The 71,559-nt window shown below is 48.8% G+C and overlaps 2 protein-coding genes across 5 annotated transcripts; one reads left to right on the top strand and one right to left on the bottom strand.

The window, feature by feature from the left end:
• The first annotated feature begins 25,478 nt into the window (after window positions 1-25,478).
• LOC149345134 (uncharacterized) lies at window positions 25,479-61,100 on the top strand. Of its 2 annotated transcripts, none has more exons than XM_089546459.1 (5): window positions 25,479-26,220; window positions 30,760-30,949; window positions 33,580-33,698; window positions 58,616-58,795; window positions 60,686-61,100. In XM_089546459.1, exons 3-5 carry the CDS (start codon window positions 33,606-33,608, stop codon window positions 60,704-60,706), a joined length of 294 nt encoding a protein of 97 aa, XP_089402585.1. In that variant the 5' UTR covers window positions 25,479-26,220; window positions 30,760-30,949; window positions 33,580-33,605; the 3' UTR covers window positions 60,707-61,100. The 2 variants fall into 2 exon arrangements, with proteins under 2 accessions (XP_089402585.1, XP_089402584.1); XM_089546458.1 differs by lacking the exons at window positions 58,616-58,795; window positions 60,686-61,100 and adding exons at window positions 47,964-48,239; window positions 49,754-51,839.
• LOC149345133 (uncharacterized) lies at window positions 59,885-65,535 on the bottom strand. Of its 3 annotated transcripts, none has more exons than XM_089546457.1 (8): window positions 65,339-65,535; window positions 64,550-64,736; window positions 63,255-63,302; window positions 63,145-63,183; window positions 63,025-63,075; window positions 62,786-62,892; window positions 61,675-61,832; window positions 59,885-60,433 (listed from the first exon to the last, which is right to left on the bottom strand). In XM_089546457.1, the coding sequence occupies exons 2-8, from the start codon at window positions 64,734-64,736 to the stop codon at window positions 60,385-60,387; spliced, it is 639 nt and encodes a 212-aa protein (XP_089402583.1). In that variant the 5' UTR covers window positions 65,339-65,535; the 3' UTR covers window positions 59,885-60,384. The 3 variants fall into 3 exon arrangements, with proteins under 3 accessions (XP_089402583.1, XP_089402581.1, XP_089402582.1); XM_089546455.1 differs by having other exon boundaries at window positions 65,253-65,343; XM_089546456.1 differs by lacking the exons at window positions 64,550-64,736; window positions 65,339-65,535 and adding an exon at window positions 63,399-63,653.
• Between the last annotated feature and the right edge of the window lie 6,024 nt (window positions 65,536-71,559).

Raw genomic sequence — 71,559 nt, 5'->3', positions numbered from 1 at the left:
TGTGACTTTGCGAGAGCTGAAGGGTGGCGGATGAATCGAGTGTGTTGCTAATGAGAAGGCCGAGAATCTTCACCTGAGGCACAATGGGCACTGGATTCTCGTACATGTGCAGTTCAATCTGGGGGTCACTGAGGAGAGGCTTCAGCTGCAGGAGTTCCGATTTATTTGGAGAGCAATGGAGGCCTGTGTTTGCTAAATGAGTGGTGGTGATGTCTTTTGGAGATTGCAGGATATCCTGGGCTGTTCCAAGGGATCTTCCCGTTGTCTAGAGGGTTATATCATCTGCGTATATGGCTGTGTGGAGCCCTGGGAGAGCAGCAAATGCCTTTGCCAGTGGCGCTTGGGCAATGTTAAAAAGTGAAGGTGATAGAACCGCCTTTTGTGGGTTTCCCCGAATAGGCAGGGGGAAAGGCTGGGAGGCAATATCCCCAAGGTGGAGTTCTGCCGTGCGTCCCTGAAGGAAGGCCCGAATATATTGCCATATGCGGATGCCGCATCCCATGGTGGCTAATGTCGTGAGGATATGATCATGGCTTATTGTGTCGAAAGCCTTATGAATATCCAGGGCCAGCATGGCTCGCGTACTGGCTGTACGGCGTTTGGGGCAAAAGAGGGACTTTTTAAGCGCAAGAAGTACGTCTTGCGCCGAGATGTTTGGGCGGAAGCCGAATTGAACGTTGGAAAGAAAGCCTGTTGTTTCTAGAAACGGTCGCAGGCGATTGAGAATGACATGCTCGAAGAGCTTGCCGACACAGCTCGTTAAGGAGATGGGGCGCAAATTTTGAAGGGTGAGGGGTTTGCCCGGTTTGGGTATAGATCGCATGCTGGCATGGGAACAGGCTGATGGGAGCGTCCGAGCTTGCCAGTGGTTATTAAAGAGCTCCGTGAGTTCCTGGAGGGAGACTTCGTCCAGATTGAGTAGTGCCTTGTACATTATGCCATCCGGCCCCGGCGCCGTAGAGCGGCGAATACTGAAGAGTGCTCGGCGGACTTCGTTTAAGGTGACGTCGGCATCAAGTTCTGGGTTAGGTGGTGGTAGATTCGGTGGATCTGCTGACTGAAGGGGGTGTGGGCATATAAGTGTGCCGTAGTTGGCCAATTACGTCGGTGCCCTTTTGGAGCTCTAGTTGTATTAGACGTTGTGTATTTACTTTTGCCTGAGATTTAGTGGTTGTTGGATCTAAAAGAACGCGTATGAGGGACCACTTGCGTTTTGTGTTTAATGTACCCTTGAGACAGTTACAAAAGGTTGCACAGTTTGCACGGGCTAGCGTGTTCGCGTATTGTTCTGCGTCGCAAGTGAGAGCGACTATGCGGAGTCTCAATTAGCGATTGTGTCGCTGATGACGCCAGCCCTTGAGAAGTCCCTGTCGGGCTTCCCATAGATGAGCCAGATTCGAATCAAACTGGGGTGTCTTAGGGGTATTTTTAATGCTTTTGCTGTTCGCCTGGACGGCCATGACCAGACGGTCTGTCCAGTGAGTGACAGTACGGGATTATGTAGAATCAGCTGCCAAGTATGAGCGCAATTTGTCCCAGTGAGTGAGAAGCTGCGAACGAGGGTTGAAAATCTTGGAATCATAAGCAATAATAGTGGAGGCCGGGAAGCGGTCACTTCCAAGGCTGTCTTAGAGCACCGTGTATGACTTCACGATTATGTTTGGTGTGGCCCATGTGAGATCGGGTGCGGTGTCGCAGGTGACACTTGTGCCAATGCGAGTGGGTACGGTGGGGTTTGTGATCAGGCTAAGGTTGTAATCAGCCATTGCGGTAGAATTGAGCTTACCTTTGGGGGTATCTGAGGTTTATCCCCAGTGAGTGTGACGTGCATTAAAATCACCCACCACAAGGAGCTTTGACGAATGAAAGGAGCCCAGCATGCCCGGAATAACTATGGCTTTATCTTTAGGATTGCTGTATATGTTAAGAATAGTGAGGTCATATGTGTGTCCCGGTGAACTGAGCTCGATAGCAGTATATTGAGTGCCCTTGCTGTCGGGCATGTTTGCCGGTGTGCGGTCTAGCACCGGCATGGATGCGAGTGTCAGGATTGCGGTACGTGGTGTAAGGGCTGCAGTGTGATAACCGCGGATATGAATGCGATTTGTTTCCTTCTCTTGCAGGGCAATGACATGGGGGGGGGGGGGATTTGGGGAGTTTGCGATGTATGCGGCTAGTTGTGTTTGTTTTCGGCCTATGCTGCGACAGTTCCATTGTCATATAATTGTTTCTGTTGATGTGGTAGATTGGCGTCGCCGCCGACCTTTTCGCGTGCTATAGTTCTGCGCCATGTTGCTGGTGTGGAGAGAGTGCATGAGGACAGGCAGCGGGTTGAACTGCGCTCTGCTTGCGAGGCAATTCTTGATGAGGTACAAGTTCGAAAAGCTTCTTGATGCCGGCTTCATGTTTTTCCAAGCGTGTGTTAATTGTAGCTTCTATCCTGTCAGCCATGGTCTGTATCACCTGTGCCTGGGCTAGTATGAGCTGTTGCTGCATCGCTCCGAGTTGTTCAGCAGCTATAGTGTGATTATGCTAGTAAATTCTGAGCAAAATTCAGCGGAACGTATGTACTGCCTTAACGCCTCTTGAGGTGTAATGGGGGGGTCAGTGGTTCGATAAGAGGTAGGAGTGGAGGCTGCTTGGACGGACAACTCACCCTTGTCAGCAGGGCCGGCTCCTTTCTCGTGTGTAGAGTTCCGGAGTGACTACGTCTCCTGGATGTGGGCTGCGCAATGACCGGCTTTCGATGTACAGGCCCGTGGCTCGGTGGCGTCTATCTTGGTACCACTGGGCCCCCGAAGAGGTTGAAGTTGTGCGAAATTGCGTTCCAAATTCTTATGTCCGGCGTTCACGGAGTCCACTGTGTGCTTTTCCGTGTGGTTTTTTCTATCTTGTTTGTCTGATGGTCCTGGGCTCTCGGTCTCCATGGCCTGCTCCAAAGGTCCCTGGTCAGCCGTGGTGGCCACTGGGTTTTCCTTCCTGAGTGGTGCGAGGGGTGGCCATTCAGTGTTTTGGTTCCAAGGTTTCTTTGGATGGACGGTGAGTGCCTTGTCTTCAGAGAGCCTTCAGCAGGCCGCTTCCATAGTCGATGCGTATGCTATTGACTGTGGGCTCCAATGTGCTCCAGCGAAATCGGAGCTTCTGCATGTCAGAGTGAACCCAAAGGATATTAGAGCAATGCACATCTCTCTGTCAGGAGGTCCTATTAGAGAGGTGGAGTAGCTCCGTGTTCTGGGCCTTTTCATTCACCACAGACTCAGACCGGACTTCACTACTGCGAACCTCAAGAGAGTAGGCGAACAGGTAGGGCGCATGATCCACCGCGTTTCCAACAAGTCGAGTGATCTGCGGGGCAGGGACGCGCTTCGGCTCGTCTATGCCTTCGTGACTAGCCGGATCCTCTACGCCATGCCATATCTCCGCACTACTAAGCAAGACGAGGCGCGAATAGACGCCATCATCCGCAACGCAACTAAGCGAGCTCTGGATCTCCCGGTGGCTACCTCTAATGCCAAGGCATTGGGGGTGCTAAACTCCTACCAGGAGCTGCGGGAGGCTCACCTCGTGAACCAATACACGCGGCTCATGCAGACGGCCCCTGGGCGCTGCCTGCTAAACCGCTTACACATCCAACACGACTGCACTCCAGAGGAGGCGGAGCGTATCCCAGTACTAAGGCGCCATATGCTCTGGGTTTCCCCGCTCCCATGTAACATGGACACCGACATGCACGAAAACAGACAACAAGCGCGGGCTCGGGCTATTGAGGGACAACACGGCTCCCGACGCGGTGTATATTATGTAGACGTAGCAGCGCCAACGCTCACGGAATTTTACATGGCCGCTGTCGTTCACCAGAAAATGCACGTGGATGGACTCTCCTTTTGAGCCCCGTATTCAATGCGAGCCGGGGAAGTAGTGATAGCGCTTGCTGCCGCCCATGCCAATTCGAGAATCATTATCACGGACTCCTGAAAAGCATGTGACCATTACTTGGCAGGGGAGATCTCCCCCTTAGCTCCTTCTATTCTAAGACGGACTGCCACTGATCCAACACCCAAAAGAATCATTTCGGCTCCTGGCCACCAGGGCTTACCAGGTAATGAGGCCGCTGACGCGGCTGCCCGAGCGCTAACTCACCGGATTCCTCATCCCAGCTCTTCTGGCTCGAAGACCAACCAGCCACTGCTGCGATTCAGGGAAATAGTAACGCATTATAGCGACAACCACCGCCTTTTCTCGGCCCCTGTAAAGGGGCTGAGTAAGACGGAGGAGCGAACTTTAAGGCGCCTGCAGGCAGGTACTCTACTCTGTCCTGCAATCATAAAACATTACGACCCTAACACGCATGGGCGATGCCCGCACTGTGTGGAGACCTGTGATATCTTCCACATGGTGTGGTACTCAAAATCCCCACCTCCCCCATTCCCCTACCCCTTCTAGAGAGGCATGGGAGACTGCCCTCCTCAACTGCTCCTCGCTTGAGTCCCAAAGGGCTCTGGTGAAACGGGCGAGAGAAGGGGCCTCATCATGGAGTGTCCCGGACTAGGGGCGCCGACCATGTTGCAGGGACACTCTGTGGCTCCCAAATTCTTTCACCAAATAAAAGTTTTCACCACCACCACCTCCTGATGATCCTCCTCCCTCAAGTGAGGGTATAGGACAGGGGAGGTCTGGATGAGGCAGTCTTATTCTGTTCGACAATAAAGGTTCTTCACTCACTCACTCACTAGCGTGCCTACCGCGGCATCAGCTTGCCTAGCTTAGCAGCCAGCTGTGCGACCCTGCTTTTGCTTCTGCCTGTGTAGTGGATGGGATGCATGTTTCTGGGTATGGAGTGATAATAAGATGGTCTCTTATTTCTCTTCCCAGATCTGTTCTAGTGTTCACTGTGTTATCTACTATTATCCATTTCGCTAGCTCTAGGTATTTCCTTCCTGCGGGTATGGATATTGCCCTTTCGATTTTGCGCTGTTCTAACCGCTTCAGTCAGTTCTCTCCAATTGTTATGCAGGCCCATTTTCTCCAGTATATCATTGGACGTGGAAATCAATACCTGCAGCACACATCTCTCTCTCATCACCTCCCGTACCCAAAAAGGGCGATTCACGCGTTCACTGACCAAGGCAGCCAGTTGTGCCACTTCCTTTCCTTAAATGGCACTACTTTGTTGCCAACGCATGCAGCGCACACCTGCCACTTAAAGCACGATTGAGGTGTCGAGTGTTCCAAGAGGGAAGTTCTGCGCCTTTCCTTTGGTTTCTAAGCTCCCGCACCATTGGTTTCCCAGCTTAAAGCGCCCCTAAGGTGTCCACTGCTGGTAACAACGGCGACGCCGCCAAACCCAGAAGTGGCCACCAAAGAGCTGTGCCCTAAAAACTCGAACGAGAGCAGCTACGATCAGCTGGTGCAAAGCGAGACGAAAGAGAGGGAGGTTCTAGGACCAAATAAGACTCCCGAGACCAACGGAAAGCCACGCGATCAAGCAACAAAGGCTACAGAGCCAGGAACGGGGACTTCCCGAGGCTGGAGGTAACATCCACCAGAAGAAGCCGTTCGAGCTCCGGGACGCAGGACCGTTCAAGCTCCGGAATGCGGGGCCGTTCGAGGGCCGGAACGCGGGACCGTTCAAGCTCCGGAATGCGGGGCCGTTCGGGCTCCGGGACCCAGGTCCGTTCCAGCTCCGGGACCCCAGGTCGCTCTGACTCCAGGAGCACAAGGCGTTCTATAACTGGGTGTCCTGGTCGGACTCGTTAAGCTCCGGATACGGCACTCGAGACACCAAGAACCCATGGGGCTAAGGTGCTACAATTGCGGAGTACGCAATCCTCCACCAGGACATGTCGATTGTAAAAAGTACTGCATCGTCTGCGACAAATCGAACCACTCCACCATTGACACGAACTGCCCGGCACGACAGAAGAGGGGACACCACGGGCACGACACCAAAAGAGGGGAAAAGACAAGCAAAGCTGATGAAGACGTAAACCGACACCATCCTTATGGAGACATTGCTGCACAGCGCACTCTTCTAGATGTGCAGAAGAACCAACGGACTGAGCAGAAGCAAAAGACGACGCAGAAGAACAAGACTGAGCACGAGCACAACACTGAACATCGACCCAGGAATGAGCATCGGCCAAAATTGAACCAAACCCAAGTCGACCGGCCGGAGGAACCGCAAGGATATAGCAGCAGCACAACACTGCCCACGAAGGGGAATCAGAACAACGGTCAAAACAAGGCACTCACCGTCCATCCAAAGAAACCTTGGAACCAAAACACAGAATGGCCACCCCTCGCACCACTGAGGAAGGAAAACCCAGTGTCCACCACGGCTGCCCAGGCACCTTTGGAGCAGGCCATGGAGACCGAGAGCCCAGAACCATCAGACAAACAAGATAGAAAAAACCACACGGAAAAGCACACAGTGGACTCCGTGAATGCCGGACATAAGCATTTGGAACGCAATTTCGCACAACTTGAAGCTTTTCGGGGGCCCAGTGGTACCAAGATAGACGCCACCGAACCACTGGCCTGTATATCGAAAGCCGGTGATTGCGCAGCCTACATCCAGGAGACCCAGGAGACGTAGTCACTCCGGAACTCTACACCCGATAAAGGAGCCGGTCCTGCTGAAAAGGGTGAGTTGTCCATCCAAGCCGCCTCCACTCCTACCTCTTATCCAACCACTACAACTGCTGAACAAATCGGAGCGATGCAGCAACAGCTAATACTAGTCCAGGCACAGTTGATACAGACCATGCCTGACAGGATAGAAGCTACAATTAACACACGCTTGGAAAAACATGAAGCCGGCATCAACAAGCTTTTCGAACTTGTACCTCTTCAACAATTGCCTCGCAAGCAGCGCGCAGTTCAACCCGCTGCCTGTCCTCATCCACTCTCTCCACACCAGCAACATGGCGCAGAACAATAGCACGCGAAAAGGTCGGCGGCGACGCCAATCTACTACATCAACAGAAAATATTATATGGCAATGGAACTGTTGCAGCGTACGCCGAAAACAAACACAACTAGCCGCATACATCTCAAACTCCCCAAATCCCCCCCCCCCATGTCATTGCCCTGCAAGAGACGGAAACAAATCGCATTCATTTCCGCGGTTATCACACGGTAGCCCTTACACCACGTACGGCAATCCTGACACTCGCATCCATGCCGGTGCTTGACCGCACACCGACAAACACGCCCGACAGCAAGGGTACTCAAAATACCGCTATCGACCTCAGTCCACCGGGACACACATATGACCTGACTATTCTTAACATATACAGCAATCCTAAAGATGATGGCAGAGTTATTCCGGGCATCCTGGGCTCTTTCATTCGTCAAAGCTCCTTGTGGTGGGTGATTTTAATGCACGTCACACGCACTGGGGATACACCTCAGATACCCTCAAAGGTAAGCTCATTTCTACTGCAATGGCTGATTACAACCTTAGCCTGATCACAAACCCCACCGTACCCACTCGCATTGGCACAAGTGTCACCCGCGGCACCACACCCGATCTCACATGGGCCACACCGAACATAATCGTTAAGTAATACACGGTGCTCCAAGGCAGCCTTGGAAGTGACCACTTTCCGGCCTCCACTATTATTGCTTATGATTCCAAGATTTTCAAACCTCGTTCGCAGCTTCTCACTGACTGCGACAAATTGCGCTCATACTTGGCAGCTCATTCTACAGAACCCCGTACTGTCACTGACTGGACAGACCGTCTGGTTAAGGCCGTCCAGGCGGACAGCAAAAACATTAAAAATACCCCTAAGGCACCGCAGGTTGATCCGCATCTGGCTCGTCTATGGGAGGCCCGACAGGGACTTCTCAAGGGCTGGCGTCATCAGCGACACAATCGCAATTTGAGACTCCGCATGGCGCTCTCACTCGCGACGCAGAAGAATACGCGAACACGGTAGCCCGCGCAAACTGGGCAACTTTTTGTAACGGTCTCAAGGGTACATTAAGCACAAAACGCACGTGGTCTCTCCTACGCGCTCTCTTAGATCCAACAACCACTAAATCTCAGACAAAAGTAGATACACAACGTCTAATAGAACTAGAGCTCCAAAAGGGCGCCGACGTAATTGGCCAACTACGGGAAACTTATATACCCACACCCCTTCAGTCAGCAGATCCACCCAATCTACCACCACCAAACCCAGAACTTGATGCCGACGTCACCGTAAACGAAGTCCGCCGAGCACTCTTCAGTACTCTCCACTCTACGGCGCCGGGGCCGGATGGCATAACGTACAAGGCAATACTTAATCTGCACGAAGTCTCCCTCCAGGAACTCACTGAGCTTTTTAATAACCACTGGCAAGCTCGGACGCTCCCATCAGCCTGTTCCCATGCCAGCATGCGATTTATACCCAAACCGGGCAAACCCCTCACCCTTCAAAATTTGCGCCCCATCTCCTTAACGAGCTGTGTCGGCAAGCTCTTCGAGCATGCCATTCTCAATCGCCTGCAACCGTTTCTAGAAACAACAGGCTTTCTCTCCAATGTTCAATTCGGCTTCCGCCCAAACATCTCGGCGCAAGTCGTACTTCTTCCCCTTAAAGAGTCCCTCTTTTGCCCCAAGCGCCGTACAGCCAGTACGCGGGCCATACAGGCCCTGTGTATTCATAAGGCTTTCGACACAATAAGCCATGATCATATCCTCACGACATTAGCCACCACGGGATGCGGCACCCGCATATGGATATATTCGGGCCTTCCTTCAGGGAGGCACGGCAGAACTCCACCTTGGGGATATTGCCTCCCAGCCTTTCCCCCTGCCTAACCGGGGAACCCCACAAGGGGCGGTTCTGTGACCTTTAGTTTTTAACATTGCCCTAGCGCCACAGGCAAAGGCTCTTGCTGCTCTCCCAGGGCTCTACACAGCCATATACGCAGATGATATAACCATCTGTACAACGGGAGGATCCCTTGGAACAGCCCAGGATATCCTGCAATCTGCAAAAGACATCACCACCACTCATTTATCAAACACAGGCCTCCGTTGCTCTCCAAATAAATCGGAACTCCTGCAGCTGAAGGCCCTCCCCAGTGACCCCCAGATTTAACTGCACATGTACGAGAATCCAGTGCCCATTGTGCCTCAGGTGAAGATTCTCGGCCTTCTCATTAGCAACACACTCGATGCAACCGCCACCCTTCAGCTCTTGCAAAATCAGACCAAAAAGGTCGCTGCCCTTTTCAGGCGGGTGGCAGCACGCAATCATGGGCTGTCTGAACGCGAGACCCTCAATATGACAAATGCACTAATCATTAACCTGCATTATATACCACCTCCCATACCACATACTCACTTAGCGGCAAACACAACAGGCAGACATCCTAATACGCACGGCTGTCACCTCCGCCCTACGTCTTCCACGGACGGGTAGCACAAAACGTCTCCTGGCCACTGGTGCCCACAATACAGTGATCGAATTAATAGAGGCTCACCGCACCAACCAATTAGTCCGCCTGAGTCGCACAGACACAGGACAACGCCTACTGCGACAGCTACGTCTCAATCCACCCATTCCCACCACAACAAGTCCTACACCTTACATGATTTCTCTGCGCACTCAGGATCACATATATCAGAAGCCCCTACCGCGCAATATGAGCGCTAGTCTCCATCAGGGTAGGCGGCAGGCACGAGCGAGCTATTACACGAAGACATACAGCAACCGCTCAGATATCCTTTATGTCGACGGGGAGAAAATTCGAAACCAGGATATTTCATGGCAGTCGCAGTCTATGAAGACGGCACAGTGGGGGCCACCGCCACTATCCGAACTAATTCGCCTGCAGAAGCGGAAGGAGCCGCCATCGCACTTGCTCTGGCGCCCACTCCACCATTGACAAAAACGTAACCGAAATTTGCACAGATTCCAAGGCCGCGTACCGCCACTACCTAAAGGGCGTGGCGACGCCGGCAACACATCGTATTCTTGCCACAGTCACCTCTCTCGACCGAACGGTTACTCTGTCGTGGGTCCCTGGGCATGCCTCGATCCCCAGTAATGAGCGCGTTTATGTGCTGGTCCGAGAACTCTCCTCCCGGACCCCGGATGATCAGGCACCCAACCCTACGAAAGAGGCCCCATCGGTCCTCACTACATATCATCAAATCACATCATTCTACAAACTCAGCCGCATGACACTGCCACCACCCCACAGTACCTTGTCACCCTCATCCAGCGCCACATGGCGACAGTTGCAGACAGGCTGTTTTATTCCCCCCCCACCGTCTCTCATGCTTTCACCCCACCTTTCCTCCTGATTGTACCACCTGTGGCGTGCCCAGATCCACACTTTTACACTACCTTTGGGAATGTCCTTCCCCAAAGGCAGTAACCCCCATCCCCAATCCCACTCACTCTACCTGCGAGGCTGCTTTACAGACCGCTCAGCCCGCCGGCCAGAAATGGCTGGTGGATCGGGCTTCACGTGAAGCACAAGCCCGTGGACTCCTGGACCAGTAGGGGACCACCCTGGAAGATTTTTGTTTGTGTGTAATAAAGTTGTTTCCATCCATCCATCCATGCGAAGGCGAAGCCCGAGAGGCGACCACAAAGTGTTAAGCTTCGCAAGCGACGCATCCCAGGGCAAAAATAAGAAAGATGAAAGAATACATCATTTGGAACAAGAAAATGGAGGACTTAAGGAAGCGATCGGCGTGCTAACTCGAGAGATTCAAACTCTTGAAAATGAAAAGAGTGCCCCTTCCCCCAATAAGCAGGTATCTCAAAAACAAAGAAAAACGGGCATCTCCACCCGCAGCACCTCAGGCTGCGGTCGCGCAGCCTAAGCCGATGGAAGGAAAGGAGGAAAAAATGATCTCTGAACCAGTTAGGCCACCCCCACAGAAACGCAAGCGGAGCGAAACGGATGCATTGGTGGCTCTGGAAAGGAGATTAGACGCCCAGGTATAGGCGCGATTTGAGAAAATCGAGACCCTCCTCACCCAGCTGATGGGTGCGGTTAATCAGCTACAAGCACAAATGCAAATTCAACAGAACGCCTTGGTCTAAAGGATAACAAGATTGGATGGCGCAATACCTAAACATCATGGATAGACGCGTTCAAAAGAAACATTGAACAGTGTGGCAGTGCAACTACCGTGGCTTCCAACGCAAACAAGCGCTTAGCTACAACACTTACAGCAGTGTAGTGAAAAACCTCTAGCCATAGCCCTCCAAGAAACAGGAAAGGGCATTACTAAAATGACGGGATATCAGGAATTTCACAGCGACCGAGGAGAATAATCCCAAGTGACTACGCTAATTCAAACAAACATTGCTGTAATTCAACACGAAATAAACAGCCGTGATGGCGCGGCCGTTTTAGTCGAAAATCCCACCGGTCGCAAGGAAGAACCCAGTATTTTCCTCCTAGCTTTATACAGCACCCCCCATCAAAAAAGGTCCGTTTTCACACACTCTTCCGCAAAGCCATAAAGGCAGCAGGAACTAACCCCCCAATGATAGTTGGAGGTTTTAACGCAGCCCACCAATAATGGGCCTACAACAGAGGATGCAAAGGAAGGCGATTATGGGAGGACATACAGGAACTAGGTCTTACTGTACCAACGAACCCTTGCTGTCCGTCCAGAGTGGGAAATAGCGTCTGTACAGACATCACCCCAGACCTCACCCTTAGCAAAAACTTAAGAGAAATGAAGTGGAAAAACACAGAACTCAACTTTAGCAGTGATGATTTCGTCTTAGCGCTAACTCACGGCATGGGCGTTAAGGCGCTTCTCCGAAAGAAACCGAAAATCACTGAATGGGAGAAATTTAGGAAAATTGGAGAGGAAAATGAAAGTGGAGAACAGATCCGAAACATCCGAAACATAGACGAATGGGCAGAGGCGCTAAAGAAGTACGCCGATAAAGCTATAAGAGGATGATGCGCTAGCGATAGCTGACAACAAACTCCTCCATATGTGGGAAGCAGAGCGTATAGCATTAAAAAACGACTGCCCTCGCAATGATTGAATAGAAACCTTCAACGTATTATAGCTAGACATAACGAAGAGATTGAGGACTACGCAATCAAGCTATGAGAACAGAATTGGCGCAGCAGATGCGACGAAATTCAATTTCAAATTCAAATTGAGTTTATTTCCGTTGAAAACTACGGAGGGGGCTCGAACAAAAATTGAAGCAAGTCCACTTGATAACGTTCGAGCCCCCTTTACATGGCATTTGGTGAGGCCAAAATTCTAGTATAACAACAGATACATTTACAGACTGTAGAATAGAACAAAAAATGTTAGTTATGCACAGAAAATCATACAAAATAATTTACACAATGCCAATATGCAATTAAGTGCAAGGTTCATAGAAATAAGTACGTATAAAAATAATATGGAGGAACAAGGCAAAGAAGTATTAAATTACACAGAACAAGCTCGACAAAACAATTCGCACAGTGAAATTATACAAATTGTGGATAGAATATGTACAAAGCAAGTTAGGAAATTGTTGTGTCCCCTTATTGTTTTTGTGTGTGTGTTACCAGTGCAGTGTTCCGTCCTAACGGCCACTTGCCCCCTCTTCGCGCGCTGTCGCCAGATGCCCCCCCACGGTGCGCCGCCGCATCCTCCTCCTGTTTTGGGAAGCCACTCCCTCCCATGGACGCTTCTCCGCTCCCTCCTTTCTTCGGGCGGCCAGTTCTTCTCCTGCCTCGGTCGACGCTGGTCGCACCCTCATAACCTTTAAATAAACAAAGCCTTAAAGTACCGTGTGCGTCTTTCGCTGCATTGAACACAGCGACTGGACACGACAGTGGCGACGAGAAAGTGGATTCGACCCGCGATACGCAACGCTATTGACAAGCCATGGCTGCTCGAGGGTTTCCCAATCAAATACCAGAATTCAACGGCTCATCGTGGTCATCGTGGGTTGGACGCCTTCAGTTCTACTTTGAAGCTAACAACATCACAGACCCAGCCTTGAAGAGGGCCAATCTGCTGACGCTGGGCGGGGAGCAGACTTACGACACTGTCTGCGCCCTTATTCAGCCAAGCCCACCAGCGGCAGTGGCTTACGACGACATCGTAAAAGCGCTGCAAAAGCACTACGACCGAAGGCCATCCGAGCTCTACAGCCGGGCTCGCTTCCAACGACGAGATCAACTCGAAGGAGAAACTGTGAGCGCCTACGTAGCCGCGCTCAAAAAGCTCGCTGCCGACTGCCATTTTGGGACGCTGACCACAACAGCTACCGGGCAGGAAAGAGACGCAGCTTCTTCTGCTAACACCACCATGCTTCCCTTGGAGGTGATATTACGCGACATATTTGTGTGCGGACTGAGTGATGACTCACTGCAGCAGCGCCTGTTCGCTGAGAAGGACCTCACATTCAGCAAAGCTTACGACATCGCCGTTCGAGCGGAGAGCGCCGGTCACCAGCAGAGAGGGATTCGCCGGAACACCGAGCCGGTACACCAAACAAGCAACCAGGTGCGCAAACCTTCTGTTGTTGGAAAATCGGTTAAAAAGGCACAACGCTGCTGGCGGTGTGACGACCAGCACAGCCCCCAGGGAGGCCGATTCCAGTCAGCCACGTGTCATTTTTGCCACAAGCGTGGGCATATCGAAACAGCTTGCATTACGAAGCGGAGACTTGCCAAGATAAAGTCACCTTCCCAGCCTAATCACAGCGTTGACGCCTCAGAGAATACGGCGCGATCTGATCTCCATGGAACAACATCAGCAGCACCATCTGTGTTGTACGACCTGAACACCATGAATCTTCGGTCGGCACGCGACCGAAAATTTTTACAGAAGCAAGCGTACATCACCAGCTGATTAAATTCGGGGTGGACTCCGGCGCGGCCTGCACTCTGATCAGCGAGGACACGTTCCGAACGTCATGGCCATCTGACGCACCAGCCCTGCAACAAGACGACACGCACCTGCGAACGTGGTCAGGACAGAATCTGCCACTATTGGGCTGTGCTAGCGTGCAGGTTAACTACAACGGCCAGACCCATACGCTACCTCTGCTTGTTGAGAAGGGCTCAGGATCAAGCCTTCTAGGGAGAAACTGGTTTTCTCCATTAGGCGTGACGATATGCGGCATACACCAGACGCCGAGCCAGAACATGGTTGAGCAACTGCAAGAGAAATACGAAAGAGTATTCTCGGAAGAGATTCCAGGAAACGAAGGGCCCCCGGTCACACTGGAGTTGTTCGACAACGCGCAACCCAAATTTCTGAAGGCCAGGCCGGTGCCGTTTGCTCTCCGGGCTTCAGTTGAAAAAGAGTTGGACAAACTGGAGCAGTGTCATCGAGCCGACGCAACATTCACAATGGGCCACACCACTTGTGGTAGTTCGCAAGAAGAACGGAACCATACGCCTCTGCGGAGACTACCGGAGCACCGTCAATATTGCGACTAAAGCGTCTTCGTACCCCCTACCGACACCTGAAGAAGTATTCAGTGTGCTACGTGGCGCAAGAGTCTTCAGCACATTGGACCTCACCCAGGCGTATCAGCAGCTTAAGGTGAGCGAATCAACTGCTGAATTATTGGTCATTAACACTCTGAAAGGCTTATACAGAGTCAAGCGACTGCCTTTTGGCGTAGCTGCAGCCCCGGCCATATTTCAAAAATTCATGGAGACAGTGCTTCAGGGCATTCAAGGAGTTTGTGTCTACCTTGACGATGTCATCATCAGTGGCACTTCTTCTGAAAAGCATGCAGCGCGCCTAGAGCTCGTTCTCGAAAGGCTAGCAAACGCTAATTTGTGCATAAGCAAATCGAAATGCTGTTTTGCGGTGCCAGAGGTGCAATTTCTGGGACACCGAATTGATGCGGAAGGCATTCACCCTACCGACGAGAAAGTACGAGCGATCGCAGAAGCATGAGCTCCAACAAACAAGCAGGAGCTACAGGCTTTTCTCGGACTCTTGACGTTCTACGACCGGTTCTTGGCACAAAGAGCTACCGTGGCCAACGACTTATACCAACTCCTTCGGAAAGATGTGAGATGGACATGGTCGCCACGCCATCAGCAGTCATTCGACGCACTGAAAAACCTGCTTCGAAGGTACACAGTCCTCCGCCACTACGACGAAAGGAAGCCTCTGCTTTTGGGTTGTGACGCATCTCCGTACGGAGTCGGCGCGGTTCTGTCGCAAACTGACGACCAAGGAAGGGAGGCCCCCATCGCCTTCGCCTCACGTACGTTGTCGCAAGCAGAACGCAACTACGAGCAACTTGACAAAGAAGGGCTAGCAATCGTCTACGCGGCGACACACTTTCACCAGTACATTGCCGGCCGAAAGGTGAACTTTATAACGAATCACCGACCGCTATTGGGCATTCTGGGACCACAAAAGCCTATGCCACCAACCTTGTCTCCGCGAATGACACGTTGGTGCATCAAACTCTCAGCGTACGACTACGATCTGGTCTACCGCAATGGGAATAAACATCAAAACGCTGATGCGCTAAGCCGCCTGCCGCTAGATGCAACTGTTGACGAACCATTTCCACCAGGAGACGTTCTGATGTTCGAAGCACTGCCAGAACCTCCGCTTACAGCAGGAACAGTTGCAACATCTACGCAGAAGTGCGCAGCTCTCCGGCTAGTTTACACAGCTGTTCAACAAGGCAACGTGCACAAACTCAAAGGGGACAACTTCAACGCTTACCGCAGGCGAGCTACTGAGTTGAGCACTCATCGCGGCTGCATCATATTTGGGTCCTGAGTTGTGATTCCGAGAGAACTACGCGCACAAGCTATGTCTCTCATCCACGCCGGACATCGGGGCATCGTTGCAATGAAAAAGTGTGCCAGAAGCTACATGTGGTGGCCTGGCATTGACAACGACATCGAAATAGTGGTGCGAGAATGCAAGCCTTGCCAGAGCAGCCGGAGCGCCCCGCCGAAAGCTCCTGTCCCAGAATGGGAAAAGCCAGACACACCCTGGCACACATTGCACATTGATTTTGCAGGACCAATTGAGGGCTGCACTTTCCTTGTGGTCGTAGACGCCTACACAAAGTGGCTTGAGATAAGGCAAATGGGACAGACGATTTCGGCAGCAGTCATTGGCAACCTCCGATCACAATTTGCTACGTTCGGCCTGCCACGCAAGGTAGTATCGGACAACGGAACACCGTTTGTGTCTGCGGAGATCCTCAAGTTTTATCGCGACAACGGGATCTCATCAGTTACATCGGCCCCCTACCACGCAGCGACAAACGGACAAGCTGAGCGCTACGTGGCCGAGCTAAAACGCGCCCTTGAAAGAGATCAGACAGGCTCGCTGCAGCGCCGCCTTGCGCGCTTTCTCTTCAAGCAGGACACGACGGTTCAGAGCACAACAGGCCAGACCCCCTCGAAAAAGATGTTCGAGCGCGAAATGCGAACCCAGCTCACAGCCATCCTCCCCGAGCCAAAGGCAGAGACGTTCCGGGAAGAAAAACCAATTCCGCGCTGCGCTACGCTTAATGAGTGGCAGCGCGTCCTCGCCCGACAGTTTCTCAAAAAGCCACGCTGGGAGGAAGCTACAATTGTCAGACACATAGGCCTGCGCTCTTGGCTCGTCAACATACATGGCACAGTAGCACGCCGACACCTCAACCAGCTGCGCAGATTTACGACGCCGTCTGAGAGCCGTCCGGCAGCGAAGAAAACGCGTGCACCATCTTCCCACATAGCGTGGCACCTCTCCCCGGAAGAAGAGACTTCGCCCAGGGCAGACCGAGGAGGCACAGCGAACAACAGCCAGCCTACAAGTGTTTCTCCCCCGAGCGCACAAAGCCAGCGCGCCTCCACGCGTGAGCGCCGACCCCCTGCACGCTACCAGGCAACTTTCTAAAGGGGAAGGAAGTGTTGTGTCCCCTTATTGCTTTTGTGTGTGCGTTACCAGTGCAGTGTTCCGTCCTAACGGCCACTTGCCCCCTCTTCGCGCGCTGTCGCCAGATGCCCCCCCACGGTGCGCCCCCGCATCCTCCTCCTGTTTTGGGAAGCCACTCCCTCCCATGGACGCTTCTCCGCTCCCTCCTTTCTTCGGGCGGCCAGTTCGGCTCCTGCCTCGGTCGACGCTGGTCGCACCCTCATCACCTTTAAATAAACCAAGTCTTAAAGTACCGTGTGCGTCTTTCGCTGCATTGAACACAGCGACCGGACACGGCAGAAATAAAATGACGATGAAAGTATTTATTGCCCCGCAGCAAAAGCCTAATACAATAAGGCAATGAGAATGATCACATCAGTTAAAAGTGAACAGTATTGTTTGTGAAGGTGTTAATGCGTTCAGTGGTTTGATTATATTTTTGTAAGGAAAGCCTTTACCTTGGAAATGTTAGTGCGGTTGATGTCAATTTGATTGCAGTGAAGTGTGTTTACTAAAGTTGGAAGTGAGTGGCGCAACATTTGTTGTCCTAGCTTTGTCCGCGAAAAAAGAATTTCCCAAGGTTGTGAAAATTGCAAGTCACGGCAACTTGTTGACTTACTTATTTGTGCTAATGCATTAAATTCTTGCTGGTTATTTCGGTGTTGCTGTTTGTATTTTTTTGCCAATATTTGTGAGTATAAGCAATGCACACTTGTTATCTTAATCTGAGTAAAATATTGTTCCGTACGTGCTTCTGGATCAGCCCCTACAATATGACCAACGGACTTTTTCTGTAGTATACGTATGCGATTTAGATTAGTTGGGGTTGTTGTACCCCATACAAGAAAGCAATAGTTTATATGAGAACATATTAATGCATTGTATAAGTGTAGTTTCACGGCTTGCGGTAAGAACGAGTGAAATTTTGCCAAAATTCCAGCTGATTTAGACATCTTTGTTAAAATATAATTGACATCGTTGTCCCATGCCATGTATTTGTGCAGATATACCCCTAATGTTTTAATTGTGTCTACTTCTTTTATTGCCTCTGATCCTATTGTAATATCAAAGGTGTGCGGTATCTGGAACTGCCTGGGCGAAAAAATGACGGCTTTTGTTTTTTTAGCATTAATTTCAAGGGAGTTCTCAGTGCTCCACTCATGAAGATCTTACATGACGTTGTTTATTTCAGCCTTTAGCAGTTGCAAGTTACTGTAGCGAAATAATAGGGTGGTGTAGTCTGCATATGATATGAAATGAGCAAGCGGGCTATTTCTAGTGATGTCATTCACGTAAAGGTTGAACAAGAGAGGCCCAAGAATGCTTCCCTGGGGTACGCCAGTCTGCGCGATGACAGGCGGTGATTTATTGAAACGCTTTGCATTCGATGTTTAAGGTATGATGTTATAAGAGATAGAGCTGTTCCTCTTATTCCATATATTTCAAGTTTTTTTTAACAATGTTTGGTGATTGAGTCGATCAAAGGCTTTTGAATAATATATGTATATACCAACTATGTTTTCTTTTTCTTCAAAAGCTTTTAATATTATTTCTTTCTACGTTAGTAGGGCTAGTTCTGTTGATTTCCATTTCCCAAAGCCAAACTATGTTGGTGTTAATATGTTGTACTTTTGGACAAATTTGGTAATGCGAGTGTGAATTATTTTTCTAATCCTTTTGAAAAAATGGGTAGCAGCGATATCGGACGGTAGTTAGACAAATTGTTCCGATGTCCACCTTTGAAAACTGTAATCACTTTGGAAATTTGCATCTTAGCTGGGAAAACGCCAGTGGTGAGGGCTTGATTGAAGATATAGGTAAGATGTGGAGCTATCAGGTCCAGTGCGGACTTGATAGGCCTTATTTGAAAACTATCAATGTCACACGCAGAACTGTTACGTAGGGACATAAATGTTTCAAATACTTCACTGACGTCTACAGGACAAAGAAAGATACTGTTTGGATTCCTAGTCATAGTTCTCACTGATTCCGGACAATGAGCATTGGTTACTGTAGCATTATCAAGCACGCGTGATGCAGTGTTATCAAGCACGCGTGCTGATGTATCAGCAGGATGGTTCACACGTGTCGCACTCTTGTTTATCAGCGCCAGTCATGTGACCTTTGCTGTATCGTTATAAAGTCAGTGACACCAAGCAATAAACGTTCATTTTCTATCTTCCACCCACCGGCCACGTTCCGTTACTTCAGTGGCGACGAGGATGGGATAGCTGCACGATGACAGCCAGACCACCCGAGTTCGACGACATGACCAGTAGCTGGAGCACTTACCGTGTTCGTTTGGAGGCCTTCTTTGAGGGTCAGGGCATCACAGATTCAGGGAAGCGGCGTGCGCATGCATGCTAAACTGATTGAAGTTGAACCGCTAGGACGAGGGGCTTCGTCAGATCAGGGAGTGGATCTCACGCGGCTGGCCGCGGCACTTATCAGCAGCACAGCAACACCTGATACCGTACTTTTCTCGCCGTAACGAGCTCACGGCCAGTCATGATCTGATTTACTGGGGCCATCGCGTAGTGTTGCCGGATGCGGCGCGACGATGCATGCTAAAGGAACTGCACGACAGTCACCCCGGTATCAGTGCCATGAAGCGCACAGCGCGAGCGTTGCTTTGGTATCCCGGATTAGATAGGGACCTCGAAGTGCTGGTTCATGGTTGCCCTCAATGTATACAATGCTGGCCCATGCCGGCTGCTGCAGTGCCGTCTCCATGGCCGGCGAGCAACAAACCATGGTACAGGTTGCATATGGATTTTGCGGGCCCCATCAATGGCTGGCAAGTTTTCGTGTTGGTTGATGCCGAGACGAAGTGGATTGAGGCCATACCTTTGAAGACCATCACAGCGGAGACCACCATTCAGGTACTTCAAGGGATTTTCGCATGTTTTGGCCTAGCACACTGCTTAGTATCGGATAACGGACCACAGTTTTCAAGTGCCACCATGTCCAGTTTCTTGCAAGAAAGCCACGTGAAGCACATCAGAACAGCCCCATACCATCCTCAGTCAAATGGTTTGGCGGAACGGGCCGTGCGGACAGTAAAAGAAGGGCTTCGAAAGAATCCGGCAGGCACGTTGCAAGAACGACTAATCAAGTTTTTATTCCGTTATAGAGCGACACCGTTGGAAGGAGGAAAGTCTCCAGCGGAACTACTGTTGGGCTTCCGTCCCCGAACCCGGCTGACAGCTTCACTCACAGACACCAAGGTGACAGGAAATGATGGCTCTGGCGAACTTGTGCCAGGTGCAGCAAAAGCACCGACACAGTTTGAACCGGGAAGGCATGTATGGTCGCGCCAGTTTCAGTCTGGTCGAAGGTGGGTGCCGGCGACAGTAGTGTCCACGACGGGAACACGTATGGTAACATTGGAAATACCTGGGGGACAGCACCGGCGCCATGCGACCAACTCCGGCCACGACTCGACACAGGGGCGTCACCTAGCAAGCCGAGCCAAGTCCGCACCCACGAAGAAGCTCAGCATAGCTCCGAGCAGGCAGAAGCTGATCAAGGCCCGGAGGCACGGGAAGTCAGCTCTCAAGCCGAAGACCAACAACCACCACGTCGTTCGACTCGCATACGGAAGCCTCCAGATCGTCTCGCTTACTCCAGCTTAGGGAGAAGGGATGTAGCATCATCAAGCACGCCTGATGCAGTGTTATCAAGCACGCGTGCTGATGTATCAGCAGGATGGTTCACACGGGTCGCACTCTTGCTTATCAGCGCCAGTCATGTGACCTTTGCTGTATCGTTATAAAGTCAGTGACACCAAGCAATAAACGTTCATTTTCTATGTTCCACCCACCGGCTACGTTCCGTTACTTCAGTTACCTGATTTACAAAATGGTTGTTAAATGCTTCAGCTAGTTGTTCATCAATAGCTACCCCATTTAAGATTACCTCAAGGGGATCCTGGTTTGAGGATTTTCGATTAAGCAGTTCATTTCACGTCTTCCAGATGATTTCTGATTTCATGTTATGACCTGTTTCAAAAAGTTATATAGGTACTGCCGTTTTTGACTCCGCAGTATGGCATTTGTTTTATTTCTACATTTTCTCAATATTTTCCAATCCTCAGTGTCTCGTGTGCTCAAAAATTTTTTGAAGAGTTTTTTTTTAATCATTTTTAAACACTTCCTAGTAATCCATGGCTTACGTGTTTTTTGTGAGTTTCTTACGGTAACAAGAAGGAATGATTGCGAATATGCTTCCAGTATGATACTCAGAAAATTATTATATGCATCATCTGGTGATGACGAACTGTAAACTTGACTCCAGTTTGCTTGAGCCAGTTTAAAACGGAAAGCCTTGACGGTTTCTTCTTTAACGTTTTGAATTTTTCTGACCGGAAAAGTTATGGTATGGGTACGTTTAGGGGACGTTTTGCTAAGCAAGAATATCGGCAAGTGATCATTGATATTGCGCGAAAGTGCTCCTAAAACTTCATCTTCAGGTAAATTTCTTATAAATAAATCTATTAGTGTGCATGAGTTGATTGTTATCCTTGTGGGCATGTGAACCATGTTACTGAAGCCATGACAGGCGAGTGCTATTTGGAATAAGTGTTCCGAGGTAGACGAGTTGAGTAAGTCTATGTTGAAATCTCCTCCTAGAATTAATGTGTAGTTATTTTTATTAGTGAATTCGAACAAGGCTTCAAGGTGATCTATAAAATCCTCCACACCCATGTGTCGCGCTGTATGCTACAGAAAAATGTATAGCTCATCAACTACAGCTAAACATTCAATGCAGTCATTAATTACTGTGAACTGCTTGAGTAGGTCACACTGAATGTATTTTTTGATGTTCAGTTGTATTCGTCCACCCCGTGATTTGGAGCGGTTCAAAGCAAATGTCTGATAATTTTTTTCTGATATGGCATCACAGTCTGCAGTAGACCACGTCTCTGTTAGCATAATAACATCGAAAGTAAACTTAAAATGGAGGGTAGCACGAGTCTCTACAAGACAAGGACGCTGTTAAGACACCTGCTAGATCGAGATGATTCGAAAACCCAAGCAGGAATAAGACAGGCGAAGGCCAGACATGCATGCGTTCGAAGGGACAGACAGGGAACTCACGGCAAGGTTAGTGGACCTTTACATTGGCAACAGGAGACCTCCCCCCTCCCGGGCTACGGGGGTCCCCCAAACGAGGTCCTAGACGCATCGCTCTCGGAAGTGGAGGTCCGCGCCGAAGTGCTGTCTAAAAACCAAATCGGCTCCAGGACCGGACGGGATTACAGCATATTGGACGCCTTTAGCATACCGTGAACTGTATTAGCCTTACCAGAGTACCTGTAGGCTGGACGCCGGCAGCGCGCATGCTCAGATCGCCTTAAGGGGGCAGCTGACAAAATGCGGAAAAACTTAGATGACGAATCTATAAAAGCTCTCACGATGTATATGCAGAGAGTATGGGACAAATACTGCCTCTCGCAACAGTGGAAAACGGCAGATATAGTCCTTATCCCCAAGCCAGGCAGACCCCCGGAACTGGAAAATTTGAGACCCATTCCCTTAACTTGGTGTATAGGGAAGCTAATGAAACACGTAATGCAAACTAGACTAACACGCTTTATGGAGCAAAACGACTTGTGGCCGCACGAAATGGTTGGGTTTCGTCCCGGCTTGTGCACACAGGACGTGATGCTCCGCCTAAAACGCGACATCATAGAATCTAGAACCAAAGATGCAAAGATGATATTATGCCTAGATCTGACCAAAGCCTTCGATAATGTGGAACACGATGCGATTCTCACTGGCCTCCGAAAAATTGGAGTTGGTAAGAAAACATATCACTACATAAAGGACTTTCTATCAGACAGAACAACGAAAATGAAATTTCAGGACATAGAACCCCCACCGTCCGACTGGGAAGGAGGGGTATGCCGCAGGGCTCAGTTCTTTCCACTTTCCTTTCCAACGTAGCCATGCGGGACCTCCCGGCAGCCTTAAGGGAAGGGGAAAATTTGAAATTGAGCATGTACGCGGAAGACGTCCATCTCTGGATCAACGAGGACCGCGACGCGAGCATAGAGGAACGCCTGCAGGCAGCAGCGGACATTGTAGTGTCCTATGCGGCCGAGAGGGGCCTCATGCTCTCCGCAGAAATCTGAACTCCTTATGCACAATCCAGAAGCGCTCAGGATCAAGCGCGAAATAAACCTCAGCATCAAAGCAGACGGACAAACAGTGCCAAGTGTCGAGCAGATTAGAATCCTAGGGCTTTTTCTATAAGCCGACGGATATAATGATACAACAATTAAGAAGCTAGGGAATTACACCGCACAGGTAACTGGGATATTTAGAAGAGTCGCACTCAAGGGTCGGGGCCTAAAGGAGCATAGCCTCCTGAAACTGATGCAAGCATACATTATCAGCCGCATATGCTATGCCACTCCTATCTTAACATTAGGACAGATGAAAAACACAGAATAGACGCACTTATAAGGCGATGCGTACCGAGGGCGCTGGGGCTTCCCCTTACGACCTCAACGGACCGCCTCCTCGAAATGGGGGTGTGTAGTAATTGTACTGAATTGGCGGAAGCAGTGCATACGGCGCAGCTAGAAAGATTGAGCCTGAGCCGAACTAACCCGGCAGAACTATCCTAGGTTGGGTGGGGCTGCAATCAGACAGGGGTGCGAGCGAAAAAATAGATATTCCCCTAAAATGTCGCGGAAACATACCGTACCCCCTCTCCCCAAAACATGCAGCCGACCTATAACAAGTAACGGAGACAAAAAAGGGCGGAAGCGCTTACGAAGCGCATGGAAAATAAGAAACCTGAGGAAGTCGCCTGTGTAGACGTGGCGAGTGGAAAGTCGGGGGCGGCAGTCTCCACGGTGGTCAACGGCCGTGGCGTACCAGTCGCCGCCGCATCCATCAGAAGCCGAAACATAGATACATCTGACGAAGTTGCGATAGCGCTCGCATGCGTTGGAACGAAAGCAAACACCATAATTAGTGACAGCAAAAAGGCTGTCTGGAATTTTGCCAAAAGAAGGGTCTCGAAAGAGGCAAACAAAATTTTAGCAAGTTCTGCATTGAACCGTAAAATTACGATAATGTGGACCCCTGCACATGAATCAGTCCCAGGCGATGAGGCGGCACACGAGTTAGCCCGAGCTCTCTACTTCCGGGTAACCGTACAGCCGCCAGACTGTCGGGGACTGAATGAGCGCGCGCAAACCTACACTAAAATCGTCGAGCACTACACAGTTGGAACAAGCTCTATGCAACCAATGATCCGAACTTTAAGCAACAGAGAGGATGTCGCATGGCGACGCCTGCAAGCTGGGAATTTCCCAAATCCCGTCTTGTTGTTCCTCACGCGAATAGACGATAGACCTGATGATAAGTGTAAAATCTGCAGAGATAGGGGCACTCTTCATCATATAATCTCGCAGTCCTGACTCCCCAGGCATCAGGAAGAACAATAAAAGTAGAGATGCCAGGAAGGCCTTGCTGCGAAGCGATTGCCCCGCCGAACAGCAAGTCATCCGCCTGGCGACGGAAGCCGCAAGGAAACACATTACCTTTGCCTGTCTTTAGTCGCGGAGTCCCCGTCCCCCGCCCTTCAGCCTGCGCGCCAGGGGCGGGGGGTAGGGGGCCTCCTACATCGATGGAAAATAAACTACTTCATCGCCGCGGGGCCGCCGCCGCCGTTTGGTATGACGCCACACCCTTTGCCTCGTCGTTGCGCTCGCCTTAGCTTTCTATACGTGTGTCCTGGCATAACCGAGCTAAGCCACTTTCAATTTTTTGTCCCTTGCTGCAGTGTTTTGTTGCATTGCGTTCACGTGAGCACGGGCCAGGGTCGCAACAAACAGCGGTTAAGTCTTATTAGCGCTCTAAAAATAAATGAAAAAATGTTTCTGAGGAAAAGAAATGGCGCAGTAACTGTCTCACCTTTCGGTAGACACCCGTAACGGCCGCAAGGGAAGGGTAAAGGATAGAGTGAGAGAAGAAAGCGGTGCCACTGACATCGCAGAGCACAAGGGCGCCTTTTGCGTGTCGCCTCCATCGAAATGATGATGATGATAATAAGCATTTAATAATATTTAGAGAGAGCTCGATAGGGAAACAGCCTCTAGGGGGCTGCGGTAGGGGCTCACAGGAGGTGGAGAGCTCACCTATCGTCCCATTTTGTTCAGCCTCTGCGTCAGGAAGAGAACGCCGGACTCAATGCAGGAATCGGCAAGATCCGTGCCTCACCGTGGCCGCGGCCGACCGCGCGAGCCGGCAGCCCATCTCTCCTCTGCTGTGACGTCATCTTGTCACGTGGTCAGCCGCCGCGCCTCTGATGTGGAGCCTCCACCGCCGCGGCCGACCGCGCGAGCCGGCAGCCCATCTCTCCTCTGGTGTGACGTCATGTTGTCACGTGGTCAGCCGCCGCGCCTCTGATGGGGAGCCTCCACCGCCGCGGCCGACCGCGCGAGCCGGCAGCCCATCTCTCCTCTGCTGTGACGTCATGTAGTCACGTGGTGTCACGTGGTCACGCTAAAGGTCAATGGTAGTTCCACCGACGCGCTCGACGGGCTGTAGTGTAGCTCTCGTAATATGCTTCGCACAAAACGGCATGGCTGCAGCGGAACGCCGACTAACCCGGGACGCGCGTTGGGTGAGCGCCTGGATTGCCACGGAAGCCGCGTCCGTCTGCCCGGTTGAGCGAGCGTTTCCCCTACGCCGAGTGCGAACGCACGTACGAACGCATGAAATGCGCGGGAACGCCACTCGTGGACATTCCGGCGTCTGCGCTACGTGGCTGGCATCGTTCCCCCTCTCCCAGCGCGTGACGGCGATGATCCCTCGGGAGTGTGTGTGTGTGTGTTTGTGATTGGTGCCACTGAGAACTTCCTTCCTCGGCAGGACCGGCCCCCATCTAGGGAACCTAGGGAAATGGAACTCTCTATAACCTCGGCAGCGGTACGGCCGGGGGGCTTTTTCATCAGGGGCTTTTTCATCTTATGGTCTCATCATGTGCTGTCCTCATGCAGCGTTCCAGCAGTGAGCTTCTCGTTACCGAGCTCACTTGTAAATAATGTAAATTTTGCTGTATAAAGTTTTCTCTCCTTGTCTTTTCCCGCATCGTCGTCTCCGACCTCCCTTATTCCATCTCCGGTCCGACCATGCTACCTCGTCTTTAACAAACTGGTGGCAGCGGTGGGATGCCAAACAATGGACGCCAGCGGAGAGATCTGGTCAAAGGAACGCTGAGCAGCAGAACGGCGAGTCGGATGCAGTGCAAAGAGCCCTGTGTGATGACTGGTTGCCTGCAGCAGAACGACTGCGCTGGATTCTTGGCTGCGAGGTTTGGTGAGTGCGGGACTTTCTTCTGCTGAGCTTTGCCAGGCTTTGTTAGGGTCAGAAAGAGAGCTGGCAATTGGGGTTGTCGTTGCTGCAGGGTTAGTGCGGCAAGACAATAGCGGGCAGTAGAGAAAGCAGCACTCGGAGCAGCCATGGACTTGGAGACGCTGCGAAAACCGAAGTTACTGGAGCTTGCGAAAGAGTTGGGTCTAGATGTCTCAGACAAACTCCGAAAACCATAACTGCTAAAGGCTATTCTTGCATTGGAGGCTGAGGATGACGAGCTTTTGGACTTCCTCGAGACCATTGAGGAGAGAGAGATGGCAAATAGAGAGCTGCGGGAACAGGAACACGAAAAGGAGCTGCGGCAACTCACGCGTGAACTTAACGCGATCAGAGGAAGAAGAGCGCGATCTCGCTTAAGTTTTTTCAGAAAAGGCGAAAAATTCAGAAATTTTCTGGAAAATTTTCTGGAAGACGTGCTCCTGTACGGTGCAGTTCGTGTGTCCACTTAAATGACGGAGAATTACTGCGTAATTTCCTTTCCTCAAAAAGCGTTGCGTTCAACGGGCAAGGCATCGCGCCAAACGGGCGGTGGCGTTCCTCTCTTCCTGTACGGTGCAGTTTGTGCGTCCACTGAAATGACAGAGAATTACTGCGCCGCCGCGGTGGCTCAGTGGCTATGGTACTCGGCTGCTGTCCCGAAAGACGCGGGTTCGAACCCGGCCGCGGCGGTGGAATTTCTTTGGAGGAGAAATTCGAGGCCCGTGTACTGTGCGATGTCAGTGCACGTTAAAGAACCCCAGGTGGTCGAAATTTCCGGAGCCCTCCACTACGGCGTCTCTCATAGCCTTAGTCGCTTTGGGACGATAAACCCCATAAACCAGAGAATTACTGCGCCATTTTCCTTCCTCAAAAGGCGTTGCGTTCCCAGGGCAAGGCATCACGCCAAACGGATAGTGGCGTTCCTCCCTTCCTGTACGGTGCGGTTCGGGTGTCCACCGAGATGACAAAGAATTAGTGCGTAATTTCCTTTCCTCAAAAAGCATCGCGTTCAAAGGGCAAGTCATCGCACCGAACGGGTGGTGGCGTTCCGTGGACTGCCTGGCAGCGCTACAACACGTTGTCGCGTTCCACTCCTAAAGGCGAAGCTTAAGCGTCTTAAATTACCAGTTAATTAGTATTTAGTCATTAATCAGTAATTAGTCACTAATTAGTAGTGTCATTACTCCGTCATCAATTATGTGTGACGTAATCTAGTGGTGACGTCACCAGTATCACATAGGCAAAGTGGTGCGGAAAACGCTTTCGCTTCTGCGCACTTTAGAGGCCCGTGTACTATGCGATGTCAGCGCACGTTAAAGAACCCCAGGTGGTCGAAATTTCCGGAGCTCTCCACTACGGCGTCTCTCATAGCCTTAGTCCCATTGGGACGTTAAACCCCATAAACCAACCAACCAACTTTAGACAGTTTCGAACGCGCTGCATATGGCATTCTTCTCAGGCCTGCGTCTCGTCGTGACGCTTCATGTTATGCCCGTAAACATTTAATGCTTACTCTACTCTCGATTACGGGACGGGCAGATATTATTGTGAAAGCAATACTGCTTGCACTTTTTTTTTCCTTCCTCCATGCTCCGATGTAACACATAAGCGCAGCCGCACACAACAAGAAAGCGAGACCGAAACCAAAATCCGGCTAAGAGGTACCGCTGCCTTGTCATGTGAGGGCGTACTTCCTATGATGCTTTCCATTATATCTTTAACCGCGCCGATTTCCGTCTCCTCCTCCGCCTCCATACAGGCAATGTTTGGACGGCCGAACGCCTCCATCGTTATCGTGGTTATAGTGAACTAGAATAGTAGTTCACTATAATCGTGGTGCTCCCAGTGCATTGTGCGCGAACTGCGACAGCCATGACGTCAAACCAAGCACAACTGAAGCTTTTCGCTCATATATCCAGGCTTAAATAGACCTAAGCCACTGCCTATTTTTTTTTTGGTTAAATGATCGAAGACTCCTGATGAGAACTAAAAAAAAATGCCCAGGCTTAGCTTGGTTAAGCCAAGAATGCGTTGCATATTGCGCGGTCTTTTTGCGCGAGGTATTGCTTGGCGGCACTCGATTTTCTCAGCAGCTTTTCCTCCGCGACGTATGGATGGATGAATGGATGGATGGATGGATGGATGGATGAATGGATGGATGGATGGATGGATAGGAGCGCCCCCTTTGAAACGGGGCGGTGGCAACGGCCACCATGCTCAGCGATTTTTTTTCTTTTTTTTCTTTTTTATTTTTCCCTTTTTTTCCCCCTGTTTACTGTGTTTGCAATTCTCACCAAGAATCGCCATCATCTTTACCTACGGTTTTTCCTCCGGCTGTCGTGACGTCGCGTCACGTGGTTTGGTGGCTGCCCGGCCGCGCCTAAGGGCTGAACTGAGTGATTGCAATATGCTACGCATGAAAGAGTACGCCTTCGCCTTGAGCGTGAGTGGGCCGGCCCTGGTCCCTCTTATGCGTAATCCACGTAGGCGACTCACAGGCTGTGTCGCGCAGCAGGACTCGCCTAGCATTCTTGAAGGGACAACGCGCTGTCGGTGACCGTGCCTCTGCCTCAGAGTTGTGCACCCCGCGAGGGTGGGTGCAGAGTGAAGTCGTGCAGAGTGAAGGAACTAGTGGCGGCCCACTCACGCTCGAGGAGAAGGCGATGCTCTGTTTTAATAGGGCTTATTATGTGAAGCACGTGCTTTATCGGAGCTATCTGCTGTTCCCAAGGGTCGAAAATGTAGAAGAAAATGTGCTCCCAATTACACCCTTCGCGGTTCTACGATAACACACGCATCTTCATATAAATATTTAGGTATTAGCTTTACACAGGATTTCTTTTGGACCACCCACATAATCAACATAACCAACGAAGCTAACCGTGTTCTTGGTTATCTAAAGCGTAACTTGCGTTTCGCACCTGCTTCCGTAAAACTGTCCGCCTATTTAACGCTTGTCCGTCCTAAACTTGAATATTCATGCTCAATCTGGGACCCCCAACAAATTAACCTAGCCAAAACCCTTGAATGCGTCCAGAGCCACGCGATAAGATTCGTATATTCTGATTACTCATATCATACGAGCGTAACAGCATTGAAAACAAAAGCTAACCTCCCCAGCCTTGAATCCCGTCGAAAAATAGCCAGACTCTGCCTTTTCCACAAGTTTTATCATTCGCATTTCAGCCAATCCGTTATCACCCCTGCATACCGCATTTCACTTCGCATCAGTCATCTGAAAGCTGTTCATACACCTCGAGCATCTACTTCTGCGCACCTAAAATCATTCTTCGCCCAGACCGCAAGAGACTGGAACGACCTCCCCGCTGAAGCTTTCATCCATCCTGGCCTGGAATAATTCAAATCATTCATCACTGATTTTTTTTTTTCAATGATATGTATGCCCACCCCTCATGTAATGCCCCTAGTGGGCCTTTGAGGTACTAATAAATAAAAAAAGTGTAGTTTCAATTTCCGCCGTTGTTTCTGGTGACAAGAACGCACTATCGCGTATGCCACATTTCTTAAGTCCATTGAGTGCGTGTCATGTGTAGTGCTTGAGATGGAGACAAAATACTCGTTGAAGGCGGTGGCTAACTCATCACCCGTGAAAGATTTTTTATCAATTGTCATTCTGGAGAGAAGGGTATCTATGGTTAGGCTAGGACTTATCAAAACATTTATTCGCTTCCAGAGCACATCTATCATTTCTATAGAGTCGGGATTTTCAAAATAAGACACCTTGCTTTTGCGGAGAAGTCCATTTGTTTTGTTTCTGTGCCACTTAAAAGCTTTAAGGTTATCAGAGCTGTTTGTTTTTATGTAGCGCTCATACAGGCATTTTTGTCGTTGATGGCTTTTATACACTCTGCATTAAACCATGGCTTGTGAGCCTTTCACGGCAGGAGTTTTTTCTACGAAAGGAAAGCAGCGGAAATGAATACTTTTAAACTTTTCATTGAAGGCTTCATATGCTATATCGGCAATATCGCTGAGCAATACATTTTACCATTGTGATTTAGACATTTCAGTACTAAACTGATGCGGAGTGCGGTCATTTATGTTCGATACCTAAAAGAAACCGAATCGGCTCGCAAGGTGCCGAGCCCCACGGCTGCTCATTCTTGTTCACCGCGCAGAAATACGCGAGGAGGTTTCTTGGAAAACCGCATTCAATCTTGTATATTTCACGAAAAGATGAAACATAAACCATTCAAACATATCGCTCCGAGCCCGCACATTTGAAGAGGTGATCATAAATACGGCCCTTTTGCTCAAAACATACGGGCCCCTGATAAATATAACTATCAAAGGTGAATGCTGCTCTTGCATAAACTGATACACGCTTTATTCATGTACGATACCAAGGATACAGCCAATCCTTTTAACTTAGACAATTTGTGAGAAGGCCTTTTTGAAAGCATAATCCCTTCGGTATTTTAGGAATGCAATGCGGATGCCGGAGATGCAATGAAAGCTGCTCTTCCCATCGAACCATTTCAGCCCCAGACATCTGGCCTGGACGCCGCTGAACGTGTCCTGGAGCAGGGACGAGAGCCAGAAGCGGGGACCTCGGGCTCTGTTTCGAAGTGGCGCCTCAACACCGCAATTAACCGAAGCCAACAAGAAAACGAGCACCAAGTGCAGTCGAATGATGGCAAACGTATAGGCATCGTGGAGACAACAATTGAAGGTACGGGATTTTAAAATCACATGAGCTATTTGGAGATCTCTCGCTTCGGTGCGTATTTGTGCTGTGTGTTCAATAATGACACGCACAGCGCATGCTGCGAATAATTGCCGCGCTTACCTGGACACAATATGTCAAGAGCTGGATTTTTTAGGCCTCCGGAAAACAGAAATGTTACGTTGCTGGAAGGCTTCGCAGTGTAAAGCAATGCCTCAGTAGGTATTACTGTTTTCATTGCGATATTTTCAAGCCTCATTCGTGCCGCGCAAGTGCTGAGATTGACAAGTAGTCCAGTATAAGTTGGCACAGTTGTATTGTCCGCTCAATTTGCACAATTTCGTGTGAACCAGAGCGAGAAAAAACATGTCATATTTAGTAATTGATTGGATATGCTTAGAATTCAGATTTAAATCATCTATACGTCTAACTTGTGGGCTCGATGAATAGAAATTCCAAAATTAAAATAACAGTGTTCAGGGCAGACTGCTGGAAGTTCGCTGGTGTGCTCAGGCCCGGCAGCGCCGATTTTGGACACGCTGAGGCACTGCTTCGGTTGCCTGTCTTGCCGCGTTTTTTTTTCTCGCACAGAACTCGCATTTACGTTCCTCATGGCCTCATGTGCCCTAAAATGGACCGATGGGGGCGTCATGCTAGGACGCCTGCTTTCCAGCTCTGTTCAGAGCCCATGCGATCTCTGTTAGAGGCCATACAGCAGCTTTCTGCGGGCAGCCCGATGAGGGTTAGCACAGTTTTCTACATATATCCCGCATTTTTGCTCCATTCTATCTCAAGTACCCGACAGGAAACTGCTGTCGGCAGCGAGCTGCCACGCCCGCTTTCTATTCCTGCTTCGGTTATGTGGGACATCAGTAGTGTGCGGGCAGGCCCATTAGGCTTGCCCACCTTATACCTGTGTAGAGCCCACATATGATTGCATCTACCCTGATGTGCCCGGCAGGGAACCCATGTGAGCAGCAGCAGGCGTTCCCGCTTTCCAACCCCGCGTCGGCCCATCTGATAACTTCAGTGGCTTCTACAGGCAGCACCATTCGGGATAGCCCAGGTTTGCTTGTTCAAAGGACACATTTGCGTTGTATTCACCTTCAAGTACGCATGCAGCTATACTTATGTCAGCCGGTCTTGGAACTGTGGGCACGGTTAGCGCTTGCCTCATCGATATGCGATCCATATAGGATGAACTTTCTTAAAGAGGACCGTCGAAGGTTTCTGAGTCGTTTTCCCACCAGCCCCACTAGCCCGTTTGGGAACACAGGGACCCCACGTTTTGTAAACCTTGGGTAGGGTATGCTTGATACACGTATTTTTTTAATAAGCGAGTTTTCGCCACTGCGTGAACAAAGAAAACAAGTGTGTTTATACATTCCCACTGCGGGAATTCCAACTAGATGGAGTGTGTGTAGGGCTGTCAAGTGTAGTGCAGTTCTCTTCTACAGTATCGGCTCTAGAAGTCTGAGTTGGCCGACATATTCTTGCAGCAGACTGGTCTGCGCCCTGTTTGTGCTCTCAGGGAATCTCAAGCTGGGTTAAGGTGCGCGAAGAGTGGATGAAAGTTGGCTTTTGAGCCCAGCGCCGGTTACGCAAAGCCAGCCGCTCTTCCACCGCACAATCAAACAGAAGAGAAAAGGAATCCTCCCTTGTCATGCAGCTCTTTTCTTTCTCGCCCCTTATGACGCCCGTGAGAAAACTGGGACTACCATGGGGAACTCTAATGTGCAGAGAGGGTGGCATTTTAAAGACCACACAGCTAAGCGTATCTCTCGATAACAAGAGAAACTGCTCCCAGTCGTTCGATCCCGACCGCGGCGGCCGAATTTCGATGGAGGCGAAATTCCAGAGGCCCGTGTACTGTACGATGTCAGTGCACATTAAAAAATCCCAGATGGTCGAGATTTCCGGAGCCCTTCACTACGGCGTCCCTCATAGCCTGAGTCGTTTTGGGACGTTTAACCCTAATAAACCAAACCAATTTTGTAATGGGAGGAACATTAAATACAACATCCAGCTCCTACTCTCAGTCTTAACCATACGGTTGCTTCGTAGTGTGAGAAAACGTTACCTGAAATTTTAACGGCTATCGTTTCATGAAGCGTCGTGACATTTGAGCTGAACCAGCTAAATCACAAAGTAAATACAAAGTAGTCAATGACTAGGTGCCACTGAGGCTTTCAACTTGTTTTCAGCAATTAACATCTCTTTTTTTCGCAGCAATGGTTTCCCCATTACTTTTATTGCATTCAAGGCTGCTGTTCACAAAATATTTGTGTTTAATTTGTTTCTAGATGTACTGTCCCACCAGTAGTGAGTGCAAGTAATCTATCTAATTGGTTAATTACGCACACGATTAAGCACACCATTACTAACTCTGACTTTTGGGAGTGCGTGCATTTAATGCGCCCAGTTTCGACATGTCTCATAACCAAGTGTTGCGTTGGGCCAGTTTGTATCGTATTCTGGCAATTACAAGCACAGGAGGAGAAAAGAAACGAGGAGACAGGGCAGGAGAGACGCTATAGGCAGCGCTTTTTCTGTCCACTATTGGCGCCGCTTTCTTTGCATTGCAAGTTGCATTTTCAGACGTAAGCTGTAATCACACCGGGCACTGCTTTCCACAGATCCGGATACGTTGACAGAACGGGAGATGTACTTACTGGTCCAGGCGTTGTGGTCAAAGATCAAGGTTGATGCCCGTATCCACGAACCTGCAACTTCTTTCTGCATTCGCGTCATCATGGTAAGTGATGAATGGACGCAATGCGCATGTGTCTCGCATGACTCAGGTCGTACTCAAACGCTGGAACCTCACTGCTAGGCCTCACTTGGTGAGACTGCTCTCTAGTTTGAAGTGAGGACATAGTCTCTGAAGTGAAGAATTGTGAGCAGACTATGTCCGTCGCAGTGCACCACGCCACTTCGTCAAGAGGAGTGGCGTGAAGGCGCGCGCTACAGGAATGTCCAATGAATAGGTAGAAGCAAACAAAAATAGTTTTAAGTGCAAGGGATGGTGTATAGAATACGACCTGTCACATGTCCTGGTGTCTACAACCTGGAAGAGGCTGCAATACCCCTGCGAGGTTTCGATAATGAATCCGTTCCGCGTCACTGAACAGCCGAACACAAGCTGACGGGATGGTCCTTGAACGGCGGCAGAAGCACAGGATAGAAGAACCCGCGCGGAAAACGGAGTGGTCCACACCGCTTTTTATTTCATGATGACTTCAATGAGGAGAGCGCTGCAGTCCGGAATTAGAATGAAAGTATTGCGTTCAGAACATAAACCAAACAAGGCACGTTTTTGAATGGCAAATTGTTGCTCAAAGATGAGACGATTATCGGCTGAGTTCAGGCGTAAGATGATTGTGGCCAAAAACATGTGGTGTTCAAAAAGTGACGCATGCAGCTTTGATGCAACGCCGTCCTCAAGTTATACACAGGGTATTTCGCTTAAGAGTTTACACAATTTTTAAAAATAGGTTTTTTGATTTGGAAGAGCGCTTTCTTCGGCATAGCATTGCCACCGGTGTCGTACATCAGAATACAGATAAGACGTGCTAACTAGCAGGGCGTTTAACCAATGTTGAATCGTTAAATTTTCACTGAAGCTGTTAAGCTTCATAATTACTGACGGGTGTGTAGCCCACCGTAAGTAATGTCCATATCAGTTCATAGAATTTCTAAAACGCGGTTACCATCGGCGCTGTGGCCCAACAAATTTGTCTATTTCAATGTGTTACGTGCACTGGGAAGGTTGCTTTGCCTGGATGCTTCTAGAGAGCGCATGTATTTGGCATGACCTAGCTAAAATTTGTCGTATTGGGGTGGGTGGAGACCAGCAGGGGACGTAAATTGTTGAACACGGCATCGTAGGCTGGTGACAAAGGCGAGAGGTTCGGGCTTCCAGCGCTAAGCTGCGTTAAAAGTGCTGCAATACAAGCAAAATTGCGTATGAAGCAGCAAAAGTATGAGCCCAAGGCTATAAATTTCCGAACTTCGTTTAAGGTGGTCGCTTTGGTGCAGTGAGTAACAGCGCGAAGTTTGCCAGGGTAAGGAAGAACGCCGTTTTTGGAGATGACATGACCAAATATTATCAGCATCAGAGCACTAAAGGAACACTTTCAAGTCGGGTAGTAACCCAGCTTTAGTAACACACGTGAGTACGTGCCGAAGGCGCCGTAGATAGGACGGGAAAAGACGACCTTGTCATCCAAGTAGCATATTGTCACGTAGCAGTTGGTACAGGTAGCGCCGCGTCTAGACGGCAGAGGAACGCCAACACCGAGAAGATCGGAACGCACACCGCGACGGCCAGGATGGAACGTCCAATTTCGTCTTCTTCAGCAGCGAACAGCGGGGCGTACGAGCTGCGTGCCGAACAGCCGCCGAGCGGCTATTGTTGCAGACGCGGCAATATACACGGTCCCCGTTTGAGCCCGTTGAGAATATCATCTATCATTCTCTTGAATGTGGCTGGTGCATTGTTTAGCCAGAACGGCGTCACATTGTGCTCATAAAATCTGCGTGGGGCGAAGGAGGCGGTTTTCGGCCGGTCAGCGGCAGCCATCGGAACTTGCCAGTAACCGGTGTGTAAGGGAAGGGAAGAAATATACTACGCTTCCTGCAAGCAGTCCGTTGCATCGACGATTCGGGGTAGAGGAAAAACATTCTTGCGAGTGACCTAGTTGAAACGGCGGTAGTCTACGCAGACTTTGATGGAGCCACCTTTTTCGTCAGCAGGACAACAGAAAAGCCGGAATGACTGTGAGAGAGCTGTATAATGCCGCTCTGAAACATGTCGTCGACATTGTCACTGATGACACGGCTCTCAGTGGGCGAGACGTGGTACGGATGCTGGCACAAGCGGTCGTGTGTACCGAAGTCACTTTCCCTCTCTTCTTTGAGCTTCTAGAACTGCTGCCGGTCGGTCCCATTACACTAGTAATGCTCTTTCGGGCAACCATCATGCCTCAATATTTCACCGATGAAATGTGCGGATATATAAACGAGTGCAAAATCCATGGAGCCATTGAGTGAACAGAATGCAGAGTACCGGCAAATGAAGAATACTATCCATCACATGTCATGCAGTACTAAGTACTTTCATTATATCTGTACACAGAACACAGACTGCTGTCCTAAATTGCTGAAATACATTAACCACCGCCACAGGGCTCAAAGCCTTTCAGGTCTGTAAGCGGTCAAATTGACAGCGTATATATAAAACAGCGTCAAGTCGTACATACGTTACATTGTCATTATATAAAGAAAAGTCGTCATGAATGCTAACATTGCTAGTTCCGCTCGCGTTGTTTCCTGGGTTCTCTGATCCCGCTTTCTTTCGAATGTGCTCGTTAAGACTCCCTGGGTGGTCTGGTTACTTCCGCTGGGAAGAAATGCTGCACAGGTACAACATGGAAGCTGGCTGAGCGAAGGACAAAACTCAAAATGGCAAAACCATTGGGTGTCTGAAATGATCGCCTAAAGAAGCTTAAAGGGAGACTGCTGCACTCTTTTTGAAAATCAGGCTGGAAGCGGTGTCCTGTAGTTTTTCATGCTGTATACTGGAATATCGCATCCAAATAAGGCAAAAACAAGTGCGAATTGCCTTTTTTAGCAGAAATATGCGGCGTGTGCCGCGGGGCACACCGTGCGGCGCGCCGCTGCCCGTGATTGGTCAAGAGAGGTCGTGACGACACTTTGAGGACTGGAGAAGCTGCCGACGCGGATCCGGCGCTGCGTTGATTGCAGATCGCAGCTTTCCGTGGTGTTGTAAAAGCGAATAGGGCGACTATTTTTTCCTTGACCTCCAAAGAAAAGGATACTACAGTTTGTTCATTACACGTATCACCTGAAACCAAAAAAGACGCAAGCAAAAAAATCTACGCCCAGCACAAGCATACGCCAGCGTTAAACACTCATATGCAGTCCATGCGTAACAAAAAGTGCCAGCACAAGCTTGGCTCGTATTCTCGGAAAGGAAGGGGTGCGAACAATGCTCAAGTCAATTACCACCACCGGACGCCTCCTGGCTCGGCCGATAGAGCGTCATCCTAAAGAAAAGGCCCAAAGTGCTGTGTACAAAAAATCCTTTTCTCAGTATCCGGCGTTGTAGGTTGGGACAAGAATGTATTTCAAGGAAGCGATGAAGCAGCACAAAGTTGATGTCAAAATAAGCGAAGCGCAGTGGCCAAGCACTGCGAGGCATGTGACCACAGGATAGTGACGTAATCATTGTGCGGCGGAAATCCAGCCAAATACGCGCACAAGGCGGCTGCTTCAGTCGTGGCGCGTTCAGCAGATGCCAGAAAATGTTAACCGTTCCCTCGGAAACGTTCCCCTTCCTAGATTTGCAGTTTAGGTTCAGTGAAGTAATGGCCAACTATACCTGTGTTTAAAATGGTCAGGGTTCGGGCTAGTGGGCAGTCAACATGAGGATCCATAGCGCACAAAATTGAAGGGACATAACACCAGCGCTTCTGTTGCGTCCCTTCAATGTGCGCTATGGATCCTCGTGTGTTTAAAATCCAAGCGAGCTGCAACTCGTCCGCTGCCACAACTTGATGAATATACCGTATAAGGTTGCGAAATATGGTGTTCTATTTTTGCAAAAACTTGGTTGGCATTCATTTCTCTCTTAAATTTGCATCCAAAATCAGAACGTCGAACGCTGTCAAACGTTTTCATTTTAATTGCTTAGCTACGATTAAACGAGATGCCGCATATGAAGAGCTTCGATGCTTGTTTGCTTTGCTTTATTGTGATCTGCTTTGCTTTGCTTGCTTGCTTCCTTGCTTGCTTTCTTGCTTGCACACGTCTAACCGAGTATAAAATCACTAACCGAGCCTTGCTAAGCATGCCTCAGGTGGTCTGGCCGCACCTAAGCTGAGGAGAGCGACACATGTTTGAGCCTCTATAATGTTTCTGCAGGGGCTAAGTGAGCATGTTTCTACTTTTAGAAGAGGCGCTTCTTCGGAATGGTGACACGCCTCTCATGCGCGAGAAAATCGAAGGAACTGTGTCATGGTTCAGCCGCGCCTTTTCGGCAGAAATCTCCAGAGATCACATTAGAGACAAGCTCTGCATGTAGCCGCTCTTACGAAAGTGCTTCGACCAGAGTACGCTTGCTTTGGTCGGCTTGAATTCTTCGTCGCAGCAGCGAGCGCTTGCGCTGCGAGCTTATGATCTTGCGGAAAACAGTGAAAGACGACACAGTCGCGGCCGTAGTTGTTCGCGTACACGAACGCAGAGTAGTACCTCGTGTTGAATCTGATTCTCAAGGTCGGCTGACACGCTTCGTACGTCACAACGAACGCAGTACGAGGAACAACGCATGCAGCACGAGAAACAACGCGCGCTGAAAGCTCGCTCGGGTGCGCCAAAGTAGCCCCGGCTCCTCAACGTGTCGTCACGTTGGCCGACATGGACGAGGTATCCCTCTCCGCTGTTCTCCTCTCCTACACCCGCGCGGGGCGCGGGAGATTTCAACATCACGCTTTCAATTGGTGATTGCGCCACTGTTTTAGCCAAAATCGAAAAAATAATTTCACAGACGTGATCAGCAGAGACACTACTTCAAAACCCTAAATAATTAGCTGATTCGAAAACCGCCTCAGTATCCCTTTAAGAAATGATTATCAAGGAAGGCAGTGGTAAGAAAAGAGGAGATTGTCGCAAGTATCAAGCGTTCTTGCCATCTTCCCCCTTGTACTAACGAGCACATGACGGTGTTTTTCAAGCAACGTGAGCTGATTTTACACGAGCGCTGTTTATAAAAATTATTCTCCAATTGACGATGGGATGTGAGAAATGAGGACGAAAATTTTTGCTTGCTTCATATGTTACACACCTTCATCAACTTGGTAGCATTACTGCAGCGGGATACTATGCACGATAAGTGGACAAGGAGTAAAATAGACAAAATAAAAAGAGAAAACAGCTGCGAAAACATGAAGTGAATAATCACTGAATGTGCAGAAAATCCAGTTTGATATAATTGAAACGGTTGTCGGGTGCAAAACAGTTCAAATTGTTCACGAGCCCACTCGCGGTAAGCATATCCTGGACCTCATCTTAACAACCCATCCTGAGCTCTCAGAGATCCACGTCTTGGAAGAATTAAGTGACCACAAAGTTGTGCACCGTTCCCTTTCTCTTCCACGGAGCGACAAAACAAAATTGAAAAAGCTTATCTACAATTACGCACGCGCGGACGTTGAAAAAATGAACCTGTTGCTGGAAACTTTCACAAATAGTTTTCAGGCCAATTTTCATAATCGCACGGTCATTGAAAATTGGAAGTTGTTTCGTGACAAGCTAAAAGAAGTTGAAGATTCCTGCGTGCCAAAACGAATGATAAGCACACGTACTAACGATCCTTGGTTTACCACAGATGTCAAGAGGGCACTAAATAGGAAGAAAAGGGCATTTAGGAAAGCCATTCGAACAAAGGAAGCTACAGACTGAGAAAACTACAAAAGCATTTCTAAAATAGCTGAAAAACAATTTTCGGAAGCCAAAAACAAATATTTTAATTTTACACTTCCTAGTTTGATAACAACAGACCCTAGGAAATTTTGGAACACTGTTAATCCTAAAAGCGCTAGTACGGTTCCTGTTCTTTTGGGTGTAAACGGCAGCACTCTACCTATAGAACAATGTGCAGAACAATTTAACAGCCACTTCTCACAAGTTTTTACAGATGAATTGCCCATTTGCAATCCACTGCAGCTTCCTGAGGCCGATATCCAGATTCCTTTTTCACCCATTCACATATCTGCGCTTGGCGTGGCTCGTGCAATTGAACGCCTACCCCACCACACTAGCCCAGGACCCGATGGTATCAACGCAAAGCTGTTAAAAATAACCTGCCAGCACACAGCTTTCCTGCTATCACTCATTTTCCAACAGTCACTCGATACAACATGTGTGCCAGAAGATTGGAGGTCCGCTTATGTAATCCCGGTATTTAAATCTGGAGACAGATCCGTTCCTAATAATTACAGGCCAATTTCATTAACCTCGATATGTTGCAAGGTATTCGAACACATAATATACACAAATATTATGACTCATCTTAACTAGAACAACTTGCTTCACAACAACCAGCATGGCTTCCGCAAACATTTATCGTGCCAGACACAGTTATTTGAGCTAATAACGGACCTTCCTCAAGCAATCGATTCTTCCCTCTACATTGACTCCATCTTTATTGATTTCTCTAAAGCCTTCGATCGCGTGCCTCATAACCGTCTGATGATAAAAATACGCAACTTGCAGCTGGATCAACATACTACGCAGTGGATTAACGCATTTCTAACAAACCGCTTTCAGTCAGTTAAATTATGGAGCTTCTTATCAAGACGTACAGGTGTTGCTTCAGGAGTACCTCAGGGTTCGGTGCTGGGTCCACTGCTTTTCTTAATATATATTAATGACATCGCGTCGAACATAACATCAACAATACGATTATTTGCAGATGGCTGTGTAATTTACCGAGTAATATCTAGCCCTCGCGACATCGTTGCTCTCCAGACTGATCTTGATGAGGTAACTAATTGGTGCGGCAGGTGGCGAATGGTAATTAACGCCGATAAAACTAAACACCTCAAGTTTACTTCCGTTGCCAACATGAGCCCTAATGCCTACTCAGTTAATAATACTACCATTGAAACTGCAGCGTCGGTAAAATACCTCGGTGTAAATTTTAACTCTAATTTATCCTGGAGCACTCATATTGAACAAATCACTAACAAAGCCTTAAAAAAACTTGGTCTTCTTAAACGCCGACTGCACCAAGCCAACCAGGACACAAAACTACACGCATTCAACATGCTGATCAGGCCTGCGATAGAATACGCGTCGGTGATCTGGAACCCTCATCACGTCTATCTTATCAACATGTTGGAATCTATTCAAAACAAAGCTGCTCGTTTCATCCTTTCCCGTTACTCTCGGTATAAAAGTGTAACAGCACTGAAACTATCGCTCCATCTCTCGCCTCTGGTCATGCGCAGAAAATTCAGCCGTTTATCCTTTTTCCATACTATCTACCACAGCAACACACCATTTTCAAGCTCTCATCTTCTCCCGGCACCGCACACATCGGCTCGTGTAGATCACATGCAGAAGATTAAACCTATTTTCGCTCGGACAGAACGATACAAATACTCACCATTGGTCTTGTCTATCGAAGAGTGGAATTCGCTTCCTTCTAGCATTGCGACTATCGCTGAAACATCATCATTTCAAACAGCTCTTTGGTCCTATTTAGAAAATTCTAACACATGTTGATGTGCGTTCTTTTTTTTTTCTTTTTTTTTCATCACTGTGATTCAGTTCTTATGTGTTTTTTTTTCTCTTGGTTGCTCTAGTGTGTGTGTGTGTGTGCTGGCCGTAACGTTCCGCAAAATGTTAGATGCTGTGTTTAGTAACTTTCGAAGCCGGGATTTTTCTTGATTTTTTGCGGCGTTTGCTACATGGGAATTTTTTTCAAATACCTCATATTAGCCTTTTCTTTTTTTTTTGTTTTCGTTCCTCTTAATAACTTGTACCTGCCTTCTTAACTTGTTTACTTCTGTTTTCAGCCGTTTGTATTCTGTGTTGTATATCTGTTGTTTTCTTTGATGAATTCCCCCCTATGTAATGCCCGCATTGGGCCTTTAGGGTATTGAAATAAATAAATTGAAATAAATAAATTTGTAGGACGATCAAGGTAGGAGGCTGAAGGACTGGCACGTGTTGACTGATAGGTACCGGTATTTTTCATGGCAGCTGCCCCATTGTCTCGAGATCTTGGGCAGCACGATGTTTGGTTGGCACCGAAATTATAATCAATCGCGCCAACTTGCCCACCACTGCACTCTCCGTAAGTTTGGAGGGGGAGGAGCAACAAACTTCTCCACCCGGCGTGCAAAAGATGAGGTTCGACTGCTGATCGGCGATAGGGGCCACGCCTGATCAGCCGTTGACCGGAGGCATAAGGCGTAGGCAACAAACCCCCTCTACTTCGGTAAAGAACAAAGACGAAAGGTTACAGAACAAAGGCCAACAAAATAGCGGCAGTACACAGATAACAAACACAATGAGAACACAATCAACTATTAACAACAAGAGGAAAACAGAAGGGTGAGAACTACACGACGTTACAAGAACAAGGCAATACTAAACAAAAGGTTTCGGACAAGAAGAGCGACAGGACAAAGAAAAGAGTAAAGCGTGTGGGGAGAAATGGTGGCTTAGCTGCGGGGTGGCAGCGTCCGGTCGCAGGGAGCGTCGGGCTGTGGAGGCGCGCGGGCTGATGGATGGTTGCGGATACGGGCGAACTTGGGCCACGTGTTTTCCGGGCCGCCGTCGCCGCGCTCTACGCGTCAGACACCCGCCTAGGCTCGCTTGCCGACCACTTCCCTGGCTGACCTCACGCATGTCTGCACGCACCGAAATCTCCAAGCCAACTGCCCCGCTTGGGGTTTTCCCTCCTCCTCGTTCTTGTGGCAAACCAGCCAACAAACAAAAACTCAAGGCACAGCGTGTCAACGATTTACAGGTGTCGAAAAGGGGGGAAATGAAACATGAAAAAACTGACAAGGAAACCGATAGAAAGCTACGGTACTAACGAGGAGCGTGGCTAACTTTCTTGCCAAGGTCGGGAAGGGTGGCGGGGCATTCAACCGACCGCTTTCCGACCCCGCAATCGCTCGCTACCCGGCAAACGTACTAGGAGGGGGTGGTGTGGCCTTGACCCTCCAGCATCGCAAGCGGTCAACTGCGCCCGCGAAGGGTGCAAAATCGTCTCCGCCGCATTGCGACATGACTGCGAACCACTGGCACCGTGGCCACCTCGCCCGCAAAAGAAAAAGAAATGTAAGGCATCCGCAAACTTTGTGACACCCATACTTGACAGCGAGGTTGTCCTGTGTGCTCAGTGGGTGGTAGGTATATAAGTCAGAAGAAAGCGCTGATAAAGGCTTAAGCCTTATTTGCCCCACTGAGCGAAAACCCATCTGAGTGTGTGTTGGCGCTCTATGGTTTAAAAAGAAAGAGGTTGTCCGCATGCAATATGAAAAGGGGCGGCTGAAATAATGATTGGTCGCGTGAGGTTGCTCGAGTTCAGCAACCTGGATCGCACAAGTCCCTCCGGTGGCAGCACCTGTCAGCCCAGGGCAATGGCTCACCGCTTAACTGCTGCACTACAGTGCCAGGAGAGGTATGAGGACTTCCAGGCATCTATGAATTTTAAGTAGGTGAAGGCTAATTCTGTACATATGGGCATTAATCCATTAGCTATGGTGGAGCGTCGGCTGCGGTACGGCACTGCCCTCAACGTTGTTAGCAGACGTAAGCAGTCTGAAGTGTCTTAGGATCAAACATAGCTGTCTCGTTGTCTCTGGTCGAGCGTCACAATGGGCGTGCCCAGCAGCAGCTCGACTCGATGGGGCAAAAGCGAGTTCAAGGCAAAGAATTCCATCAGCTGCGTGACAGCGGGTTTTATCACGCAGCAGCGCGCATCCAGGAGCAGCTGGAGTCGATGCACGGTGACTGCAGTCATAAACTGGCCGGGCGGGCTTATGTCTTCTGGCTCTTCCGACTTTTAGATGTAGGCAGACTAAGTATAAAGGTAATCCTTTCGGCCTTAACCCACTCGAATACACTCATCTGCCAAAACGCAGTTTTCAAGAACTGAGATTTCATTGAATGAGGAAATATTTTTCATAGGTACAGCCTTTGTCAAAGTTTGGAGCCCAGGGGGTTTGCTTCTGAAGCAGACTGTCTGGTTCGTAATGCATCACCAGCGCTCCAAATTTGCTGGAGGTAAGATTTCTGGTCCTGCCTCCTCCAATGGGTAGGACTACCACGAATGTTACAGGAGTCCCACTGCGAGGCTTAGGAGCAAACCCCCTGGGCTCTAAACTTTTGACAAAGACTGTACTTTGACCAACAACCAATAAACCTTGTCAACCGCGTAATACAGTCCTTCACATGTTTGTAGAGTCGATATAGATACATTGTAAAGAAATTAATGCTGTATTCATGGCATCATTTGAAGAACAATTAACTTTCAGATCAGTTATAAAGACATCCTTTTTTCGTTCAGCCGTTAACGCCTGACCAATTTTTCCTCCATCAACACCAATTCATCTTTCCGCGTATATAATTCGATTCACAGGAAGATTGAAATTCCTATTTCCGGCATGGCTGCTATACGAACAGGTATACCCAACACACATAGAGGTAGGAGGTATTCCGTTATTAAAATAGTTTTAATAACGACATGCGCTTTATAGTCGTGTAAAGATGCAAACGGTGTAACTTCACATGCAGCGAAGATGTTATTGCTAGAACTATATGAGCAGGAGAGTGCATGGTTGCCATTTATATCTTAGTCTATCTTATATATCTATAACTTCGTATATCTTAGTCTATATCTATATGTCTTAGTATATCTTAGATCTATATCTTAGTCAGTGCTGATAAAAATATTTTGTTGTTACCCTCCATGACTCACTGAAGTCAATAGCGACAATGTAAAAAAAATAATCGAAGAAGAATGCGTGGAAACCACCACCTTGCCCCTGCCAAAGCAAAAAAAGCATAAGCAACCTTTGTGCTGGCAACGTACACCTGTTGACAACAAATATAATCCTCAAGTACATGAGGGGAACTCGAGCAAAATGGTGGTTTGAGCTAGTTGGTACATCTTTAAAATTTCACCAGCGCTGCGACTAGGAACAAGAAACAGAGAAGGAAGACAAGGACAAGCGCTACTAACAACTGAAAGTTTATTTGAAAAAACACAGATTATATGCACACAACTGACAACCCAAAGCGCCTGCGCTTCCCGCAAAAAGCACGCAAAAGAAAGTTAAGAATCTAGATACAAAATTTCACATTCGTGTAAGTTTACAGATGGTGTGCTAACGCACGTGTCGCTGTTCTTGTGAATGTGATAGGCTTCACACAACTCCCTAGTCAGCTGATCTGGATGTCTGAATTTAATTTTTGCCCTGTTAAGCAGTGGAAAGCATGCTTTTTTATTAGACACACCGGGTTTGTTCAGATGACAATCTCTGTAATGAAGGGACAGATTTGATGAAGGAGCACCATTCAAAGAGGTTTTATGCTGACGTAAGCGTGTATTAAGGGAACTCATATAAGGGCATTATCTTCAATAGCGAAGTAGCACTAAATGAAAAATATTAACGCTGTAATAACACGGGATAAACACGTTTTGAATAAAATTTTTTTTTTTTTTTGTTAAACGTAAGTCGTTGTTGCAGATCATATCAAAGTACGTTGATGTTGAACACTTGTTACCTTTTTATCACCTACGTACACCAAAGTTTGAGAGTACTATGGTGCTTTCAGGAGGCCAAAAAAAAGAATATGAGGTTTTAAGATGGAGCCTTGTGGCTGAGTAGATGTAATATTTTAGTATGCTTACTTTAATTGCTTAAAACCCATTTGCTCCTGTATTGATGATAGGCAATTCTAAAGTACTAAGAAGTGCTGTTTTCCTTTCCTTTGTTAGAATACAGAGAGAAAAGTGTCCAAAGCCTTCATAATATATATAAATGTGCCAGCTGCAACGCTATGAACCTGAAGATCATATAAAATAAGCTCTTAAAGACTGAATACAGCCTTGAATGTCGGTCCTTAAAGACAGCGTTAGTGAGCTGAAGACAATAACTTCGTAAGCATCTAGGAACACTTTAAGTTTGGGAGGAATCATTCCACAGCATTTAGGGTAATAGCGTAAGACGTAGAGTATTAAGCACGATTCGGTTTTGTGTATAACAGAACACTAATAATATCAGTGTTGTGATAACTCACCTTGACCTGTGTCTTGCAAGAAAGCCCAACAAAATACATCACCAAACCATGTCCCTTAGTCCCTGTAAATTTCGCGGTCTATTTTAACGATGCGCAGGGGATAGTGACAAATATGCACGTAATGATAGTATTCGGCCAAAATGAACTCCATCACCCGCTGCTCGGAAAGAACTGTGAACTAACCGGTTCGAGCTGTGAAGCATAAAAGGGTGGAACTGATTATAATGACGGAATTCTTGCAATGTACGTGGAACTGGACCACTATTTTGATTCAGCCATTATATCATTAAACATTCTGGAAAAAAAAATTGAAAGGAAGTGCAAATGTTCCAAAATTCAGATATAATGCGAATATCATTCGCTGTTCGATTCACCCCGCACTTTTACGGTTCTGCTAACTCTAATTTCGTAAAAAGTGATAAATTACTTTATATTATTTTCATCTGCAGCCGTGGAAAAACATCGTGGAGTTTTCAGGCACGTTCACGAGCTTATCTCGCATATAGCAGGTTATGTTCGCTCTAATCTATTAGGTGCGATAAATGCAGGCACTATTGGCGACAGAAGTGCCATAGATCTCGAGCCGCTGACCTACATGATTCGCTGTGCCACCAGAGCCACCTGTTTGTCTGAGAATGGCGTCTCAATGCCGAGCACCAAAGGTTCGAAGCGTTAGCTCTGCCTGCTTTGGGTTTGCGGCGGGAAGGACCTCACGCGATGAGTCAAAAATCTGACGAATGCTTCCGCCACAAACTTCGAGGCATATGCTGCTACTCTGATAAGGCATCAGGAGCCGGCATTTATTTTTGGATTTTACTGCAAGCTCGATGCTGCAGGCTGCCGTAGCGTTGCTTCGCGTATCAAGCTAAAGCATTGGAACACCATTCTGGGGACAGTCTGAAACGACCGCCTCTTTCTATCAGGAATGCACTCTTTGATACACAGTTACAGCGCCGCGGGCGGTAAATTGTTTGCTGACGCTCGCACGTACTGGGCACTTCTATCCCGCATAGGACGTTAATGCGTTACACCAACGCCTTGACGGCCATCAGAACTCGTTGCGGTGAACTCGGCCAACAAGCGCCAAACGAGCTTAGTGCATCATGCCACGACGCACGATTGACTGGCTGCAATGCAAAAGGGAAGAAACCGACGGTGGCGCCACAGTCTTGTCACGAACGGAGAAGGGGCTTCGAGAGGACAGGGCAAATTATGAAGAAGCTGTCCGTGCATGCGTTGTTTTACGGCGATCGCTTTTCACGCACACAGTTTTCTCTTGTTAGAACCCATAACCTACGTATTTGAACAGAAAGACAGAGGCAAACTCCTCCGAGTTAACGTCTGATGATCGGGCACAGCGTTGATTGCATGCTGTCTGTCACAGCCTAGTTTTGCTTTCGCGTCTTTTGGTAGGAACAGAGTATATACCCTGCACAGGCATCGAAGTTTAGACATATGCTGGATTCAATCCTCGGGGAACGCTGCATTTGCTCTGGCATATACAGCGCTTTGCCTTCATGAAGGAGAGAAGGCTTGAAAGACTGCGCCCCGGTCGCATTGTAGCATGACCTGCCGCTCGTCGTCCGCTTTGTGGGCTGTCTTACTGCGTTTTTCAAGCAGTGCGATGCTCTGTGTCCCTCTGATAGCAACATTTGTCGTCACTTTACCAATAAAAAGGTGTTTGGCCGCATTACATTTCTTCAAAAAAAGATTTAGTAAGTTTGGGTGCTGTATGAGCAATAAACCAAACCATCATCCTGTCATTTTTTAGACCGATGCATTTGTTATTGGTATAACTGCCACATGTTTTAAGACCTCAAAAGAGTTTATTGCTGTACTGCTGTTGAATTATTATTCTTTCTCTATTCATTACGTTCTAGGTCTTATGACAGGAATGAAAGTTGGCCACTATGAGTGATGTAAAACTTGTCTTTTAAATGCTGGTTTTGTCAAGAAGTCCATGTTGTTGGCTTACCTTCTCTGTGTTACTGTGTGAATTTATTTAAAAGTATACCATTCGCAACCAAACGTTTGATATCGGCAGACCCCTATGAATTACTAGTCCCGGGATTTATTTAAAGCCGCAGGCACAGCTGAATACTTCCCCAACGTATGCCAATGGACAAAGGGGCGGACCTCTCCATTGTCATTGGATATCCAACCACGCCTATCGCAGAAGGAGAGAATGGGAAGCTTCCTGCACGGCCTCCTGAGCGAAATCCACCAGAAGATCAGCGTCATTCTGCGGCGCACCGCCAACGGGACCCGCCGACGGCTGCACTGGAGTGAGATAAACTGCCTCGCCTTCGTTTCCCATCTGCTCGAGGCGATGACGACAGGGGAGACGGCCGGGCAACCGGAGCTCTGGGAAGTCTCCTCTCCTCTCGGGGTGCTTCTCTGTTCGTGCTGCTCCAAGATGCTGCCCTCATCCGAAGCGCACAGTGGCGCCATGGTCAGTGCGACCAGAAGGTCTTTGCAATTATTATCCCAACTATCCTAACTATTATTCCAGGGCTCAGTGAGAAACACCTGCGTGACATAACATTGCGAGGCGTTAGTTATATCTAGCAATTATTTATTATTTTTTCTCGGACAGGCAGGTATGCCAGCCGACCATCGGGTGACTAATCTCCCATCTCAGAACTTACCAAAGCAAGAACGGTAGTCCTAATTTCAGCGTGATTCCTTGCTTGTTTTCTTTGCACTGTGGCGAAAAACACGTCACATATTTCCATTTCTGCCCTAAACATCATCTACAGCGTAGGTCTGAAACAGTCCTCACTAGGCTGGCCACATTGGGCCCAACTTAAGTTTTCCTAATGCTAGTCGCCTAACGACAGAGAGGAGATAGTAGAGCCCAAGGTAAAAGGCAAAAAGACAATAGAACTACAGGACAATAATTCAGCAAGAAATAAAACCAATACGCATATTTGAAAACCACCGACGAAAACCAGCACTCGTCGGCTTAAACTTCCGTTGTTTTATACAGAAGTGTTTTTTGTGTCTTTTTTTCTTGTGTATATTTATATCTTTAGGTGGGAAGAGAGCAAACAAGAATCGATTAATCTGGAACAAAGTCTAAAATCCTCAGGACGAGCGGGCCACAAAGAAAAGCCCGGCTGGTCATGTGTTTTAACTCCTGCTATAGTGCTATTGATCGTATTATTTTTGTTGTTTCGCATCAGCAAACTCTCACGCCTTCTGTACATGCATTGGATCCGTTCTTTACGTCAAGTGCATGTAGCGCTCTGTCATGTACAGATTCATCACCTGGGAAAACCATATGTCACCGGAGGCAACAGTGTTTGTAACTCTAAGTAATGTACACAGCCAGAGCAGAAAGGCAACTCAAAAATATAAAACATGGTACAATAAGCAAACATTTTTGGCTCTCTTGTACACAAGGTAGAGAAAACTGCAAAGGCGCATGGCGAATTTCGCAGATTTCCCTAATTAGAGCTGTGCATATGAAACGCGCGCGATTCAAGAAAATTTAGAGGTGATCGCACAGCTCAGGCTCATTTACAAGAGGCATGATGTGGAACGTTAGGTATAGCTAAGTGTAGCTGAGCGCGAATGGAATTAGACCATTCTAGTTTTTGGTCGTAGAAGGAGAATGAGGATCCCAACTTAAAAATTGCTTGTTTAAAGCAGAAACGCTGCCCTGGTGCTACTTTTCTCCAATTCTGGGAGCCCAGGCCCCATCGAATTCTAACTGCTGATATCGACAGCTTGTGAAATTCATGATTTTTTAGACTACTGGTGCACCTACTTGAAGTAAGCAGGACATCAACTGACGCAGTTAATCTGACCGCTAGAGTGATTACAGACATCCTCTTTGAAATTTAAACTAGGCCTCCCAAACGCACAGCTTAAAATCGCTACTGTCCTCTACCATTGGTAATAAGGGCAGTAAGTCACCATTGAAGTGCCCAGTGGTCAGTGGAAACGCTGTTTCTTTCGCAGATGCAGTGTGTCTACTTACCAGGCGCTTGTGACAGCAGGGAAGAGCATCGACCGTGTGGCCCCTCTCTCCCTTGATGCGCCGAGAGCGCACCTTACGTTCAGGTTCCTTTACGAGCAAGGCGTGCCGCCAGATGAGCTGAACATGCTGCTGGAGCTCATCGAGCTGGGGGCTAGTGGTTGGGTTTTCGGAGCTTCTCAGGTGGAGTACTACCACCGTGACAACAGCGATGAAGGCAAGCTGTTATAAAAATCCCTCCAGAAGACCCAATAAACAGTTTTTTTCTCATCACACATTATGATACGCGAAGTCTGAGTCAGCAAGTGCTGAAGCCGTTTTCTCTGTGTCGCTGGCGGCGAAGATGCTGCCTCTCCTCTCGCCGAGCGCGCTGGGAAGGCGCCACGACGCTTCGGCCGGAGATGTTGACATCGCTGTCAGCCGGCGCGCTTACAACGCAGGAGGTGAACTGGCAGAATACTTGATATCGTTGGCTTTTAAAAGCGCACTTCTTATCGCCTTCTCTCCGACTGTGTTGGTCGTCATACATGCGAACAGCGTAAACAGTCAAGGAATATCACGAAGGCGCAAAATAAAACACGGCGGTCTGTTTGGGCCAACAGCAACTTCCAGGTTGTGATGACGCCACAAGGCCATGTGACCCACGTGGTCAACCTGCCACGTAAGTCCGGTACCTAGGCGGCCCACCGAGGCTTTCGTAAATTTTTCGCTGCCGGCCAACGACGCCGGCTTTTCTGCACCACAAGCTCCTCAACGCTGTCGTGTTCGAAGAGGAAGAAGTCTGCTCAGAATATAGCAACGGTTGTTAAACATGTGCAACGCGCTGCAAGCTGCAGTCTGGGCATTTCCTTCAGTTATTACATGGTGCATTTTTATAGAAACAAATTCAAACGCGCCTCCGTGCATCTTCTTTTCCGAAATGAACACTTAACTCTCTCTCGCATGCCGTTCCTTGACGGTATGATTTCTTCAGCGTTAGGTTCGAGGCGCTGTCATTTCAATGGCATACCCAGGCTGCGCATCATCATCATCATCATTTATTAACCCTTCAGGCTCCCGTAGGGACATTACATATGAGAGGGATACAGGAGTGACCGGCGGTCATGCATACATATGAAAGGACAACTAATAACAGAACTATGCAAAGGAAAAGGAAGTGTAACAAATTGAAGTACACAGGCATGCACATATTGTGATAGAGGAAAAAAACATACAGCAATACAGGGTGCAGCAACAAAACTGGTGCAGTAAAACATGTTTATTGGATTGCAGTCCATCGTAGCTGATATAGGTTGCAGAGAAAAAATATTACATTGAAATGGTCAATAAGGGTTGTATATTGCTGAGGCGTATTCTAGTTTACTGCTAATATGGGTTTAAAATGCTAGTTGCCAGCTGTGTGATGCCTCGGAAGGGCGCATAGCAAGTGACCAGGTGAATTCAAACGATCTGGAAGCACTAACACAAGGTTTTGTTATGTGATCTACCCCACCTAGATTGGTCATTATCTTGATGTCGAGGTACCTGTATGAATTAGTTTTAGACGAGGTTATGGAGATCAGGGAGTAAGGTAATGAAAATTGAAGCGTTTCCCTAAAATGTGGTTGAATATGCATGTGCGCGAAAGGTACACGTGCACATTGTGAACCATTGCGATAAGGACAGAGAGCAGGGCGAGTTGATTGCGACCCATAGTATAACACCGTGGAAGACGTGGACAACGAAGAACTCGTGTTGTCTAATTCTTCGTTTGCCCTCGTCTTCTGCGCTGTTATACTATCGATCACAATAAACAATGCTGTCGTGGTAACTATCGGCGAAATGGCCCGAGCGAAAAAACTCGCACTCGGCAGGTGTTCATGTTGCTCGTGCCAGTGGTCTGGTCCGGCGGACTGGGGCACAGCCGGGTGGTGCGGAACAGGAGTAAGCGGCCGATGAGCATGGCAGACGAAGGACGCCTAATGGCCGTTTCACATGATGCGGCGCGCGCGAAAAACTTCGGTCCAGTCGCAGTGTCGCAGAGGCGCCAGTCTCGACAGCCCTTTCACATGCTTGCGGCGCCTGCGATTTCTCTTGGTGCGCCACGAGCGCCGCGCTCGCTGCCGCGGTAGCTCGCCGAGCGCAGGGCCGTGCGCTAAAAGCGGCGTCCATCGACACGGCCTCCCCTGCCGCTCCCGCCGCCGGCGCCAGCTCCGACAACTCCGCTCAACGCACAGCGGGCCGGCCTCTTACGACCTGGAGGCAGCAGCCATTACCAAAACCGACACCCGAAGACTTCGTGGTAGTCCTCAAGCCGCGAACTCGAGTATCATTGCAAGAGGTATTCGAGGAGAACGGATACGGGCGGGCGTTCATAGCCTACCTGGGACCAAACTGGTCCATCTACCGACAAGCCGGAGTTGCCTAAGGCAGTACCACCGCCACCCCAAGCCGACGTGGAGAAACGAACGAGTACCCTCCCATCAGGTTCTTCGGGGACATGGGCGGAAGCCGTCATCCAGGGATCCCAGGTGAGCAGCAAGGGCAGGGCAGCCCCTCCTCATACCCCCCCTTCCAAACCGCCGACAAAAACGGCCGAGCAATCCTAAATTTCCGCCCTCCAAGAGGAAATTGCTAACCTACAGAAGCATCTCGCCCTCACTGAGGCGCGCCAAAATTTTCCAACCCAGAGGCCCACTCCCCCGCGGTGGAGGAGATGGATAGCGACACACCGGCGAACGCGCAGACTGCAACCGCGCAGTCTGCGCTTGAGGCGAGAGTTAGCGCACTGGAGGCCCAGATGAACTCCGCATTCTCCGCCTTAGAAATGCAAATCGCAACCACCATCAAGGCGGCTCTAGACAAAATTCCTACCTTTATAGCCGGACATATGACGAAACAAACTATAACTACCAGGCGCTCCGGCCAACTCAAGCGTATAAGGAGCCCCAATATTAAAGCTGGTAGACCAAAAGTCGCACATGAGGAACAGGAGCCCGCCCTCAACCTGCCCAGCGTGACGCAACCTGCTGTCATTGGGGCACCGGCTCAGAGGCGGGCCCCTTCCTAGTAAGCATAAATTCTAATCATAATCATGGCGGACATTCATAAACCGCGATGGTACTCACGCAGCAATTCGCCCCTGTCCAAATTTTACAGTGGAACTGCAGAGGTTTCAAGGCCCGTACTAAGCGGGCCGACCTACGGCTTTTCCTAACAACGTTCCCCAGTCCTCCTCCTGTAGTGGCCCTCCAAGAGCCGGGGGACGCAGCCACCTTCACAAATTACTCAGTGTATCAGCGGGATGCGCAGAGGTGCCTATGCGTACATAAAAATTATACGGCCTCCCCGGTGGACCTGGATTACAAGGCGATTTTCTCGTATGCGATGGTGACGATCCTTCCGCTACGCAAACAGGAACCCCCATTACACGTACTCAACGTTTACAGCTCTCCCAAACTTCCAAACGTCACATTTGCAGACTTATTCAATCGGGCGTTAAAAGTGGCGAACAGGGACCCCCTAATAATCTTTGGGGACTTTAATGCCCCCAGCTCCTTATGGGGATACATACGTGAAGAAAAACGAGGACACAAGCTGGCGGAACTTGCGTCAACGTTGGGCCTTACTCTTCACACGGACCCTGCACAACCCACTCGCATTGGGAACTCCGTGGCACGCGACACGTGCCCAGATCTCACCTTTACCAAAAATATTACATATGCAGAATGGCACAACACCGAGGAAACCCTGGGTAGCGACCACTGCATTCTTGCGACCACAATCCGCACCAAACCTCTTGCAAGACCTCCCACTAAAGCAACCCTTCCAGACTGGACCAAATTCAGATCCAACTACACTAACCCTACCCATATAGCGGATCAAGGTTACACTACCTGGTCACAACACCTCATCTGCCAACTCAAAGATACCGAAAATCACGTTCAGCTCTCAGAGGCGAACCCGGCGGTGGACAACCACCTCCTTCACCTCTGGGAGGCCCGGCACAGCCTCGTCCGCCGATGGCGCCGGCAGAAGTACAATCGGCAACTCAAAAACCGCATCGCGGAACTCACCCAACAAGCAGCGGAGTATGCGGCCCAACTCGCCGACTCGAACTGGGTAGACCGATGCAACACCGCTGCTCGGCAAATGTCGAGCCGGAGCACGTGGCGCCTTTTCCGCGCCCTCATTGATCCGACACAAACCCGCACCGAAACACAAAAACATCTTCAACGAGCAATTCACACCTTCAACGGACACACAGCCAAACTGGCTGACGCGCTCCGAGACAAATATCTGTACACAGACCAGGATTCGCGTGGTCCGGCGTACTCGTATGCAGGTTCTGAGAACGCAGAGCTGGATCGAACGTTCCAGCTTCACGACCTCAAATCAGCCCTGGCCAAAATGAAACGAGGGACAGCCCCGGGCAGGGACAAGGTAACTGTGAAACTTCTCGCTAGCCTACCCGAACCCGCCTACGAGCGGCTGCTCGAATACTTCAATGCCATCTGGACGGGAGGTACGCCTCTCCCAGTGGATTGGAAGATGGCTCTCGTCACATTCATACCCAAACCAGGCAAACCTCTCAACACTGACAACCTCCGGCCCATATCTCTCACTTCTTGTGTGGGGAAGTTGATGGAGACCATGGTCCGTGACAGACTATCCACCTACCTAGATACGCACAACGGCTTTGCAGACACCATGTACGGGTTGCGCCCACACCGGTCCGCACAAGATGTGCTGCTGCAACTCCATAGAGAGATTCTTGATCCCGTCGAGCACCCTAGCGATGACAAGGTGGACCTCGCATTGGACTTACGGGGGGCTTTCGACAATGTTACTCATGATATCCTCTCCCACCTGTCCCAAGTGAACTGTGGATACAACACATTCCAATACATCAAGCAATTCCTCACAGATCGGCAAACATCCAAGACAGTGAACATGGCCCGTACTAACTTGGTATGAGGGTGACTCCACAGGGAGCAGTACTCTCGCCTCTTCTCTTCAATCTGGCCTTGATGAAGCTCCCTACCCTGCTTGGTGAGGTCCCGGGTGTGCAGCATGCCCTGTACGCGGACGACATCACCCTCTGGGCAACACACGGTTCGGTTGGAGAAATAGAGGCCAACCTGCAGCAAGCGGCGGCTATTGTGGACGATTATGCACACCGCTGCGGCCTTGAGTGCTCCCCGAACAAATCGGAATTCGTGCACATACGTCCCAATCCAAGGTGCACAACCAAAATTGCCCTCTCCCTGCTTAGTGGCCCGATACCTGAACACGATGAAATCAGAGTATTGGGACTCTACATACAAAAGAACCGCAAGATTGACACCACGCTGAAGAAACTCCGCAAGGTGGGGGATCAGGTGGGCCGTATGGTCCGCCGGGTATCAAACAAACGAGGGGGGTTGCGATGCAAAGACGCCCTGCGGCTGGCCAATGCATTCGTAACCAGTCGAATCCTGTATTCGGCACCGTACCTCCACCTGCGCAAATGCGATGAGAACGCTTTCGAAGTGATTCTCCGAAAAATCTATAAGAGAGCTCTCGACCTCCCAATTGCAACATCCAACCAACGTCTCCTCGGCTTTGGGATGACGAACACCTTTGGGGAGCTGCGCGAGGCTCATCTCAGCAATCAATACTTGCGGTAAAGCAAAACACGTGCGGGTAGCCGCCTACTGACCGGCCTCCACATCAATTACACAACCCAAGAGGAGTAGCGGGTATCCATGCCCGAGGCCTGGCGCTTCACACTAAAGGTTCGCCCCCTCCCCAATAACATGACAAAAGATGCCCATGATGGCCGCCGCCTCGCACGAGCGGAGGCCATTTCCAAGCAGTATGGTGCTCGACCAGGGGTATTTTACCGTATGCGGCAGGTCCACACCATGGGGGTTGGTACACGGCTGCCGTTGTCCACCAAAACAACCCAGTTCAGGGCCTCACCTTCCGTGCCCCCAACATTACATTCGCGGAGGAAGTTGCTATCGCACTTGCAGCTGCGGATCCAGCGTCCTGAGTCATTATCACCGACTCAAGAGAAGCTTGCCGCAATTTTGAACAGGGTCAAATTCCAGATCGTGCTTTCCAAATTTTACACAGATGTGAGTACGGGGCTTTCCCAACCCGGCGCACCATCATCTGGGCCCCAGCACATGCGGGGATAGAGGGAAATAAGGTAGCGGACACTACCGCCCGCGCGCTTAACCACCGGGCATCGCCTCTCTCGCCGCCTGACCCGGCTACTGATTTTAATCCGGCTATTACTTTTCGGGAGATCTCTCTCCTGTATCAAAACGCTCACGGCCGATACCCACCCCCCTGTAAAGGCCTCAATAAGGCAGAGGAGCGTTGGCTACTTCGCCTCTACACCAACACGGTACTGTGCCCGGCAGTGCTCAAATATTTCAATTCGGCCTTTTCGGGCGAGTGTCCACACTGTGGGGAAGTGTTTGCGGACACGTATCACATGGTGTGGGCATGCCCTGCCAATCCTGCTTTCCCACCCCACCCCCACCCCACCCGAGAGGACTGGGAGGCTGCCCTGCTCGGCTGCTCAACTCTCCAGGACCAACGAGCCCTGGTGACAAGAGCCCGGGCCGCCGCGGAGGCCACAGGGGTCCCGGACTAGGGATCCCTCCTAGTGATTGTGAGGGCCGGGCCCTTTAGGCACGGTCCAAGCAATACCTCTGTATATAGTATAAATAAATGTTTTACACCACCACCACCACGAGCGGCACCGGCATAATTTACCAATAATAAACGCAGAACACGCTTAAGAATAATTTTTTTCATTGAATTACTGTATTTTTATTAATATATCAAGTACTTTATGCAAAGAAGGTATTCTTAAGTTTTTGCTTTTGCATGCAACTACGATGAGCAGCTCGTTACATAATGCACGTGACATGTTAAGAAATCAACAGACCCGGAAGTGCTAAAGTAAAAATACCTCTGGTGCAGTTTCGACGGCTTCCGCTACGTCGTTTCCTGTGATGTCACATCTCTGAATTCTATTGGCTGACGGCCGCTTCGTTCGCAACGATCGCTGCGACTGTGTGGCGTGCGACCAACTGGTTGGAAGCCTGCCGCAACCGCTTTGTGACGGGAGCGGCGTGCCCTTCTGTCGCAGTGCGGCTGAAATCGCAGTGCGCTGTGGCAAGAATCGCATCATGTGAAACGGGCATAAGCTGCAAGACCAGGATGGCGACCATAACCCGCACCTCACAGCAAATTATGCCATCACCATCCTTCATGTTTTGTCTTCATCAGCTTGCTCTCAAAATGTTATGTTGTAAACGTTGTTTACAAAATGTTATGCTCTCTACCAAACCTACCTTAATTTGCGATAGATTGTCTTCAGAAAGTTAGATAAGCAAGAGACAGAGAAAACGTTACAATAATATCAGTTAAGAACAAATCACTGTTGCTGAGACCTATTAGAGGCATTATCAGAATCGGGCCAGTAGGAAAAAACTATCTCTCGAATGCATTTTGTGCATGCTGTTAAGATCGCAGAACAAGCGCCTGGGACAAAGGCTGTTCTTTTTATTTTGTAGTAGTCGGTAATAATAAAGCCTCGTGAGCTAATAAAATTCAGTCTATATTGAAAATTGCAGACTATTTTAAGCATGTTATTTAAAGAGCATTTGTGCATCTATTTAGGAGCGATTGACGCGAGAGCTTGTACAAAGCTTTGCAAAGTTGAGAAAGATATGGTCGATTAGTAAATACGTCTGTCTGCATGGCATTTGAACACACATATTTTTGAGATATCTAGACGAAACCATTGCGATAAGCTTGGACGGTCCTCTTCAGACTTCGCATGCTTGGGAGCAAGCGCGAGTGTTCGTTTTCGTTGAGGGTGTATGCATTTTTCATTTCAATGCTGCTGGGATATTTTGGTCCCTCTTTCCCCAGCAAAGCCGTCGGGAGCAAGACAGTCCACAGGTTCTTTGAGACATGAGCGCGCCTGCTCAGTCGATTGAGTAGATCAGTTTGGCACGTCATTTCTTTCTACCTCTAGTATGTTCATACAAATTATCCTTCTGACTGGTTCATATGCTACTTAATCGTAGAGAAAGGTTGATGAGCGGCAGGTTGTGGGGCTCAAGAGTCCTTTTTTATCCATTTAAACTGCGCGCTGTCTCCCAGCCATCCAAGGGGGGGTACTGGTGGATCGCAACTGCGCATGAGTGACCTGCTGCTTTCGGGATGTGGCACGTGATCGCCTGGCGACCAGGGCAGCGAAAGCAGCGAGCGGGGGATGCCGGCAGGAGTGCTGCTGGGGCGCGGTCACTCTATCCTTGGCCATCATGGTCTGTTGAGATGTACACTCAGCGTCAAAAGTAAATGGAAGGCGACTTTGTCACAAAAAGTTATCACAAGAAAACTTATGCCATAAGAAAAGGATTATGAGCTCTACAATTTTGATACCCTGGTTGTTTGATAAAGTCAAATATTAAAAAGCTGATTTCGTTTACTTTTGCGATTGGCCAGAGGACTAAGACAGAACGCCGCGGACCACAGCCCAGTGTGGGCAACTGCTCTTTTTAAGTTGTATCCTACTGTTGTAATAAGCATAAATAGTTGTAAGCATAACATCGGCCATATGTAATGCATCACTGGAAAGGGGAAGTTTTGGCTAATTATGTAAAACCATCTAGACGTATTAGTAACAGTAATTATTAAGCCTTGGAGGGACGAAAAGCGAATTTCCACCACCAGTGTCACTACCAAAGACCTGCTAAAAGTTCCAAATAATACAGGAAGAAAACGAAGCCTCTGTAGCGCGAGACTTTTCGTGTCTTCTCTCTTGGCTCCGAGGCACAAGGATTTCTCCCATATAGCACGCAGGTGGCGGCGATGATCCGGTGCCTTTTGCTGCTGCCAAGCGAACAATAAGCCGAGGGCGTGGCTGGATCTCAAGCACAACAGCGCCCGTCTTCGGTGTGGCATCCCAGCAACCGCTCGCCCAGAAGCTGAGGCTGCTGTCAGCGCAAGCTTCTGCGGCTGCGACAGCACACCAGGTAGTGAAGCACACCAGCTTTTTGAAGCCTTTTCATGGACAGCAGTTTACAGTCACTTTCTGTACTGCAGCTGTATATGAGGCTGCTGAATTCTACAATTGGTAATGCAGGGAAAGGCCAATGCATTATTTTACTTTGTCAGCAAATACGGCGATGAGGGGGAACCAGCGGATATTGGAAGTTAGGCTCTATTTGGCGTTACCCAGAGGTGTTGGGCCTCAGCCAGCACCTAGTAAATAGAACGTCCTCACATCAGCTTATTCACAAACAGCTGTTTGAAAGCTCTGAAGTGTGAAAAGCTAGGCTGTCCGCACAGGCGTGAGGGCGACATAAGGAAGTTTAAGCCGATGAAAGGACCGCAACTGGCACAGGACACGGTTTGATAGGAGATCAGTGCTCGTATTGTCTTAATTGTTCCGTTTTCATCTTATTCGAGGTGTTTTTCCAATAGATAACAGAAAATCTCTCGCAGATTTCCCTCCTCATAGTTATCAGGTCAGTGTTAGCGGTCTTTCTGTTGCTGTGGATGCATCTGGGCATCTTATGATGATGGCGTTATATACGCTTCGCAAGCCCGGTACAAGACCGCAAAGTGGTGGTGGTTCCTAGGATGTCTGCTTTGCCTTTTTACAGTCAGAGGATGAGTTGCCACAACTTCCGATAGAAGCGTCTCCTCTTAAGAGTTTTTTTTTTGGTTAAGCGGTCGAAGACTGCTTATGGGAACTCAAGAGCATCGCCTTCGCCTCGAGCGTGAGTGGGCCGGCACTGGTCCCTCTTATGCTAAATCTATGAGGCCATCCAAGTCATGTTCAGAGGATGTCCATATAATATTTTAAGATATCAGATAACCATATCATGTTTCTACAAGTTCACATTATGTCCATTGAATGTCCATATGATCTTCATTTTGATCATAGTGGATGTCCATATAACACCTGCATCATGACCACACGTGACAATTCTGTGACATTCAGAGCATGTTTATTAGATATTCATCTAATCTGTTTTGAGGTGGGCGGGGCGGCATGCAGCGAGTTCTGTGCTGGATGTGATGCCATATAGTGGCAAATATAACAGAACACAGAGAGCTACAGTGACACCTTTTATTGCTTAGTCAGTCCCACACTAATCTGACGGCAACTCCACTTCGTTTCGAGCAACCTGTGAACATAACATGGTGCAATGTGAAACAGCAGCAACTAAATGAAATGCGTCTGTAGTTTGTGCTTGAAGAAATTAACTAAAGAAGGATGCTACAGTTGAAAAAAAAATAGAAATACAAACCAAGACAAATAAAAAACTGCAGGCAGCAAATCACAAACAGTAATAGTGTGAACACACTTGGTTAAAAAAATCTAAAAATGTCTTGCACCCTAATATAAAGTGGATATCGCAATGCATGCAATGTAACTTTTGCGAATGCAATGTTATATGTAGACATGCACCTTTTTGGCCATTACCATATATGAAAAACGTTCTCATTCTGACAAAAAAAAAATAATTAGCTTGCCTCGGTTTTCCCGGAAGTCTCTTCCTGCAGCTTCTTCAGCCTGCAAGGCGCATGCTGCAGCCATTTTTTGATGACACCCTCAATCTCGTCTTGTGTTGCCGAAAATAGCTTGTTTCCGCGTACTGCATCTACGCAGAATGAAAGGACATATTCATCATGGTAGAACGCTTCTATAAAAGCAGAGAATGGTTGATACTGTATCAACCCTTGCTGTTGGGCTAGGTGGTGCATTTAAACAGGTGGAGCATAATGCGAGGAAAAACAAGACGAGAAGGGACTGGCTTGGAGAAGAGCATTTTCCTCCTGCTTTATTATTGCGAAAGCAATACTGCTTGCACTTTTCTGCCATCGATGAAGGTTCATCCTTCGCTCCGGCGCAGGTGCGGCACGCTACCACGTGACCGCGTGACGTCACGACAAGAGGAGAGCTGGGGGCCCAACTCGTCTCATCGATGGAGGCTCATCCTTCGCTCCGGCGCAGCTGCCGAGTGAGGGCGCTCGCTAGACAGGGTTAAAACGGGGCTGCGGCTGTGCTCCTCGCAGTGCTGTGCTATGTCGGATGATGTGTACAAGACGAGGCTGGAACGGTGTGCCGCGGCCAAGCGACGGCGCCGTGCCGAAGAAACAGACGAAGAAAGGGAACAACGGTTGGCGAAGCAACGTGCGTATGCTGCAGAACGGCGAGCACGCCGGCTTGCTGCGAGTGCATCTACAAGTTCAGAGTCAGAAGCCATTTCTTTACGGATCACCAAAGCGTGTTCATCGGAATAAATAAAGCGCATTTACAGTAGACCCATGTTGTGTCCAGAGTGAATCCATACGGGTAACCATATTAGCAGAACCAAGTCGTGACCAGAGTTGCACTATACGGGAAACCATGTCAGCTACCAGCAGAACCAAGCGCATCCAGGTGTTGTTGCTTTCGCAATCAGCCAGGCTTAACCAAGCTAAGCCTTCAGCCAATTTTTTTAAAGTCCATCATCCAGTAAATGCTATGAATAAAGTAGTGCCAGTCCATATCAATCCTTTCTCATCAGTGCTCCTCGGCTGTACTCCCCATTTAAACTGGCTGATAGCATATTACTCGTTATATCCAAAATTGAGAATTCTGTACAAACAAAGAAGGAACAAAATTTTTTGCCTACATAAACATTTTAACAATCAATCCTACAATAAAGAAGTGTTAATGAAAATTTCACATAGGGTGAGTTTGCACATGGCTTGTGCACAATTGAATTAATTTGTTTCCTTTAATTTCAAAATCATGTCCAAAATGACGACAATAAGTTATCAACTGTAGAATATAATCACCTTGCTTATCAAAGTTTGCTAATTTTGGGCACCACTGTCAGAATTGTGAACAACATACCTTTTATGATGGCTGTCACATTTAAGACTCGGAATTTTTTCTTTTCTTTTGTTGCCGACCCACCCGTAATTTTGAGCAACTGTGTCCTCCATTATAGTCAAAATTCGTTTCGTGGTCGCCGCCACATTATTTCCCCCGAGGCCCTTTAGTTCTTGAAGCTGCAAAGAAATGCAGCAAAATTATTGTAATAAGAACATTTCACTCTTCAAAAACTCTAAAGATCGTCTCAACTTTACAGCTGCGAATTAGGCTGAGATAAACCATTTAAACACAAGGATATTAGCACTACAGACAATTAATGCTCACAGAACAATTACATGCATATTGGGGAACATGCAGAGAATTTTGTCATTAATAAACAAGCAATTACTCGTTAGCATTTACGCAAGCGCAGCCATACAGCCACAACGGAAAGCTATACAGCTTCCACAGAAACTTCATAATGCAGTGGTCCCGGGTTCCAACCCCAGTCTAGAGCCAATTTTCCCTCAACTATAATGTTTCTGTGAAAGCTGTACAGCTTTCTGTTGTAGGCATATGGCTGCACTTGGATAGGTGCTAACAAGTAATTATTCCGTTATACAAATCTACTTCACCTTGGGGGATTCCTCCAAACATTGGAACCATCTTACTGTTACAGCGTGCTTCCATTCTTTGTGAGCGCACAGACCCAGAGATAAATGCACATGCGTACGTGCTAGAAACAGTCCAAATAGCATTCCACCCTGTACAATAAGGATGCGCAGATATCAACAGTACATACTTGGTCGCTCATAATTATAAGGAAGTAACTTGGAAGCTGTTTAAGACACCTTTCTACTGCATGGATGCAGACGCTCACATAAATTGAGTTACTGCTAAAAGGTAGCACACTGACTGCCTATGACCACTTCTCATTTTCAGTGAGAATTATGCTGAATTTGAACACACACCGCACCGCGGTGTGGTGTGTGTTCCTCCTTTTTTCTTGTCCTGCGTCTGTGTTCTGCTGGTTCCGCCATGACAACATTATGAACCAACCAGCCACGCAATTTACACCCGTTTCTCTCAAATTCCAGGAAACTTTGTATCTCCACAAACGGTCTGGAGATCAAAATCGATCCCCGACTACCGCTGCCTCAGGGTCCCTCAGTCCTGGCAAATTCTGCACGAGGTCGAAAGCTTGTTCGCCCATCAGTCTTGTCAGCCTCATTTCTCTGATCACCTGCCTTTGGAACTCTAGGAGTGGATACAAGAGAACACAGGCTGTAGCACTTTCATGGAAACAACAACATATAAATACAAGTGAGCTCCAAATTAACAGTCTGTAAAAGATTCACAGCAAACACAGAGACATGGAAAAAAGCTCACCGGCTTCAGGGATGGCGTCTCTAGCGGCCACAGTGGCCGTAGGTGGGCATGCTGCAAAATTCAAAGAACAGATTAGATAACCAGTCTTTTTCGTGAGAACACTAAACTAACTTGACCCACCTGAGGTGTGCATGCCGGATCGAACTGGCATACTAGCATCTGAAAATGCAAACAAGCATGAGTGTTTTCAAAATTTGTTCATATTTGCAAATACCACATTTAATAATTACCTGATTCAATGGATCCTGCGGCATGTGCACTGTTATGCACGTCTTCATCTGAAAAACAATTAAAGGTAATCATCGTTGATAAGTAGTCAGGCCTATTTCGGGACCATGACATCCCCAAGCATCATTGAAACAGGCCGTACGGACCTGACGAGGACGGTGCCGGAAATGAATGTGGCACTGCTGGAAATGCCATTCTAGGCATCTTCTTGACTGCCTTCCTTCTTTTTGGAGGGTTGTTCTCATCAGAATTTCAATCTGATAAGAACCTTTTCGGTCTCAGGACCACCCCCCTCTGTTCATCATCTGTTGATGCCAAGTCAGAAGTGAACTCGGCTTTTTCCAACCTCTTCCTTGCGTTCTCATATGATACTATACACAGAAGAACAATAATCATCAGAATAGTATAGGTTTATGGTTTTGTTTATGGGTTTTAACGTCCCAAAGTGACTCAGGCTATGAGGAACGCCGTAGTGAAGGGCTCCGGAAATTTCGACCACCTGGAGATCTTTAACGTGCACTGGCATCGCACAGTACACGGCCTCTAGAATCTCGCCTCCATAGAAATTCACCCGCCGCGGCCGGAATCGAACCCACGTCTTTCGGGTCAGCAGCCGAGCACCATTACCGCTGAGCCACCGCGGCGGCATCAGAACAGTATAAAGATATACGTACCTATAAAGTAGACTGACACACGCTTAAAAACATAACAAGGGTTTACTGACATTTGGAAATGGGACCAGTCTTCCTCTGAATAAGAGTGGTCTCCAGTCGAAACGTCAGCTCTGCAATCAACTGAAGGCATCAGCCTCTGAACTAGCATTTCAACCGATGTACGCTATACCATGATATGCATGTGCGCTTTAGATAATAAACATAGGGCCACAGGGCAGTAGACTGTGCAAAGTTGAAGGCCAAGCCATCCTTCAGTATAACTTCAGCAAAGCGTGCAATTACCTAATAGTTTTTGCATTTTCTGGCACTCTACTGCTCGGCAAAACGTTGTTTACTCAAGTCCTGGCCGCGACGGCAATGTCTAGATGGGAACGAAATGCAATTACTCGTGTGTTTGCGCAATGCCAGTGAACATTACAGACCCCCAGTTGCTGTCAAAATTATTCTAAAGCCTTCAACCATGGCTTCTCGAGCGTCAGGTGTGCCTTGAGTACATAAAAAAACGCAAGCACCTATCAGCAGCTTTGACAACGAGCCTCAACGCATGCCAACATCGACACATTAAGTATCATGCACAAACCTTGCTACTTACGCAGCGGTGATATAACAGAATCAAAACTTACAGAAAACGCCTTTGACGCGGGCCGCATATTGATGCCATTCACTCCGTGGCTCTGCGGAGGCTTTCAAAAGCCTATTAACTCGATCAGCTTTGCCGCCGGGCCATACGCAGATATCGCCATCAATCCACGCTGCCGGCGAGACCTCCGCCTCTTCAGAGTGTACAAACTCAACGATAGCGAAAGACATCTGAAAGAGAAAACAAAGTGACCAATACGAATTTTACTACGTAAAAATTACGGGAGTCGAATGCTTAGCACTATTAAAATGCCATCAAGACAGATCAGCTTAAAAACGCTTTTATCACACTTTGCCCTGCCAACTGCCTTTGTGTCCTTCAAACACATGGTTTCTTTGCGAAGATTAGGAACTCAGTGCTTGATATTGCAGAGCGGTGATCTTTCTGAACAATGGTATGATCAAGAACAGCCATAAGAACCAGGCACGAGTATGTTGATCACACCATGTGAACAAAGAATCAACGCGGGCGGCAAGCTGGGACCTGAACAGCTGAGGTGAATTCCAAGCACCATGCAAAGCGCCGTGACCTAGGCCACAATTTCCATCACATGGCAGCAGATCTGAATTCCATGTGCGCTTTGCCACAATGCGGGATGGGAACCGCAAGGGCCGTGCAAGGTGTCATGGCCAGGGCTGCATTTGCCTTCACATAGAGTCAGCGAATCGGGAAACAAAGGCACCGACCTTTGGGTGGACTGACACAGCCGATTCAGACAAGAGCACCTGCGAAGAAATAACGCGTTGCGCGGCACAACCACAAAACCACGAACCACAAAAGCACGCAACGTCGGCCAGTGCCAGCGCTGACCAATCCTTGCTCCATGGCGCTGACGAATGATGATGATGATGGTGGTGCGGTTGCCTTCATTCTGAAAAGAAAGCCTGAAATGCTTCGGGAAACTCACAACATACAAACGCAGTGTTCCACTACTGTCTAATGATTTTTTTAATTTTCTACATTGAATTAAGCGCAATACTAAAATTTTATACCGGATCTAGGATATCGTTTGAGTATATCAAATCAAGACAAGACAAAAATCAAGTTGCCCTTTGACAATTGCAAACAAACAATATGGTGGACGAGACGATGCCCCTTTCCTTCAGTGCGGTGTGAGAGTATGCTAACGTTGGTCTGGAAAATGATAAAAACTAATCGGCAGGTTTAGTAAGACATATCCAGCCAGTTCTATAGCAACCTTTCAATATTAATATTTCGCTGTCTAGTATGCCGGTAGCCAACCGTGTGTTGCAAGACTGTTTTTGTGGCTAGCAGTGTGGCGGGTAGTAAAAAAAGTTTTGCATCGTTGACTCAAGGTAGTCACCAAACGGTACTCATGGCCCCGTGGGTTACTGTTGCAAGCGGACTGCGGTGACCATTGGCACGTCTTGACAAAAGGCAAGCCCTTTTATGCAGAAACTGTGCCGAAGGCCAAGCATAAGTCCGCTGTTGAGCAAAAAGCTTGGTATCAAGCAAAACGTGTCACTACGGCATTGTGTGACACGCAGACTCTTCAGGCTGAGTACAGTTCCTCCGAATGTCGATTTGCTGGATCGAGCGAAACTTCAGAAGCGGCCGATACGAGTGCACCCGGTGAGGCACCGACCGTTCCTGTTGTAGCGGAGTACGCCATGACACATACAAGGGCACCGACGGACGACTGGGAATCCAGCCTTTTTCCAGATTTTACAGAGGACAATGACAATAGTGTTGTGGAATCGGTTAACAATGCACAAGGAACCGGAGTTGGCAGTTCCGATAACAGCTTTGCCAAAGAACTTCAGGTCTGGGCTGTGACCCATCAGATTAAACAAACGGCGGTTACCTCATTGCTAAAGATACTGAAGAACCACCACTGTTTCAAATATTTGCCAAGTGATGCCCGTGCCCTTCTGAAAACTCCTAGACAGCCCGGAGCTAACATTGTTAACATGGGGCTCGGGCAGTACTGTCACTGTGGGTTATTGAGAGGCCTACAGAAAGCTTTGAAAACAGTGGACAATGTACCATCAACTCTGTCTCTGTCTTTCAACATTGATGGCCTTCCAGTGGATATGAGCTCCCGCACGCAAATTTGGCCTATATTGTGTTTGATAACGAACTGCTAAAGACTGGCCCCATTTCTTGTTGGCGTTTTTGCGGGTTCATCAAAACCTCCTGATGCAAATGCATGCCTGTCAGAGTTTGTTGATGAGCTCCTTAATGTATTGGAGAATGGTTTGAAAATCCAGAATACCTGCTGTTCTGTGAAAATACACAGCTTTGCTTGTGACGCTCCTGCAAAATCATTTGCGCTGGTGACAAAATCGCATAGAGGGTACTCTAGTTGTCCACGTTCCAATGCAGAGGGGGACTACATAAATGATAAGGTGGCGCTTCCTCCAGCAGCTGGAACTCCGAGGACAGATTCTTCATTTAGGGAACAAACGGATCAGGAGCACCAGGGTGGCACATCGATTTTGCTGAAGCTGCCAATTGATTGTGTCAAAAACGTACCATTTGATTATATGCATTTGATTTGTTTGGGTGTTACAAGAAAACCAATACAGCTGTGGCTTTCGGGACCACTGGCAGTCCGCATTGGGCCGACCTGCCGGAAACAACTGTCTCAAGAAATTTTAGATGCCAGCAGCAATGTACCAGCAGAATTTGTACGCAAAGGGAGGCCCATTGCAGGCTTTGACCGGTGGAAGGCCACCGAGCTCAGGCTGTTTCTATTGTACACAGGGCCTCGTGTCCTTGCAGATGTTTTGCCACTAGCACTGTACTCTAACTTTCATGGGCTCCATGCTGGTATATCGGTGCTGGTGAGCAAATACATCTGCATTCATCAGTGTTCCTACGCAGGCCTCCTGCTACAGCACTTCGTATATGAATTTGCTAGATTGTATGGCAAAGAGTTCATTTCATATAATGTGCATTGCCTTTCGCACAGTGGAGATGATGTGACTGTTTTCGGTTCCTTGGACAATTACAGTGCGTTCCCTTTCGAAAACTGTCTGCAGCAAACTAAGAGGGAGCTTCGAAAGCCAGGGACACTACTTCAGCAGCTGTACAACCGAATGGTTGAAAAGGAGCACGTCCAAGTGGAGTTGCAAGACAGCACACTGTGTGAGCTCAATTTCGATGGAGCTCATGACAGAGGGTTGCTTTCTGAAGAGTGCAAGTCACCTGAGCATTCTATGGCGAATTCAGACAGCTTCAAGCTCACCTGCACCAGGCCAGACAACTGTTGCATCGTTGATGGCCACATTGTCAAGTTAAAGAACGTTGCATTTGCAGAGGGCACGTCTTCGCCTTGCGTAATAGGTCGCGAGTTCAAATCCAAAGAGAATGTTTATGCAGAGCAATTTGAATCAAGCAGAATTGGCATTTTCGTTGTCTCCGAACTGTTGGAGTTAAAGTTTTGGCCATTTAAGAATGTTAGGAAGGCACTCTTGCTACCTTTGGAAGCAAATCCATGGTTTTTCCTTTACTGCATACATAAGATGTATAAAAAAACTCAGCAGTCAAGGCATATTGGAATGTTACTATTTTTAGCTTTGTTTGCTTTGGGAGGAAAAGTTGGGAGGAAAGTAATATAGTTTGGGTTGGTTTATAGGGTTTAACGTCCCAAGGTGACTCTGGCTATGAAAGATGCCGTAGTGGATGCCAGGTAATTTCGACCACCCGGGGTTCTCGCACAGCCCATGGTCCTCTAGCATTTCCCCTCCATTGAAATGGAACCGCTGCAGCTGGGATTGAAGCCACGCCTTTTGGCAAGCATGTAACTATACATGCTAGGAAGAAATCTGGCACAACACAAAAGGCCAACGTGCAGTCAGTGGGAACCTGACTCATGTCCTTCACATGCAGTGCTCTAAATACCAACCCCGAGCTGTGCTTGTCTTCGGAGATTGTACCAAAATCGCCAATAACAAGTCACACTCGTCTGACCCAATGTTGCGCTGCGCCCACTGCGAAACACTAGTTATGGTCGGGAATTGTGTTGCAATTTGAAACACTACAGTTGGCCATGAAAATCATTTCATACTTTTAGAGCATGTTTTATGCCTGATAAGACATTTTCTTCAAAAATTGACAAAAAAATTTGGCGATTTTATATATTTTGGGGGAATTAATCTGGCGGTTAAATGCTTGACAGCTAAGATACGGATGCAGCAGTCCCTTTTCTACACTTTTAAAGTATCTGTACGGGTATTTGTTGCCTCACTTGAGGCTCGCCCCTGCCGCTCTGATTGTCTATGGTTGGTGCTGGTGAGCATTCTTCAGCCAAGTGAACTATAATTGTTTCCTTCAAAAGAAAAAGAAGAGGCAGCCACAGCCCTAGGTTAGTGCTGCATGGAACATGACAAGCTCATGGCTTCGACTCCTGCTGGTGGTGTATAATTTTTACATAGTTGAATTGTCTGCTGTCAAAATGGTTGCTGAAGTGCCTAGTCTAACTAGGGCAGGTGTTTTCAATGCTTCCATGGTTTCAAAGACCAATCAGTGCCCTGTCTTTTTTTTCGAGAGAGCTGTTCTGCTGCTGCAGAGTGGGAGTTACATCCATCCCTTTACCAGAGGTGCTGCAGGACCACGAAGCCACGGATGTGTGCGTTTCAGCCCCCCCCCCCCCCCCCCCCCCCAAGTTGCGGGAAGTCCTGCGGGGTGCCGACCAGTGGACCGGCACTCCCTGCTTTGGAGAAGGTAGAGCAACCTTCGCTGTCCCTGCCTGGGGCGTGGATGGCCCAGCCATAGCATCGGTTGAAGTGGCCTGGGCAGATGCCAGAGCACTGTGTCCTGCACCGCCCCTGTGCACCACATCAGCAGTTTGATTTTGTGGAGAAGGTGAAAGTGTTATTTGCGTGGGTGAGTTGTCTCGCCTCCTTGAGTTATACTTTGTTTTGTCTTCATTGTAAGTATCTCTTTCTCATTCTTCCATGTGGGGTGATCACCTTCACAGTATGCGCAGCTAGGTGCTGCTCCTTCACACTTTTCAGAAGCATGCTGTTTTGAGGCACATTTAGTGCAAGTTTTGTGGCCACGGCAACTGTGACCCATGACCATAGTTTTGACAGTTAAAACACCTTCAAGGACTTGGTATTTAATGACAGACATATATTTTCAAGTAACCTACTTCTACGGATTCCGGGAGTGTCCTCTAGTTGCAAGTCAGTACTAGGTGCTTTGAAAATATTTCTTTGTCATCTTTCCTTATTTTGGCTCGATCCACATTTATGACATTCCGGACTCAGACCCTCAAGGGCACCTTCCTCAGTGAGACTGTAGTGAAGTCTGTTTCAGAAATCACACCACGGACATGGTTTAGGGGACATTGAGCAGTGACTGACACTGCAATGAAGAGTTTGGAATATTGGATATTGTCTTTAGGCTTGTGGGTTCCTACGTGGACACAGGCCACCACCCACCGCGGGTTCGAGCTTCGCGCGAGCCAAGGGCCCCGATCAGCCGTCACCACACACACACTGGGACACCGATGCGGCGCACTCAACCTCCGCTGGGAGGAGAGCGATTCGCCGCAAAGAAATAGGCCTCCAAGTTCACAAAGGAGACGTTTATTCACGTCGTCCTTCAGCAGTACACACACACTCAATCGTCACCCCGTCCCGGGGGCGCGCGAGGAGCAAGGCTCCGCTGCGCGCACGAAGCGACTCGAGCAATGTGCGCCGCTAGCACGCCGCTGCAGGAGAATGTCCCCGCGGCAGTGCTGTGATCTCTCTCTCGTGTCGACCGCTGGGCCGGTTGCGAGAGAGAGTGGGCATTCAACGCAAGGTACGCCTGTCAGAGGTCGCTGGACCCCGCTGGACAGGCTCGAGCCGCTGCAGGTCAGAGGACACGTGCGGGCGAGCTCGAGTAAGCACTGATCCGAACGGCAAAGGCCGGCACGGACAAACAGTAACGTACGCACCTTACGCTGTCTCGGAGGGATCTCTCTCTCTGGGCCCCGCTCGGACGGTCGCGCAGCGCGCGGCCGCCCAAAACGGGTCCCGGATTCCCGCCAAAAGGCGCCAATGGCAAAGGCCCTTGGGGAGCCGGGGCGGAGCTGTGGCTAAATGACAGTGATTAGTCACCCAGCCGCCTCTCCACCGCCTGAGGCGGGAGCAAGGGAAAGAGGAGAAACGACGCGGTAGGCCGGCACAGCCGCGCAAAGGCTACGGCGGAAAGCCAGATTCCCACATCCCCCTCTCCTTAAATGCCCTCCTACCCATCGGCAAAGCACGCGGCCAAAATAAAGAAATCAATACACAAAAAAAATAAGCTACACTTCAGTTCCAAAATAAAGAAATGAATACACAAAAAAAAACTAGCTACATTCAGTTCCAAAATAAAGAAATGAATAACCCAAAAAAAAATAGCTACACTTCAGTTCCAGCCAGAACAATGTAAAAAAACAAAGGGAAAACAAGGCAAACACTGGCATACGCTTCAGTAAATCAAAACAGCTTGCAGATTATATACACGGTACACAAGAAGATGCGATAACTGTACAACTATGTGACAGGTGGGTGACAGTCCCAAAGTTCGGTGGCGCGGCCCAATGGGCCTGTCGGCGACTCACCGCTCGCAGACTTCAAGTTGAACGGGTTGGGAGGGCCGACGACTGATGCGGTCTTCTTTCCGTTGATGTAGGGTGCGTTGATGACGACGGGGCCGCGGCAGAGCACTGACCTCGCGCCCTTGGACACGACATCACGTTCGGGCGCAAGAAAGTTAGTGCACCCCTTTCACGCCGGCTGAAACGGGCGAGGACGTTCGGCGGCGTCCAGATGTGTAACCTTGTCCACAGCGAGGGGTCCTTCTCATCCTCGCGCTCACGCAGAAGGACACAACGGCACAACTCATAGGCGTCGCCTTGGCTCATGGTTACGCGCGCACACAGCCACAGCCACAAACACGCATACACCGGCACGTGCGCGGACGCTGGTCGGCGACAACGACCCCCCCATCAGAAGCGTCCAGAGGCGCCGCGGCGAGGGTCAAAGGGTGCAC

Source organism: Amblyomma mixtum, chromosome 5 (genome assembly GCF_055824585.1).
Source record: "Amblyomma mixtum isolate Tamu chromosome 5, ASM5582458v1, whole genome shotgun sequence".
NCBI lineage: Eukaryota > Metazoa > Arthropoda > Arachnida > Ixodida > Ixodidae > Amblyomma > Amblyomma mixtum.
The sequence above is the reverse complement of the archived record's forward strand: the minus strand, read 5'-3'. Positions and strand labels throughout refer to the sequence as shown.

Coding starts and splice junctions, on each gene's coding strand:
- LOC149345134 (XM_089546458.1), top strand. CDS start 33,606: ATGTACTTACTGGTCCAGGCGTTGTGGTCAAAGATCAAGGTTGATGCC. Junction 33,699..47,963: donor TCTGCATTCGCGTCATCATG/GTAAGTGATGAA, acceptor CGCCTATCGCAG/AAGGAGAGAATGGGAAGCTT. Junction 48,240..49,753: donor AAGCGCACAGTGGCGCCATG/GTCAGTGCGACC, acceptor TTTCTTTCGCAG/ATGCAGTGTGTCTACTTACC.
- LOC149345133 (XM_089546457.1), bottom strand. CDS start 64,736: ATGTCTTTCGCTATCGTTGAGTTTGTACACTCTGAAGAGGCGGAGGTC. Junction 63,303..64,549: donor CCGCGTCAAAGGCGTTTTCT/GTAAGTTTTGAT, acceptor ATTGTTTTTCAG/ATGAAGACGTGCATAACAGT. Junction 63,184..63,254: donor CGCAGGATCCATTGAATCAG/GTAATTATTAAA, acceptor TTGCATTTTCAG/ATGCTAGTATGCCAGTTCGA.